The sequence below is a fragment of the Lotus japonicus genome, chromosome 1 (genome assembly GCF_012489685.1).
Source record: "Lotus japonicus ecotype B-129 chromosome 1, LjGifu_v1.2".
NCBI lineage: Eukaryota > Viridiplantae > Streptophyta > Magnoliopsida > Fabales > Fabaceae > Lotus > Lotus japonicus.
Genome location: NC_080041.1, coordinates 88,898,813 through 88,969,453, shown reverse-complemented (window position 1 = coordinate 88,969,453; position 70,641 = coordinate 88,898,813). Strand labels below are relative to the sequence as shown.

The following is a 70,641-nucleotide window of genomic DNA, read 5'->3' as shown; positions in this document are numbered from 1 at the left end:
TCCTCAAACAACCGCAAACAATCTGTCTCGAAGCAAATGAAACGGAAGCAAAGATCAGATGCCAAGGATAGTGCCCACTGAAGACAAGACATCAAAGGGGTACTCGTCGCGCGCAACAACCAACACATCACCAGAACAGTCATAGGAAATCAAACCAAAGCCCAACACATTCAATGAATTAATAGACACATCAAAATTAACCCTCACGACAACGCTGAATCTCATAACTCCACACTTGACCTAGCTAGAGTGCGCACATCACAAGGCTGTAGACGAAGCATTGCAACATGCATGAGAATCTGATCATAAGACGAACGTTGGCCATGGAAGATCAACTTGTTTCTACTCTTTTAAACTAAGTACATCACAATATATGAGGAAAATAACCATTGTATCAACAAATGGTGCTTACTACATGAACTGCTGAAAGAAGGCTCGAAAAGAGGACTCAACATCTAACCAAACCCAAGGACAATGTAAACCAGACACGTCGGATTTTCGGGTAGAAGAGCAAGGAGTGCAACACTATGGATCGAGGTAGAGCAACAAAGGTCCATAATTTTTAACAACTTTTTGGAGGTAAATTAATCTTGTAGAAGGCAACACACCCACTTTCTGATACATATTGTAGACCCAATTCCACAATCAAATCCTTCATATAAATCATAGGGCTCCTTGAGGCAACCAAATATCATTCCACACATGGACCGGCGAGCCATGACCAATTTTACCTATTCTCCCCTTCTAAAAATCCCTAGTAGAACGAAAAATATTAGACCAAGCAAAGCTCTACCTTTAACCCCTTTTTGTACCAAAAGGGCTTTCATGAAGAAAGTGAACCGCTTTGTAAATATGACTAAGAAGAGAAGTAGGCATCTTCAAAATCCTCCACCAATTCTTCCCAACCAGAGTAGTATCAAAAGCTTTAAAGTCTCGGAAGCCTAGACCCTCATGATTCTTGAAAACATCAAAGCCTATCGACTTTAGCCAATGAATACTCCACCAAGAGACATCAGCCCCAAAAGAATTTGCTTGTCATGCCTTCAATTTGAGCACAACGGCTATTGGGGAGAACAAAGCAAGACATACATTCATCTAACTTATATGTGTTGTATGAAAAACTCAAATCTCAGCAACAAACTATATATATCTTTTGCGCGGTTTAAGCACTTGTATGAAATGTAACCACATAGTATTATAATTTATAAGTCTATACGGGGCTAATTTGAGGCTTTCCCGTAAACTTTATGACACCAAACTAATACTTTTAAACGAAGGGGCTACCGCGAGGCCTCCCCATAAATGTAAAGACACTAACATAATAAAAAAGAAACATGTTTGCCCACATCAATACTAGTTACAACAGGTAAATTAAATAGATGCACGATGGTCTTCCATATCTGATTTATAAATATCATTCAGCTTCCAACAATGCATCTGGTCAACTCCTCCCTGAGTCAATTAACTTCAGTTTACAAGTAAAAGATCTGCTACCCACTGAAAATAAAAGGGATCTGCTATTTTCATGTTCCATGGAAGACTCCAGGTGCTGAAATACCTAGGAAAGACAAAGTGTAAAGGAGTATCAAAGAAAAGTTATAGCATTTCCTAGCTTTATAATAAAATTCAGATGATTCTGAAGAGCTACCAGATTTCAATGTTTTGAATGTTCTTTCATCTTAGCTCCCTTCGAGTTCCTCTGCTGCTTGTGTCCATCTGGAACGGGGAAGTGAGACTTGTTTTTGGGAATACCCTTCTCAAATTTCAGATCTTCTCCTCTGATCATATAGACATTTCCTGTTTCGGGTGTGGTGAAGTCAGCTGGATTTCTGTTCACCATACATGAGTTTCCAGAGATGACATTTAACGGCACTGGGGTTTCTTGAGTGCCATGAGCGTCTAATTTGTGCTGCAGTGAAGTTTCCATTTCAAGACGAGGCAAGCTAAACGGCTTACTAACTACATTCTGCAGGGTTGAGTTGGAGCTCTTCATCTTTTCTTTCTTTCCCAACTTTGTTGAATTTTCACCATTGAAACCGGTAGCCCCTATTAAGTTCTTATCGGGCTGGGTTGATGCAGAAGCACCAAAGGTTGGAGAGCCAATAAAACAACCATGGGGTTTATCAGATAAGTAACTTCTGCTGTAATAATCAGGTGGTGGCCTTTTCAGGGTATCATGGGCCTTAGATGTACCAATCTCCAACTTAGTATTGCAATCACCGGGATAAGAGGGTCTTTTAAGCATTTGAGCACTTGCTCCCACATTGAAGGGCGTCCGCGTCTGCATGCCTGCATCCATAAGGCTGAGTAAATGCATGGCAGGTATTGTCTCGTTAGAATAAAAATCCAGGGATCCCCTCGAATTTTGATGAGGCTCCATTCCATTATGTTTACAAGGAAATGTGTATTCTCCATTCATCCTGCTGAAGGTCCCAGTACCTGCATTCCTACTATGCTTTTCTAAGCCAGCAGCATTGATATTTATGTAGTTCAGATCAATATCCCTCTTCATGTTCTGCTTATGAAGCAGACCAGATCGGAGTGAAGCTATGTCCATGTTACTATTAGTAGGCTGAGAAACAACCTTTTGGGGGACATGCCCTATGGAAACATGATTTGAGGTCAAGGATGCCCATTCATTCTGCTGTAATAAGATATTCTTGTGTAAGCTACATCCTCCCAGGCCTTGCCAAGCAGCATTAGAGGGTGCACGCTCTTCAAGACTCCCACTAAACTTGCACTTTTTAGCACTGCCAAGCTGGCTAGAAACCGGTGAAAATTGGAATCCACTTGATGGCCTCTTTTGGGACTGAGAAACTTCAAATCCATAGGGTGATTGAGGTGGATATAGATTATTCACACCTGAATTGTTTCCATCAAATGAAGGAAAGTGATGAGCTGAATTTCTTTTGCTAGGTTTCACATTCTCTCCTCTTGTGATAATGTTACTTTTCTTCGGTCTTCCCTGAGGTTTCTCCTTCTGGCACTCTTTTGAGAAGCTCATCTCCCCTTTACCGTATCCAGTAGTGCCAGCTGTCATCTGTGATTTCCTTCTGACAGAGGATTTCTCTAATGTGGAGCAACTATTTTCTACATCAGGGAGACACCTCTCGTACTGATTCTTTGCTAAGAGTTCCACAATTTCCATGGGTATATCATCTACTGTTCCCTGCTCAGACACCTCCGCCTTTCGTTCACCGTATCGTTTCATAACACCTAGTTGTTCCGCCGCTTCAACAGTTTTTTCTCTGTTTCCTGCACCAGTCATTTCCTGCAAAAAGAGAATCACAATGTCCTCAGAAACATGTTTAAAAGATGCCAAACTGGTTCAAAGTGGAACTATGGCATGCTCACCCAAATATGGGGAAAAACATAATACCATTTGCTGGTCACAGAAATGGATCTCAAGTTCTCAACTTCATCCAGAGATTATCTGTCTAATCATTAAAAATATATTCTAAGAGGATGGCTGAAGCTACTTACTTCAAAATGGATTCCCTTTCCAGAAATAGAATTTGGTGTGTGCCTGGAAGGAATGCTTGGGCCTCGAAAAACATTGGTTTCATTGTCTTTCCTAATAAACTGAGGTACTTTCGAAGTTCCCTCTTGAAATGGCAAAGAGAAAGGAAATCGATTTTCTGTTTGATGGATACACTTTTTGTTGTAATTTGCAATCAAATAACTGTCGAGAGAAAGATGCGGCCCCTCGCCCAGTCCTTTTCCATTCATCACCCCCTGAACTGAAGGAATTGGAATGTCTACAGGCATACTGGACCTGATGTTTTTCCCTGAATGTGCAAATGTATGTCCTACAAGCATGCCATTTTTCTGGGAGGATAAAAAATCTGTTTGCAGCTTCTTCCCCTTTTCTTTGGACAAATTGAGCTCATTCTCTATTCTTAGGGCATGGGAAGGAAAAGTGTCCATCCTTTTCCCTGTCAACACACGAGGAGCTATTCTAGAGGAAACAGTTTTAGATGCATATGCCTTATCTGCAGTATCCATAGTGCCCTCATTTTCTCTTTGCTGCCCTTGTGGCTCAGGAGTCAAGTAATTATCTACAACTAGAATCTTTTTGTTCTTCTTTTTACCCATGATATGGCTTCTTTCAGTTTCAGGTTTACTCCAGTGGCCCTTCGCAGCATCCTGTAATCCCACTCCTGCTATTACATCTTTGGAATTGGATTTAGTATCAAAAGCAGTATCAGTTGTTGTTGCATCTCGCTGTAAGTTCTGAACTTCAACTTTAGCTCTCTGACCTGGTCTCCAAACTTCATCCTGGAGAGACTTCCTTTTTCTACTCTGACCTGTATTTGTCAAAGTTAAATCTCCTTGAATGTCCACCTTTCCTGGTAAAATTGAGGGTGCCTGTGAAGATGCAGAAGCATTGGAATTACCATTGGATGGGGATTCTCGGATTTCAATTTGCTCAGTCCTCATTACACCATTTTCACTTAACAAGTCAGTCATCAAGCGCACCTTCCGAGGTCTTCTACGAGACAAACTAGTGGACTTCTCTAAATGATGATCCTCTAAATCATCTTCAACCATATTGTCATCATTTTCATCCATATCATCCGTACTTCCAGCAGGCATGGCCTGATTACAAGCAGCTAATTCAAGAGGAGGCCGGCTTGTAGGATCATGTTTACTGTCGGCCTCCATTACTGTTGTTCCTTGCCCCAAAACTGAACAAGCTTTAACTAAATTTTTCTGGCCCTGGTTATCAGCCAAAGGTGTTCCTCCATTACAAATATCAGCAGAACCCTTTTCCTGGAATTCAACATTGGTAGCAGGCGGCACATAAGAAAATCCATTACCTTCAAAGCCTGTTTAAAAAATAAAATAAAAATTTAATTGAATTGTTGTCTTTGAAATAAAAACATACTACAAGAATATAGACAAAAAGTTGTCACTTCAATAGTAAAAAAGGATGAAGTACAGCTGCTTGACTGAATTATGTGCTGTCCAGTTTGAACTTACCATTGTTAGTTGTGTGCATTTCTTGGGCAAGGCCTGGATAACTTTTAGATGATGGGACATTAGAATCTTGGTGATTGAGATTATCCTCCAAGCCAACCTCAATCTCTGGAGGAAATACAGAAAATCAAACCACCTACTGTAAAAACATAAACAAGATACTCTTATATAACTGATGCTGATAGTTACCTGTTATTCTGTTAAGTGTAACACCGGCTTCCTTTTCTTTCTCATTACTAATTGGTAAGCAACCATCGAGACAGCTAAGAGTTGTATTAAGATCAATTTCTTCTCTCTCATGAGTGTCAGGCACTGGATCTTGCTGATTACCAGACTTGAGAGGCGCATTACTACAGTTGGGATCAGATTTGCACTCAGTACTATGACAATTTAAGTCTGTTTGATCATCTTTATGAAAGTCTGCGCCAGCCACTTCTTGTAGAACATCTGGGCAACGCCAACATTTGAATTTCCGTACCTCTAATGGTGGAAGGATTGGTGGCTTGTCAGAGTCAAGTACTGGGAATGGCCAACAAAGTTTCCAGTCTTTCTTGCGCATTTCAGCCACATATCCACTGCGCTAACAAAAACAAAGATAGTGTTAAGGATTCTGAAAGGGAACCAAAAGACAGACTCCAAATAAGAAAATCTAATCTTCAATTCTTTTAACAAACAAAGAGTTTGATCTCCCCCAACTAATTACAAATCTGAACACCTCTAACATAATATGTAACATCCAAAACTTTCTACAGTCATGCACAACCACCATGTGATTCTTGATCAGTCCTTCTTGCCATGCACTAATAGAATTGAAGACCTCAAACTTCTAATTACTGGTACATGTAAACACACATACAATAATGCAGTACTACAATGAACAAAACATACTAAGATCTCCTCCAATAAGGACAATGCAACCAACAGTAGACATTCACTACACTCTACTCTACTATAAACTATGTCAAGGCAGCCATGAACTATACAAGTCCATATATATGCTACTCTCATCTTCATAATAATAGGATTGTGAGAATAAGTAGTATCAAGGCTTACCGTATCGAGAAATGTTCACATTTGCAATTTTCATCTCTCTTATTAATAGAGTCAGAAAGATCTATCGTGATTGATTTAATCGGGATATACGATCCCATGAACTCAGCAGCGACAGTATCACAATCACCACGCAAACAATCGTCCTCAACTACGCTCGCACATCCGCACAGCCAAACAACAAGCAGCTAGTAGCACCAACAGTGTTTCCTATTCACACAAAAATTCAACTCAAATTAAACATCGAAACGGGAAATAACAGATCCAAATCAAACTACCAAGATCAATACAAACGCAACGAAAACACTACAAGCATACGATAACATCTTAATCAAGCTTCGCCGTAATCAATTAGGGTTTAAACAAAGCTAAAAGCAAAGGGAAAGTGAATACACTGTGATTTGTCACATAAAATGATAACCTCCAACATTCCATGAAAGTTCATAAACCCTAGATTCCCGTTCAATAAAAACCAAGCACACATGCTCAAAGCTTATAACACAGCATTCGAAGCGCGACGCGGCGGCGCAAACAAGTAGCAAAGAACACGTGTATAATCAGCTCAAGATGCAGACAAAAGAAAGACGCAGCAGCTTAAATATCACTAGGGTTTACCGAGATTCGAGGCGAAACTCGTAATTATCATATCACTGTAAGAATTAATGAGCAGTTACTAAAACGCAAGCAAGCAAATGAAAACAAACGATGAAACGACACACAATAACCAACGAAGCTGAAATTCTAGGGTTAGTAACAGAAAATAAATTATAAAAGAGATAAACAATAATTAAGTAAGTTCGAATTAACTAGGACAAAAAAAAAATTAGGATAGAAAAAAAAAAAGCGTGAAAGGATGAAGAATAAAGCGAGAGCTGAGAGAAAAAAAAAAGCTGAAGTGGACACACCATAAACAGTAGAGTGAGCTTGATATGTATCTATCCATCTATCTAGAACGCGAAATCGAAGAGCATCGAAGAACGGGTCACCGATCAAGACGGAATCAATCACCGACTGGGAGAGAAAATGAATGATATGAAGATGAAGGCCCACCAGAACTCACCTGTGGACTACCGCACGCGATCTCTCTCTCTCTCTCATATCTGGTTCCTCGATTCCCAACGGCTCGCCACCGAAACGGCACCGTACGGCGGAGAATCAACCGGAGAAGCCACAGAGCTGAGCTCGGAGCTGCGATTTTGCTTGTTCGCCGGAAGAATTAGAGTGCGCACGACGCAGAAACCCTAGAGAGAGAAAGAAATAGAAAGAGGCTTTCGATTCTTTCGGGAAGAGAGAGAGTGGGTGAATGAGAGAGAGAGAGAGAATTTTTATCTTGTGAAGAAGGTAGTGTTTGTATTTATTTTCTTTTCAATTTTGTTTATTTATTAAAAGAAAAACCCGTAGCATACGAATTTAAAGAGAGAGAAGGTTCAAGCCAATTGATGACCACCACGTGTCACGATTTTGCGGCTCTTATCGCTAACCATTTATGTTGGGCTTTGTGGACGGCGAAGAAACCCTAGAAGGAAGGGTGAGAGAGGAAATTAAAAAATGGAAAAACAAAAAAAGAGGGTACAGTGATGGCGCGTTGAGTACACGTGCTGCTTTAATCAGGGTTGCATTTATTAATTTGTGCCTGTCGTGTCAACCAAGGTTAAAAGGTACTTGTGGTGCCATCTGCACATTAAATGGTTCTCATTGGTGCGTGTTGTGCACTGGTTATGGTACGGGGTGGGTCTAGGTGGGAATAGAACTTTATTTGAAACCCTAAGTTTTTTATTTCTTTTAGATGTAACGGAAGATGAGGTACGTGACGTTTAACCCTAAACATTTTGCAGACGCACCATCTCCATTCTGTCCCTAACTAGTAGTGGTGGTGATAGAAAATAGTAACGTATAATAAGTGTTTCACTTTTCAATTATAAAGAGGGAATGAAATTGGTCAAACACTGATTCCTCCCACACCAAAGTGATAGAAATAGGAGAGAGAATTAAGAGTATACTAAGTGATATGATAAGAAAAAAAGATATGAAGAAATTGTTAGTATAGACGTGAGCGTAAAAAATGTCTAATTAAAACTTTTAAAATGATTGACATTCGGCACTTGGCATTTTTTCATCAAATGCTCAATTTTACCTACATAAAAAATATGATATATGATATGATACAATCATACAAAATGTATAAAGAAATAACGAGAAAAAAATGATGAGTGTAAGGTTTTATCTAATATTCAAATGATGTATTGGTGTGTCACTTATAACATGGAAATATAGGATTTGTAACCATATGTGAAATAATGTTTTTAAGTTGAAATAATAGAAGTAATAATTTGGTACTAGTGTTTACATCCACCACTGGTGGATGTTAGACCGCCTCGATATGAGAATGTAATAGAAAATAAAGTTAATATGAATGAATATATATTTTTTTAAATATGGAGATAATTTAGCTTTTTGCATTTATTATGTATAAAGAAGTTGGCTTGTAAAAACTTGTGCAAGAAGTTGCCCATTAATCATATTACATATACGGATAGACGACACGCTGCAAATTCACTTTCAAAAGTTATAAACATGAAAGAGATCTGTGAAATGAGAAGAAGTGATTATTATTATGATGATTACGTCAATAACACAACGATCTCAGAAGAAATTAGGTTAGCAAGAAAATATTATATTATAACTTTAACTATTAAAAATGTTAGGCTGTAAGAACTATTGTGTGAATAATTTGTCTTTGACTGGACAAGAGTTATTAGATAAGATAAGCTAGCGTAAGGTGATTGATTCTTATATAAAATTTACCGCAGTAAAAAATACTAACAGATAACGATTATTCTCGTTAAATCACGTACGGAAAAAGAAATTTGCATACTCTTTGTTCTACTTTGTTTTGATTCTTGAAATGGCATGATGGCTTAAATAATTCTTCTTCAATGAGCACACAAAAGATCTCCAAATAAAGTAACGTTTCCAAATTTCGGGTAGTGCCATACTGCCATATATACAAGTCTCACTTTAAGTTCTTCTCTTCTGGGTGTCATTAATCTGAGAGCAAGATATATAAAGAGAGTGTATTATTCACTAAGGGCCTACAACCGAGTTTAATTTGGATTACCATAATTAAGTAAGCACTTTTGTATGTATAGAAAAAAGTGCTATTTTGCTACCTGCAGTACACGTACGTAAAGTTTACGTCTCAAAGTTTCTTACTATGAGCATTGTTTTGCTTATCGAGAAGGTTTTTCATTATATAAACCGAAAATGCATTCAATAGAAGAAGCATATATAATGAGTGCTTCAATATGCATTAATTTCTAGCTAAATTTCTCCTGCATGTGACATTTACACTCAATACCCTAGAGGGAGTGAAGAACTCATGATCAAGGGGTTAGCAAAGCAAATTAAGGTTAATCACTCAAGTCTTTGTGACTATAATGTGGGAGGGGGATTGGTTTTCCGAGTGTTTGTTTTTGCGCTGTTTGGTTTTGCAGGGGTTGGTTGGTTGGATCGTGTGGTGTACATATTTTCTTTCATTAATAAAATTGCTCTTTCAAAAAAGGAATAATTATGCTTTAAAATGTTGATATAATCTTTCATATTTACCCTCAAGTTATGTTCTTTTTTTTGGGTAAGGTGTGGAAACATATTATTATTAGTGATAATCAAATTTTAGAATTACAAAAGTATAATAAATACAAGGGAGTATAGATGGAAAAAAAGTAGTAAATATTTATAAAATCTAAAAGTATAATATAAAGGAAACTAAGTACGTTTCTAAAGAGTCTTATAATTAAAGACGGATGGAGTATTACATGTGTGTATTTTCCAAAACAATATATTGTAGCTTTTAATTGGATTTTTTTTATAAGCCAATAAAATGTATTAAAATTGAGCTCTAGGGGAGCTCCAACCCTTAGTACAAAAGGAGGAAGAAGAAAAGGAAAAACAATTTTTTTTGGAAATGGTTTGACAGTTTAATGTTTAGGGTTAACAACAAAAAATTTGTTCACATGTTAAAAGAGTTATTTCACAAATTAATTTTAGTACCTAAGGAGCATATTATAAATAATACTCCTAGAATTTATAAGTAAACAACTTTTACATACTAAATACGTGCCAAATATGTGCGAAATATGTGCGTCTAAACGTTGGGCAACTCGTTTCCAAACGAGCACGCCCGATCTTATTGATCCCAGCATCAAAATTTACTGTGAATGGAGGATAAATGTCTGCTTTCTTTTTAATGCCTAACCCATATCTGCGTCTATGTTTTCAGTGTACAAAAACGATGGTGGATGTGAGTTAAATTTTTGTTATTTACGTTTAAATTGATGTGGTCGACCAAAATAAAATAAAAAAGGTTTAAAATGATGTGTATTTTTGTGTAAGTACAAAGGAAAGTGTGTGCATGACCCATGTGGTCATATGAAATGAAACCAATGAAATTAAAGAAAGGTGTACAAAAACTCACACTTGTCCAAAACCATCTCCACACCTACCCCACGTACCATCATATTATACCCGAATAAAAACGATCCATATACTATAACCCAAAAGCTTCATTTATTTTGTCCCCGATCGATAACATTTATATTTATTCTCTAGTTGGAATCTAATGCTCTTTTTTGCTCAACCTACTTTAATTTGTGCTAAACCTTTGTGTTGGGTGATTCTCATTTAAACTTATGTACATATGGCCTAAATTCTTTCTATTTAACCTAAACAGTGTTGGTCTTATAGTGTATCATATCGTTATAAGAACTCTTGGCATTGATATATGTAACTATATGCGTAAATTTTATTTCCATAATTTATAATAGGAAAACTCTAGCATACATAAATAAATGTGTGTCCATATATATATTGAGAAATCATCCTTTTGGAAAATTCAAGCATACACAAATAAACTTCCAGTTTCAGTTTCACTTACCCTTAATTTACACATCAAATTTGTATCTCAGCATTGATTACATCGTGTCCTCAAATCTCACCCTTTTGGTAATAAAAATTATTTTATTTATAATGAAATATTTTACCCATCAAAATATAATGGTAAATTCTTTGGTACCCTCAATTTTTTTTGGGTATGGTACCTCATTAAGTAATTCTATAGATTATTATCATGTTATTCAAGGTAAATACTACATCATTAGATTTTACTTTACTTGTCAATTAACTTTATCTCATGAAATTCATTTTTTGATGAAAAATGTACGAGTGGTGGAAACGAATAATGGTGATGAAGATGCGCGTAAAATGATCATGGTTGGTGGATGCACAAAGCTCAGAAAACACAACTTTCAAATCTCACGTCCCTAAGAATGGAACGTTACATTACTACGATAAAACACAATCAAAATTTTAACCGGTAAATGAGTCTTTATTATTAAAATCGACTCATTTTGGGTATCACACCTTAGTCTGGCTTAAGGTACCATAGCAACCACCAAATATAATTAGTTGCTTGCTGGATTGTGAGTGGGATTAATTGTAATGGAACAATGTCCCAGTATGGATTGTGCAATTGCAAGTATTATGGGTCGAGAGACTTTCTTTCTTAGAAATCATTGCATCTTAAGAGTTAGACAAGATAGCACCTTTGCGTCATTATTTCACGGAGCATATACATGAGTCAATTAGAACTTCTATAAATAATTTAGATCAATTTAAATATAAGATGTTTTGAGTTTATTTTTATAAATTGTACAAATTATTTTATCAATATATAAGAGCTTACGTTTATCCATAACATGAGGAATGTCTTATTTGACATTGCAGGAATGCTGCAATTTTCAGATATGGCAACCCAGATCTGTGAGGCCTCAGGTCTTGGATGTGTTTGAAGGCGAAGACAAAACATTTTGACTGTTCTTTGTTTGAGTGGATTTTGAATCCTATCTCCTTCTTAAAATTAATCCTTCTAGTTCTAACTGCTAGCTTCTGTTGGGTCTGAATGTCTGGTTGCTCATATATATCGATCCACTCCCAGGGAAATGTCTGATGCGATCCTTCTCTGACCGCGTGGTCTCCATAGGGGTAATTAAGGTTTTGCTTCTGAATTGGAGGCAAAGGTGCTTGGTGCTTCAGCACGTGGTTTCAATTCCTCTCGATCTAGGTTCTCACCTGTTCAGTATTGTGTGAGCAATTTCAATTCTGTTCCCTGTACTGGTGCTACTATTTTATTTCAACTCTTGTGATTGGTGGTTCAGGACCAAGTCATGGGTCTTATGGGTTCATTGTAGCTGGTGGCTGGAGGGTTCAACCATTGGGATTTGGGGCGTTACTGTTGGGGAGCTTTGCTAATCAAGGGAGAAAGTCTGGTCAGTGGAATGTTGGGGTTGATCTGCGCTGTTGGGTCGTTATTGAATGGGGTTTATTTTCAAGTCTTGTGGTCATGGAGGGGTTGAATTGTTCTGCTTTTGAGAGGGGTTATGTTGCTTTTCTACTTTTTTTTGCTTTTACTTGTTATGGTTTCTGCGTTGGCAGCTAAATTGTAATTTGTTATTGAAAGTGTGGATCTCTTGTACTTAGATTTTAGCATCCCTTGTGATCTTTTTGTGAACTTCTGACAGCTTATGGAGTAACAAGTAGATATAGGCGTCCAATCCTGACATGTGTGAGATTTGCGCTCACCATTTGTAACACAAGTAAGATGGAGAAAATACATTTATTTTTTGCTTACATATGTTTTCAGTCCTTACAAAAGGGGTCATTTGGTTTTGGTCCCAATAAGTTATTTTTTTAATTTAGTTCTTAAATGTAAAATAATAGTGTAACTTAGATTTCTATCATCAAACATCCGTTAGAAATAAATGTAAGTTAACACGTGTCATCATTTTACACAGCGGTAAACCGTTGCTATAAGTGAAATAAGAATTAGAGGAACACAGGCTTAAAACTACCATAAAAGATGAGAAAATTAAAAGCAGCTCAACTAGCCAAAACCACAAACATATTTAAGCCTTCATTTTTCGAAACAATCACGAATTCCTGATCAGACTCATCATGAATGTTATTGATGGTTGTACTGCTAATACACTAAATGAAAGATACTACAGAAGCATTGCCAATATTCACAAGGATATTGATAAAAGTAGTTTGAATTTAATTATTGAGACTCAGACTCTTTCCTTATTCTAAGACACTCAGAAATTCAGATTAAGGCGAACAATCTTTCTGTAGCCTTTAATGCCATAATAACTAGTATGGAAGTGTATTCACACTTTCAAATCTTGATAGAACCATCTATTAGCCACCATGTTGATAGACATAGATTTTCAGTTCTTGTAGTGGTTGAAACTGAATCATGGAAGTTTAATTATTGGCTAAAGCATCATTTGATTACTGCATCGGGAATACATGATCATCTGGCGACACCATCGTTCAACTTTATAAGCGGGCATTCTATAGAGAAATTATTCAAGTAAAAAAGGCTAGCAGTTATCAGATCATACTACTAACCCAAAAATCTCAACCCAGTTATCAGATCAGACCACGCCCTTCCTCCATGTCGCCAAGTTCCATCCTTTTTTTTTTTTTACAGAAACCAACTGAAAGTTACGTTCCTTCATTTTTCAATCAAGATATATAGTGTGGTTCCATGTGAGTGATTGTTGTTGTTCTGCCAAAAAAAATGCGCTTGTGCCTGTGGCGAAGACCATGAAAAATGTCTTGAACCCATGATATGATTCCCTCTTCTACCTTGTCATGTGCGACCAAACCATGGTGGAGTGCTCTCATTCTCCACAAGTTCTTTCTCATCTATCTCTCTCCACTCAAAATATGCTCAAACAAACACAATATAGTTGTATGGCTAGCAAAAAAAGCCATGACAACCAAAATTATTGCAAATAAGAGCATCGCCATGACCTTATTTTAGGTTCTTAAGCTAAGTACCGACTCTTATATTTTTGTCAATTGGAGAAGGTTGAGCTGTAGTTCTTAATTCTTAAAAATAATGTTTAGTTGCTTCTGCAAGCAATTTTATTTTTTGAATTATTAGATTAAAAAATTATATTTTATCTCTCATTCATCTACTGCTTATATAAATATGCGGAATATATTGTGAGATCTGACTAAAATTAAATTAAAAACTCGTGGTTGAAATCTGCATCAGTTGATTATGAACTAATTATACTATATATAACACTTAGGACCTACAGAAATAATGTTAAAAACTCAAAATAAAAACTCATGGAAAGAGATGCTCTAAGTTCAAGTCAGTGTTGGTATATATGGTTTGATGGAAAAGGACAGCACTATAGCTGTGTTAGTATAGTACCTCTAATATATATTGCAAAACCCATACAAATGGCGACTAGATGCGCAATTTTAGGCTTTGCAAAGGACTGGTCTCCTAGCCCCGTTTTTTTTTTGTTTTTGTTTTCTATAGTGTGCCAAGCCAGTTAAATGGGCTTTTAGCGTCAATTTATACGAGGAATAATCATGATTATCAGCTCAATCAAGTACTGATTAGAAACACAATAAGAAGAAAAAAAAATGAATACAGCAGCTTCATTAAGGAACGAGTTTTATATGCATCTTAGCTTGAATTGTGCCCTGCTATTAGTTATACTTAAGCTAGATGCACATGGGTTTGCGTTTATCACTGATAATAGAGCAATTTTATAGGGAAATTTATAGGAGAGGCTGCTGTATCGCAATTCGCAACACCACTTGTTATAGTGTTTACAATTTTTGTAATGTTGCAAAAGAAAGAAAAAATTACCTGTAATAGAGATTGTTTTTTTTTATCAAAAAAAGTATGTATGTATGTATATTAATATAAGAGGGGAATATTATGGGTTCTCCTACGTTCTAACCCAATACATCAGATAGAATATTCCATCAGTAATTATTTTGCGACAGAAATCTTTTATTTCCGCAATCCCTCACTATTTCATTTTATATTATATGCTAGGTTTTGTGTCGGTAAACTCCGTCACAAAATCCTAGAGAATTATTAAAAAGGAATTAGGGATGAAACTTTGAGAGGGAATGTTTTCCATCACTAATAACATAGAAAGAAAAATAAAATCAATTCTCCAATGGCAATGGTGTTTTCATTAAAAAAATTGAAATCGCCAATTAGAGTGACAATAGTAAAAAGATTTTAGAAAAAATAAAATGAAGTATATGTGGCCAGTGGTATTAATTGGCGATTTCTTTTAAACACCATAAAAAAATTTAGATATCACTAAAGACGGAGACGGTGGCGATTTATACTATTTTGATAAATATTTTAAAAGTTGTACTACATTGGTAAATAAATTTTAAATCTACAATATCAATGTGAAAAAGTCACAGATAGAAAACGAAGAAGGAGCAAAAGGGATACAGGGGAATAGTTAACCTGTAATAGAGATTGTACATTTTTTTTTGTGGTAAGCAGTAATAGAGATTGTACTAACTTATCACCAAAGTTAACCTGTTTTAAATGTTGCAAAATTTAAGGACAAGTCACATGTTACAAACTCTATCCCATAACTACAGCTCAAATTTAAATGTTATAAATGGAACATGACCTAGAAGATTCACTATTGGATCGCGCGGTACACACTATTTTGTGATTTATATTATTTTAATTAAATTTTATATTTAAAAATTAAAATACATGTGCATCACTGCATTGCACTAGATTACTAGTTTTTTGTTTGAGAAAGAGAGAACAATGAGGTGGTGTTTGGTATAAAGGCCCAAATGACACGGATGTTATGAGACATAATTGTTTTTTTTTCTATAATTGTTACTCAAAAATTAAGTACATTTTGGTTCCTTTAAAAATGGTGAACTTTTTATTTTGAAAGAGAAAAAAAAATGGTGAACTAAAAGTATCTAAAGTGAAGATCTTTTAAGTTTAGAAACAATTTTTAAATGTTATAAATGTTGGAAAATGAATAGGCTTGATTGTGATGAAATTACTTTCCTTAAAGTATTTCAAGCACTTTTTGAATTTCGTCTTAGAGTATGGATGCAGGAATACCCAGGATAATCAGCGTTGATTCGAGTTTGCACAAAACTAATGAAAACTCGAAATGCAGCGAAGTGTTTTCTGGAAAAACAGAGGATATGATTGTGTGTTCTGAATTCTGAACATGCACTCTATTTATAGGTAAAAACAGTATAATTTATAAGGTTGCGACTCTTCATAAATTATGTCTGTTACCAACAAATATGTGAATAGTTGCGACCCTTCGTGAATAGGTGCAAAATTCGAATTCTAAAACGAGCAAAACAAACAGACGTTACGACAACCGCGTTGCCGTTGCCGTCGATGCGTCGTGCTAAAGTGCCTCAAGTGTTGTGCCGTCTACAAGCCTCCACTAGCGCCCACGCCGGTGACCGGCGAGGGGTGGTGTGAATGGAACATGTGACATAAAAGCTTGGGACCACCAAACCATGCACATGTGGCACTATATCTTCTCTTTGTCTCTTTGTTGAATGGTTGACATTTAATGATATATAAATGCTTTGAAAAGTTGCTCCACTTTCTATGTGAGACTTCATTCAAATCCATTCAATGCAACACATTTATCATTTTGGAACACTATGTAATTTTTACTCCTTGAGTAAATATTACAACAATAAATGCATCATCCATCAATTGCTTATATCCTACGCGATATTTTGGACTCACAAAAATATTATCAAGAGATGCTCTACTGAAAATAAAACACTCTCTTCTTTTACCCTAAGCAAAATATCTCTAACTTATATTTGAAACCTTTCAGTACTTATTTAATAATAGAAAATACTCAAAATACTAAAAATAAATTATGCATATCAATAAAAATAAATATGAGTTAGAAAATTATCATGTATTACTATATGAAAAATTGAAAATTATTAATATTTTTATCATTTTTTTTGTCAGCAAAATTGTTCATTTAAGGAGGTACTAGGGGTAACTCAACCCAAATGAGACAAGAGAAAAAAAAAAGAGAACAAAATTAATATTTTTATCATAAATTTATTTATTCTAATTTATAACTATTTTATATGATATTTTTATAAAATTAAATATTTGTGTGTATATATATGTCTGTGTGTGTGAAACATATATTATGCTCATTTTAATTTTTTATATAGTAATACTGGTGTGTTAAATATAATAAGCTATCAAACACGTAGATTAATTGGTGCTTATAAAAAAAACTTAGATTAATCGGTACGAGGTTGTTCTATTTTAAGCAGACACATTGAAGAGTTTTGCCGCTCATTATAATAGTTCTATCCGACTCAACATTATAAGAGGAATTAAAAAAAATTAAATATGATAGAAATGTGTATGTAATTAAATATATGATATGTTCTAAATAAAATTGTTTTCTTCTGAATTACTAAACACCACATTGTTTTGGACCTCTGAGGTAAAAAAAAAACATTACTATTTTATACCATTCTATTAGATTTTGTTATGTAATGTATGTAATGTTTGATTCCGTTACTAATATACCTAAATCTCGAAAACATTATTATTTTATACCATTCTATTTAGAGAGATTCTCAAAAATAATTATTTTAATATGTATTCCAAGTCAAATGCAATATCAAATTATTATTATTATCATTATCAATATAATAAAACTGTATCAGACGTTCACGTGTAGCATGTCTCAGAATACCACTCCCCGTTAGATTCAGTTAGCGCCAGAAGTACCGGTACCCTTTTTCCCAATCCAACGGTTACAATACACTTAAATCTCCTCTATAAAATCCCCACTGTCAAATTTAACCTTTCACTTTTTCAATTCAATTTTCAAATCTCGAGAGCGCAAGAGAGGTGGCACTTGTACTACCACCACTACTGCCGCTACCTACCACGGCGGAGTTTTCTTCCGGCAACCGTTTTTCCGCGACGGTGCTTCCGCTACTCGAAATTTCAACTTCGTTACTCTCTCTCTCTCTCTCCGTCGATTCCTTGCTTGTTTCTATTAATTGCAATCCGTAACGCTCGCGAATTTATGGTCGCACTCTGAGCCTGACGCCACTCCGTTTCGTTGAAGATTTTCTCCATGCGTTTCAATTACTCCATTTGAAACGGCGAATCGTGAAGAGTGTGTGTGTGTGTGAGTGTGACATTGTGATTTGGAAGTTCAGATCAATTTTGATGGAGCAGTGCGAAACGACGCTGAGTTTAGCTCCTCCTCGGAAATCGGCCAGGCAATTGGATTTCGCCGCCGTATGTGGAGGTCCGGCTCACCTCAAACTGCCACCGCCGCCGCCGCCGGTGGCGCAGTTACTGCTTCCATCGATTCATCATCTGCCGCCGTCGCATTTGGAATTGGAATTGCATCCACCAGGGCAACGGCCGTGGTTTTATTCACCGCCGCAGGTGCAACAGCAAAGAACAATGCAGTCTCCGGTGATGGCACAATTGCAGGCACCGCCGCCACAGCTGGTTTCGCCGGTTCGGCTATTACCGCACCCGACGCCGGTGAAGAGGTTGCAAGCGATGTAAGTATTCTCAATTGAAAGTGTTCCGATATGCGTTAAGAGCGTTGAATTGGATATATGTTTTGAATTTTAGCTTCTATTTGAAGAGATTGTAATGTAGAGATAGAGTATTAGTGCTTCAAACCCTGGAATGCATACTGGTTGTAGTGAATAATTCGTTGCGCATGTTCTAAATGCCTGTTTGCTTGTATCTGAATGCAATTTGGGGTTCATCATTATCATTCCTAGGTTCATTTACTAATCTGAGTTTTGAGTAAAATGTGAAACAGTAATGTGTGCATTTGGGAAGTGAAGTGTCATAGTTTTGGCACTTGACTGTTTAATCTCTTACTCTCTATGATTGAGTTTCGCTCACACGTTGAACTCTGGTTCTGATTTGCATTCTACTATGTTTGGATGCATGTGTTTTCCTTCAGGAGGGAGGAGTCTCCTAGATCACATCCTCGAAATAATGTGGAGTTAAAAGACAGCACTCCAAAGAAACAAAAACAATGTAACTGCAAAAATTCTCGATGCCTCAAATTGTGAGTCGAAGAGCTGCCCCGTGTGGAAATGTTTCATCAGGAGTTTTTTATCACATGACTATGCTATATCTAAACATCTTACATACATCCCCCCTATCTCAGTCTAACTAGAGAAAGCTAATTTTGCAAATGCTAGGTACTGCGAGTGCTTTGCTGCTGGAATCTACTGTGATGGCTGCAACTGTCTAAATTGTCACAATAATGTGGATAATGAAGCTGCCAGACAGGAGGCTGTTGGAATAACATTGGAACGCAATCCGAATGCTTTCAAACCAAAAATCGCTAGCAGTCCACAAGAACCACGGTATTCTAAGGTTTGTAATTCAATTCTTCTCCCTCAAGCATGTATAATTTGTTTTGGCTCAAGTCATTTGACTTTTGAGCCAATGTCTTGTGATTATAAGTATAACTATTCTGGGTTTACCTGATATTTTCGCTAACTTTTGTTATATTATCATGTGTTGAACAAACTCAGGTAGATGTACCTGAAATTCAAGTAATAGGAAAGCACAATAAAGGATGTCACTGCAAGAAATCAGGTTGTCTTAAGAAGTATTGTGAGTGCTTCCAAGCCAATATCCTCTGCTCTGAAAATTGTAAATGCATGGATTGCAAGAATTCTGAAGGAAGTACTGAAAGAAGGGCATTTTTTCATGAAGAGTATAATCTAGTTCCGCCCAAACAGGCAGTTAATGCTGTCACTAGTGGAGCTGTTAGGTCCTTCAGCTATGGACCTCACATAACACCCAAGAAAAGAAAAATCCAGGAAATATTTTCTGGCAAATCAGCTGTAGATCAAACTGTTAGCATGACTTCTCAATACCAACAGGTGCTTTCTTCTATGCATTCTAGATAGGATTAACTTGGACTTGTTTCGATAATCATTTAAGTATTCTTTATGTGGTTGATTCATTATGTTGAAATTTGGATTGGAAAAATCACATGAGTCCAGTAAGGCAATAACTTTGTCATATAATTATTGAAGACTGTGTATCAACTTGTCAGTTCTAGTTTTATCCCTTGGAGCCCTCAATTTCCTTGTTATTTTCCTGTTAGTTTAGTTATCATTGTCCATTCCCTCCCCTTCTCTGACATCCAAACTTCACATAATATCTGTCTTTGAATTGAATTTTTAGCAGGAAATTGATCCTATAGCTTCATCACCCTCATCTTTGTCAGCTTCCGTTGTTTCTGATGCCAACACAAGAACTTCAGGGCCTTCAAGTTCTACATACAGGTGTGTGAGTTTTTTTTATTATTATTTGATGAACTTATCTTATGTTTTAAATATAAATATAAAGAAAATTGAACTAACAATAACTCATGCTATAGGTCCATTTTGGCGGATGTCATTCAGACACAGAATGTGAAGAATCTCTGTTCACTTTTTGTTGTTCTCTCTGGAGTAGCTGCTAAGACAAATGCAGGTTTTGACCAATACACGGGTGTATACTATATACGCCTTGCTTATAATAATTTGATTATCTACTGTGTGGTGAATGATTATGAATACTTTTTGTTTTCATATACATTCTTACTGAACTTTATGCTGTTAGGGCATTTATTTAATGTAATCATCACTTTTATTTTATTTTTCCACTTTATTTGTCCTCTTACATACATACACACGTTGTACATATGTTGCAGTCAATATTTTTGTCTTTGTTTGCTACTCCTCCCATATTTCTTATCATATTTGGGATTGTGATTATTTTCAACTTTTCAGAAGTGAGAAACAAATTCGATTGGCAAACAGAGACTACGGAATCTGAAGCACTGCAAGACACTAGAGATGTTCACAATCCTGTTGGTGACAAGATGTCCACAGATGCAGTTGATATTCACCATTATAATAGGCCATTGTCTCCAGAAACACGTGCATTAATGTGTGATGAACAAGATGTGATTTTTTCTGGTAATGGTTCTGCAAATGGAGTGCCATGTGACGGTCCTTGTCAAAACATGATTGAAAAATCATCTAATTCTGGTGGATGCACTGATGTTTATGAAGAGCAGGAAAGGTTTGTTCTGACCAAGTTCTGGGATGTTCTTCGTGGACTCATTACTCTTGGTAGCATAAAAGGTGAGGCTTTAATGTTATGATGTCTAGTCTTCACACTTAAAACTTTGTTGGGGGCAAAGTTAACCTGAGTTTTCCTGTCCTAAAGTAAACTTTTATGTTCTATGAATAGTCGTTTTGGAAAGTCCCATTTGAAATGACTGACAAATATAAATTTAACTGGGTTTTATGAAGAAGTAAACAATTAACTAATATAGCTCTCTTGCTTTATAAAAATAGACTGTCTATTTCTGCTCATCTCCTTGAGAACTCGAATTCCTTTTAAACCTGTGTAATGGATGGTATTTGTGAACTTATATTGTGTAGGAGGCATAGTAATTCACCTGACATTGTAGTATACCCATACCTAACTTCTTTATGATGCATTTCTACCTTGTAGCTGCTTGTCTTAGGTTACCTATGACAACATGCCTCATCTAATTCATAAAATTAAGAATGTCATGTTAGAACATTAAAATGGTGAAGCCATATATTCCCCCATAGCAGTGCCACCTTGTTCAGCTTAAATCTGAATCAAGAAACAGTTATGGTCACCAAGGAAGAAAATGGTGATAAATCTGGCTTCATCGTTAGTATGCTTGTAGAAATCAGCTGAGAAGAGTATAACTTTATCTTAAAAATCATTTGAAAGAACAAGGAATAGAATGAGAAATATATAAATACCAGATAGCCCTAGTTCCATAGCTCACATGATGATTAAATGGTTACATTTTGCATTAGTGGATTATCTAATTGTTTATCCCGAACAACGTTTTGTATGTTCCTGACTGATCAATTAGGATGCACTTTACTTTTCTTTTTATTATAATTATTTATTATTTTGGGGGTGGTGTGGGGTTTGACTCCCTGAAATTCAGTTTCCTGTGTTCACCTTTAGCTATATGTTTGATTAGATTCCATTATATTTTGAAATTATTAGCTTGACCTAAAAGTAGCATGAACAGTTTGTTAAGATAAACAATTGAGAGAATAGTAATCTGGGTTATGAGATTCTCTCATTCCTCGAGCTTCAATTAAGATTTGTTAAGAATTTCACTCATTTTGGTTAACGAGTATTAACTATCTTGTAGAAACAGCATGCTCTTCATTAGCCAGGAAAGATGTGGGAATGACGAAAGAACCTGCAGAGAATGGCCATAGTGGAGCTGAAACTGACACAGGGTGTGAGAAGGGAATTCACAGCAACTGCACTTCAAATTGCCCCATCTCAGAGGTTACTGAAATATCTCGGACAATCTATTCAATAACTGATGGACATGGTAATAAAGATCTTTCATGGAGGTCGCTTGCAAATTGGAATAACAGAGGTGATAAAATCTGATGTCTGGTGAAAGACTTATTACCTGACTGACTGGTAATGAAAATGGTTCCCAGTCAGTGTGCAATCTGGAATTTCTGCAGCTAGTAATTGCATGTTTTGAAATTCTTATGCAATTGATTCTAAAGCTAGAATCAATTCTACTGAGAAGGTTCTATAAGTTGCTTTTTAGTTTTAGAATTGATTATGAGAAAAGAGAAGAAGCTTGCTCATCTAAAAAACACCTAGCTGGAACCTCATCTTTCCTAGCGTTGAATTGAAATCTCAACACAATTAAGTCCTGGCCTGGACACAGGTCACGTTTGATGTTTACTATTACTATATACGAAGGAATCGAGACGTTCCTATGTGTTGAATGCAATAAAAGCAAGTTTAATAGTGAAATTGACATCAGTTGCAAACTTTTGGTAATGATAAAAAGTTGAAACAAACAAGGTTTGAATCAGTTTGTGACCAAGTATAACAAAAGTGATGAAGACTTAATTATAACGATTTTTAAAGGTGGGGGACTGAATTTGCTAATCGAGGACCAAAATTTTGCAACTGATGTCAATTTCACTATTAAACTTGCTTTTATTCCATTACACTCAACCAACAAGCCATTAGGGACTGGCTATGATAAACATTGTTAACTGAATAGAAGTAACTAAAATTTGTTAAACATGATAAACATTGGTGAATAAAATTTTATGATTACATTTTTATTTTAAGATTAAACACACTAACCCTCAATTAAGTCATTGTTAACCTTCTTCCGCCCAAAATCACTACCTATAATCAATAAGAACTAAAAATGGAGTGTGAATACACTATTTTCCGTTTGAGTATCATCATTCTGTATAAAGAAAGAGAGAGAAAAAAGAGTCGGGTGGTGGGTGGTGGGTGATGGTGTTGTTGCTTGTAGTGGAGCACTGAACATTCAAAAATGAGTGACATCCTTGATCCTTCCTACATATGTGTCAGCAGTGATTTTAAGTCGCCGCAAATGTTTGTGACGGTTAAAATCCGTCATAAGTACATATGTCTATGAAGCACTTTTTTTTTTGGTCACTATGAAGCACTTTATGTATTGTTCACATATCATTATTGCGTGTAGTGTGTGCCCATGAGGAAATGAAAAAAATAAGAGGAAAATACACTCCCCTCCCTTAAGGTTTGCTAATATGACACTCAGCCTCATTCTTGATTAAAATCTACACTCCACCCCACCTACTCTACCAAGTTAACTACATCTTAAAAGATGCTCACGAAATATTCTCTTTAATTCCAAACTAATAGACTTAAATTTTTAAATAATAAAAAAAAATTATTATTATTTTTATTTAAAAAAGTTTAAGAAATTTACTATTAATATTTTTATAATAATCTATTTGAAACTAGTTACTGTGTTATATGTTGACGAAAGCTACAAATATTCTCACAATATAATTCATAATATTAGATGACTTTTTTTCATCATAAAATTCATCTTGGATTATATAATTTCAAGATATATGAATTATATTTTAATTTCTTATTGGTACATTAAAAAGATAAATTGCATCATCTAAGACTTCCCATACCCAACTGATATATCCCAGAGCTCTTACCACTTGAGCTATCATTCGAGGACATACAACATCAGATATGAAACTATACCTTATTCAGTTATTCTAGCAGACCAAGCACCTCACGTAATAATCATCTCTTATTTGTTGCATTTTCCATTTTATTTGCTAAGATAATATTGCATGTTGCAAGTGCAACCAATCTATGAAGCTAATAATATACTAATTTAGAAGGTGACCAGAACAATCATAAATTTGTTTTTGGAATTTTTATTGGAATAAATGTCATCTAATTAATCATGAAATTTTGTTAGTACAATTAATCATGAAAATAAGTTAAAAGAAAAATAGAAGTATTTTTTTAGTCTAAATTTATATTTGTAAACTTAAATGTTATTGATATTCCTATACAATATTGTGAAAATATTTAATTGTAAATATCTTAAACTTCTTGAAATAAAAAGTAATAAAGAGAATTTTTTTAGTTTTATTATTATTTAAATATTTAAATTTATTAGTTTGGAATTAAAGAGAATATTCTCGAGCATCTTTTAACATGTAGTTAACTTGTTAGATTGAGTGGGGTGGAGTGTAGATTTTGGTTAAGAATAGGGTTGAGTGTCATTTTAGCAAATCTCAAGGGAGGGAAGTGTATTTTACTCAAAAAAATAAAAATGAATGAGTGATATGAGTGATTGGTCCAGGTAGCCACGTACATAATACATAATGAATGGGAAAGAGAATAAGACATTTGCTTCTTTACATTGAGCTATTCAATTCATGGTTGCTTCTAAGTTAACTCAAATTTCAACTTATGTACCTTTCTTCTTTCAATGAATTTTTCTCAAATATAAAAGGGAAACCAAAATTTTAATTCAATAATATAATTCTTCCTATTTTTATTCTACTTTCTAATTTATAGAATTATAGTAAAAGAATAACAAAATATAAAAAAGTATATATTCGCACAAACTAAAATTAAAACTAAAAGAAAATCAATATAACATTAGGTGCTGACGAAAGCTAAGGGTGTTTGGTAGAAGGTTGGGAAATACATTCCCGGGAATGTGGAGGTAGGGAATCATATTCCCGTGTTTGTTATAAGGTTGTAAATTGGATGCCCGGGCATAAAACATTCCCGAGAATGACATAACTTTCATAACTTCCATCATTTGATTCCCATGAAATGAGTTGGGAATCTTGCATTCCCATGGGAAAGTGAATGTAACATCTACTACTCACAAGTTCCATCATATTTTTTTATCATTTTGAATTTTTTAAATTAAATAAAATTTAAAAATATTTATGGGAATCTTAAATCCTAACCAAACACACATTAAGTCTTACCCAGAAATGATATTTCGGTATTTCCAACAATCAGACTCACATGAATATTATTCCCGGGAATGTATTTCTCAACCTTCTACCAAACACCCCCTAAAGTAATTGAATAGAAAATTGGCATGAACACTAAATGTTTAATTTAAAAAGTAAAGATAAATGAACAAGTGGACAACTCAACCTCATTTGACAAATTGAATTGTCAAATATATTACTTCCTTTGGATCCAAATAGTTCGTGACTTCGTGTAGACAACTCAACCTCATTGAGTTTTGTAATATGATAAGTATAAGTATACTGATAAAGTCAAAGTCAGGAAATGAAGCTTCCTTGCAATTGTCAAATAACCTTCCTCTTTCATTTTCCCTCCATATTGTCATGTTTTCAATAAACAATATGGTATATTCTTTTGAAACTTAAAAAATGGATAAATTTGTTTATGGTCTTTTTAAAATTGTAAATTATTGATTTTAGTCTCTTTAATTTTTTACAATTTTAGTCCCATAAAATAATAAATTATTGATTTGGTCAATCCATTCATTTTTGACATTTTGTGGCGGTTTAAACCGTCAGTAATATGTTTTGTGACAGTTTTGTGCATTAGTTACGGTTTTTAAGCCGCCACAAAAAATGTGTTAGTCTCGATTTAAATCATCACAAAATGCTAAGAATTTGGATATAAGACCAAAATCAATAATTCATTATTATAGATATACTAAATTCAACGAAAAAATTAATTAAAGGAGACCAAATTCAATAATTCACTATTTTAGAAGGAAAAGAGAAACATATTTAACCCCTTAAAAAATAATACCTCAATTGAGTTCATAAATCACAATTACAATAACACTTGACATAATTATATAAATGTACTTAAGTTCTTTGGTGTGTTTGGTTAAGTTTTGAAGATGAGTTGAAACTGCTCAACACATTTCTTAATGTATATTTTCTCAAAGCAATAAATTTATCTCATTAATAAAAATGATTTTTACTTTAAACACAACTTTAATACAAACACACAAACATCCCGCCAAGAAATTGGTATTGCATGCACTACTTTTATCTTCACACAGTCCCAAACAAGAGGAAATTTCTCATAAACGGTTGAACATTTGAAACTTTGCACAAGTAAAAGACTATGGGGTTGGAGTTAAATTCTCAGTTCACTAATTTGTTTTCTTTCCATTCATTAATTGAAGATGTCTAATTAAAGTAGGTTCTTAGTCCATTGTTTAACTTAGACAATAATTGCAAGATTAAAAAATAATTATAACAATTTAATAACTACTTAAATCCTAAATTAAATGAAGTTCCACATTTCCACTTTATTTTCTTAAGCATGCGTTTACTATACATTTTGATTTCCCCCTCAAAAGTTTAGCAAGAAAACAAAAGAAGGATAACTGGATAAGGCAATGAGGAAAACCACCAGTTTTGGACTATTGGTTCAGTACCAGTACCACCATAGCAGCTAGCCACAATGCAACAAACCAAGAGAGTTTCCTTTTTCTTTTTCCTTTTCTTTTTTCTCATCAATATGCAACAGAGAATCATGAAAGCTGCAACTGCAAACCCACTCCCAACCTGGCACGTGCGGAGTTTGTTACACGACACGTGCGATGATCATCCAAGTGAACCCGAATCCTCTTCTACATTTCCACCACTCCGAACCCGCCAAAACCGTTTCATTACAAATACGCGAGAAATCTCACGGCGGAGCAGAGCTCAACCTCGCCGCAAAACTCTTACTACAATGGGAGAAAGAGAAGCCATCATCGAAGCTCAGAGCATGTTCCGATCAGAGTTTCTGCAAGTTCTCCGTAGTCGGAGAACCACTCAAGGTATAACCACCGTAACCGATTAACCGTCAAATTTCACTAAATTCAAATTCCACGTTCTCGATCGCTATGCATTCTGCAAATGATTCATTCTCTTCTTCACTCGTTCGTTTTACTTGTTTCAGTTCCGCTAACCGTCGAACTCGGAAAACCAGTGGAGAATCCTTCGATTAACAGTTCTCCTCCATCGCAGGAAGAGGTTTGATTTGAAATTTCAACAATCATAACTCATAAGCATGCATGCATAGCTTCTGTTTTCTTTTTCTTTTTTGATTAAATTTTGAATTTTCTTCTTCGTTTGGTGGTTCAATTCAATCGAATCGATCTCAACAACACTATAGGTTGAGATTCTGGAGTCTTGTCCAAAGGCAGATATAGAGAACCTCGAAGATTTGCTCATGGAAGAGAATCTGTACTTGAATATAGAGGTAACTGACTAATTTTGAGTTGAATTTCTGAATTTCAGATCAGTGTTTTTGTTATTTCGATTTTGAGTTGAAAATTTTGTTGAAACAATGGTTGACTTGTGGATCGTAGGAAGGAGATCAAGGACGGTTGCCTCTGTTGATTCTGAGTTTGAAGGAAAAGGAGAAGCCGAGACGAAGAAGGCCTGTGGTTGTTTTCCTTCACAGTACAAACAAATACAAAGAATCTTTGCGTCCGTTGCTTGAGGTTGATCTTGCTGCTTCTTCTTCTCTGCTACACTCATTGCTGATTTGTTTGTTTCTATTTTTATTCTCGGTGTTTCACTTTCAGGCGTACGCTTCGCGAGGGTATGTAGCAGTATCCGTTGATTCTCGATATCATGGTGAACGTGCCAGAAGCAATACCACCTATCGTGATGTATGTGTTTGCTTTGCTTTGCTTTGCCTCACTTATGTTTAGTCCCGATCAATGAATTGCATTATGTTATTTAGGCAAAATATTTTGCTTATATTCAAACTTCAATTTATCAGTTACGAACAACAGGTTTTTGGAAATAAATTGATTTTGAAATCATTTTATGTTGTGTAAATGTGATTTGGTTGGATTTGAGTTTTAATTGCTTGAGTTAATTGTACCATAGTTTACCCATTTACACATTCAATGCAATGGTAATAAAGTTAATTACTGGACAAACTCAATTCTAAGCACGAAAATAGAGCTTGATTTGCAAACTAATTCAAATTCTTTTTTCCCCCTTTTGCAATGAAATCCAAACATAAAATTTTGATTTCTAAATCAAATCCAATATTTAAGTGATTCTGAATACATTGTTTGAACTAAAAAGAGATAAATATGAAAATGGTCTCTAAACTATGAGCGAAAGCTGGTTTTGGTCCCTCGCCGACGTAACTTCCGGAAATAGTCCCTCCGGTGCGGCGAAACACCATGCCTGAGATTTGGTCCAGCCATTTCCGGCACAGTGGTTCGCCTCACTGGAAGGACTATTTCCGGAAGTTAATTACGCCGGCGAGGGACCAAAACCAGCTTTCACTCATAGTTCAGGAACCATTTTCATATTTATCCCTTTGAACTATGATGAGCTGTAAAAGTTGCCATGTAGAATACAAATATAGCTTTAGGAGAAATAAGCTGTCGTTAATTTTTTTCTGTTCATTTTTTTGTAGAGAATAAATTGACATCCGTATAATATTCAAAAACTGATCATGGTTTCTTTTAACAGGCTCTTATTTCTGCTTGGAAAACTGGTGAGACAATGCCATTCATATTTGACACGGTAACTTCCTTATGTATCATGCTTCTATATCATATAGTTAAGATAGAGATAACTTCCTTATGTATCATGCTGCTATATCATATAGTTAAGATATAGATAACTTCCTTATGTATCATGATTGCTATATCATACAGTTTTAAGATAGAACAACTCTCTTCCCAAAGTACTAGGTTGAAGTTGATCGAACTGTAGTTGATGCCTTGATTGCATTGATGCAGTTTAGGCTCATGATTGTTTTGGATAAAAATGCTGTTTTATTTCTTGATCTGGCAGGTGTGGGACCTAATTAAACTGGCAGATTATCTAACACAAAGAAAGGATATATACCCTTCTAGGATAGGAATCACTGGAATATCACTTGGAGGTTGGTTAAGAGAAGTTGAAAGGAATATGTCAGATGCCAAGTTTGATGTGATTCATCACTTATATTATTCCTTGATGCAGGAATGCATGCATGGTTTGCTGCAGCAGCGGATGTTCGCTATGCTGTGGTTGCTCCTGTGATTGGTGTTCAGGTGACATTGAATAATTTAATGAAGCCTTTATTAACAAGATGTTCTTATCAAACAACTATTTGAACATTTTCATGTTTTATACTTGCAGGGGTTTCGATGGGCTATAGACAACGATAAGTGGCAGGCTCGAGTTAACAGTATAAAGCCTGTTTTTGAGGGTAAGATAATGTCAAAACAAATGAGTTGTTCATTAAATTCCCTTCATGTTTCACCCTTACTCTTGTCTTTGCTTTGGTTACTGTTTCTGCCACTAATGTTAGGTTTATATAATATGGTATCAGTTATTGCTCATATAAACCTGTTGGGAAACAACAGAGCTGAAGAAAAAATAAAACACAATCACAACACAAGAAAATTACGTGGAAACTCCAAAACCGGAGAAAAAACCACGACCGTTGTCTAAACCAACAACCAGAGAAATATCACTATGTGAAAATTGTTACAACACATAGACTTCTCTCACTCTCACTCTTTCCCCAATGCCCCAGTACAACCACACTCTCACAAAGCAAATATTAAACTAAGTCAAATATAAGCTTAAAGTGCTAATGACCGGTGTATCTAAAAACAAAGAACCTAGGTCCAATATATAACCTTGGTCTTCCCCTTGCTTCACCACACTAAGCGATTTGGGACTTCTCCAATAGCTAATTTTTAACCTCCTTCTTTATTTTAGAAACTTGGGCAATGTGGGACTTGACAATCAACCCCAACAAAACCCAATAATCTTGTATGTACCAGTTTATATGTGTAGTGAGTGGTGTATGATTTCTTATGTAATATCAAATAATTTCTTAAAATTGTTGTTCACTTTGACAAATTGTGATCTGTAAAACTTCTTGCCTATGGATTAAATTACATGGTGAATGTGGAACACTGTTGAATCTGACTTAGTGGAGTAAATGTTAGAATCTGGGTCTCGTTAGCCTTGAACTACTGAACAAATATGCTAGATGTGTTTGGCATATACATTCCTAATGCTCTTAGGTTCATGGATACAGTGGCTCGTGATGATTTGGGTAAAGCTGATATCGACAAAGAAGTGGTGGAGAAGGTCAGCAAAGTTTTTTTTTTGTTATAGTGTAGCTTTAATTGTCTCCAAATGAGTTGGTATATGATTTTATATGTTTGTTGCTTTAACAAAACATGATTGACAATGATTGGTGCCATGGTAGATATGCTATAATTTTAAGTTATTCACCCATTGGACACAATTACAATATAAACCTTTGTCCTCGTCATTCTAACTTAAGTGTTTGGCTGTTGAATGTAGATACTAGATACTAACCTCAACTTTATATTTCTGATCAGGTGTGGGACAAGATAGCTCCTGGTTTAGCTTCCCAGTTTGATTCCCCCTACTCAGTTCCACCTATTGCACCACGTCCCCTGCTTATTCTTAATGGTAAGACGCTTGTGTGTATTGTACATTGAACATCTTTAAATTATTGGTGGAAACCTTGCCCGTACACAATTCATATTTTGACAATTCACTTTAACCACAATGCAAAGTTTTGCACTTCTTCAGAGTATATGATATATATCAATTATATTACAGATCTCAGGGTTCGTAAGAGCCAATTGAGTTATTTTGGCCATTTAACTTTTGTGGGATTTTTTAGTTAATTTGAAATTCTGAAGCATTTGCTTGAGTGTTGGGAACTCCAGGTGCAGAAGATCCTCGGTGTCCCCTTGGAGGCTTGGAAATTCCAAGGTCAAAAGCAAGCCAGGCATATGGAGAGTTTCACAGTTCAGATAATTTTAAGGTATGAATTCGTGTGGTTTGGTCAGTTGGGTAAGCTATCTTTTTTTTTTCCGTTATCAATTTAATAAGATGCCCAGATTTAACAGTTGGCTACAATTTGCAATTTTCAATTGCAATGTAGTACACCATTTGATTAAAAATCAACCGTAGTAAAAGTGGAACAACAATGAGCAGGATAAAAACAAGTGTATCGATCCCATTATCCTATTTGGTTACATCGATCATTCGATCCTATTTGTTTCTGTTAGTACTATCTTCATTCACGTGATAAGTTTATAGATATCCATCTTGCCAATTCATTTCTTAAAAGGAATGTGCCACAACACAGAGGTTATTATATAAAGAATGAAAAATATATATATTACGTGAAAATTTATATTAAATATTTTAAAAAAACTAGTATTTTTTTTTGTTACGTTGGAAAATCAAACTAAAGTACATTCATGGAGGAGATGTCAGCATGTAGTAATGAACTTCATGGGTACTTTCACAATGAACTTAGGACTGGTCCTTGATATAAAGTCACAACATTCTCTTCTTTGGAAGTATTGTCTTCTTCCTTAGTCACCTATATGGCTGTTCATTTACTATTGATTGCTATGACGTGCAGTTTATTGCAGAACCTGGAATTGGACACCAATTGACAAAATTCCAGGTGAAAGAATCATCTGATTGGTTTGACAGATTTCTGAAGCCTAAACATATTAACAAGGGTGCGTTATAAAAGTCCTAAGTGATTGTAAAGTTGTAAACAAACTTTCTCTGGCTCGTTCCAGTTGCTTTGCCTAGTTGATAGTTGTATACTTGTATTTGTGTCATGTCATGAATAAAGCAATTTGCTTTTAACAAAAAAAAAAGGCAATTGCTTTACTTGTTGAATGTAGTTATGAACCCAGTAGAGTGTAATCTAAGATATGCTACAAAATAAAGAACCATAGTTCTATGCAAGTCTGACATCTATTTATTCGAAGGAGGCATGATTCTTATCTGCCTTGGATACCCTTTGGTTTGATGTGCTCCAATGATTGATTGTGAACTTTTTGCAAAAACTTCTCCAATATATATCATTAAGGATCCTTAACGTTGGGTTTTGGGTTAGTTATAGGCAAGAGATCATGTTCGCGGGTGTCTGATTTATGTGAGAACCCCATTGATATATAAATAAAGAATATATTCCCTCCAATCATCTAATTGTTGATCCTGATGGAATATGACCGTGAATTTCCTTTTTCTTAAAAAAAATCAGTAATTGAACTGCATAATATGTATAATTGACGAACAAAAACTAAATATCGATCTCGAAATATGGCTTTGATAAAATGAAAGCAATCAAGGATTATTTAAGCAGTTGAGCTCAATTCTGGCAAAAGTCCAGATATGCTAAGTCGCATCTACACTCTGTACAAGTTACCACCTTAGTACAAATCACCAAACAATAAAAATCATGTCTTAAAATGTATACTTTTAAACAAATTGAGAACAGAACAATGAACTGATGTATACATTGATGACTTGTTACCTAGTCAAGCACAGCATAGGGACACGATATCTGAAATCATTCAGCCTTTCTTTGGCATTGCTGCAAGCCTAGTGTACATTCTTGCCATGGACTGGTACCCTCTAACATCACCTGAACGTAGAAGATTGCCTGCAACACAAAAAGAAAATAAGGGGGGGAAATGTCAACTTTCATGCTGGTATCAGTAAAAAAAGAAAAAAAAAATACAAATGAAGGCATAGATTTGGAATGAATTAGGGTTGTTTAGGGCTTGTTTGGTTTTAGAAAACGTTTTTGTTTGCATTTCTTATTTTCACCTCTAATTACAAAGATGTCAGTCTTATTTTCACTTTTCAAAGTTTGTATTCGAAACGGTGAAACAATAAGAACTAGGAAATGAAGATAGTAATCACATAGGCCCTTATTTTTCCCAATGATACTGAAATTCTATTCTGGACATTACCATAAATAATCAACAACAAAAATAGATGTAAGTTCAAACAGAACCCACAATCAACGACAGCAAGTCCATTACCTCCTCAACTATATTCGCTATAAGCATGGTGTTGTTAAGAAATAGTCAATAATCATACATTTCGCATTTTCTCAATCCTCAACCTGACCCATAATTTAAGGTAAATTACACTACAATGAAGTATCATATGTATTCACGTTTATTTTTCTCGCAGCTCAATTTTCCATTTGGGGAAGGAAGGTAGGAGAACATAACTTCCTTTTCATTCCAAAAAAAAGTATAGACAAGATAAGAAGTAGAGAAAGTTAGTCAAACCTGAATCACAATTCAGTGGGCTGTCAGGTTCTGGATGGGCCATCAAAGCAATTATAGCCCTGCACACAGACTGAAGCGTCCAAGCTGGGCTCCAAGCATTTTTCAAGATATCTAGGCAAATCTCCCCTGTCTGGAACATTACTAGATGTTTAAGTAATAGCACGAAAAAGTCTCAAGAACATCAAGTCCAATGGAATGAAGTTATCTATCAAACTTATAAAAGAAGAGGAGGAAAGGAAAATATAATTAACCAGGCAATCAAATTCATATGAATAATAAGTGCTCAGTCTCGGACGAGTTCTTTACGAAACTCAAGGGGGTAAATAGTAGGTATATAACTTAGTCTTCTTTTGCTAATCAGCCTCCCATAAATTGATAACACTTTTAGTCAATCACTAACACTCATCATTTGAAAATATCATACATGATCACTGAAATATGTCTACACTAGAAGTACCAGAATGTTTTCACTTCAACGCTTCATGGTTCACACTTCACATCAGGGACTACCAGGGTATCTAATCGGATTCACTCCCCATAGAAATTCCATAATCCATTCAGCAGCGAAACAAATTTAAGGTAATCTAATTCTCTCCAAAAATCATATACTCATCTCTTGTAGGTGAAAAAGTATCCTATTTCTCACAAACTAAGAAAAACTTACAGAGGGACCTATCCTACCTTAAAATGCACATTTGGATGAAATATCTTAGTCAAAAACCGCACTTGAGGTGGTTGTAGAGGATACTGCTCTGGAACAGAAAAAGCAAGCTGGAACACACCACCCTCAAAAGGAGTCTCTGATGGTCCCTAATTGTAACCAAAACAAACCATATCACAAGTCAGAATCATCACAGACCGGTCGAACATCTTACACAGTCTCCTACAAGCATATTAGCCAGCACACCTTGATAAGAGCCGTCCATTTAAAAATGTTGGAATCATCACAAACTAATTGAATATCAGGATCAGCCGTCTTCTCTCGCTGCACCTCCTTGTACTCCTTGAACAACCTCGCCCGCGACGCCTGCACGAAAACACAACATAGTCAACACTCCATGAAAAATCAAAGCCTACTACACTAGCAAGTGTGAGTATAGAGCCATAGAAAACGCAATTGTTTGTATTATAAAACACCATAATCAATCTTGCAAGTAAGGCCCTGTTTGGATACCAGCTTATTAGAGCTTATTGGAGCTTATGTACATAAAAAAGCACTGAATAAGCTCCAATAAGTGTTTTTTTGTTTGCATCCAAACAGGCTCTAAATTCAAAACACTGTCCCAATCCTTAGGTTAACTCGTACCACATCAATTACATGATCCGTTGAATTAGAGATTCATCAACCACAAACAAGTGCTAGTCAATTCAAAACTCCTATTAGGTACTACTACTGTCAACAATTTCAACCATAAAATTGAAGGAAATGGAAGAATAGCGAGAGGTAACAAACCTGCATGGTGGATTTGAGCAAGTTGGGGGAAAATTCTGAGAGTGAAATTGAACTGCAGGATTCAGAAAAATGTTTCAGCATCTGCGTTTCTGTGTGAACGAAATTGAGAAAACGAAAGAAGCAAGGAGCGAGAGATCTTACCGTATTGCGAGAAACAGGTGATTTGCAGAGAAGAGAGAACGGAAGGGATGGTGTGTTTGTTTGTTTGGGTCAATTTTGGATCGGAAATGGAGATTAAGAAATTAAAAGGGGAATTTCCAAGTTTGCGAACCCTAAAACTCTGGACCCACACAAAATGGGATATTTGGTTTTGTTTACCATAATTACTTTTAATAACTTCAATTTGAGTCCTAATTTACAAAATGGGTTCTTGGGGTGAGGGACGGTTTGAAGTATGCTTGAGAGTTGGGCATTTGAGACATTGTGTGCATCGTGGACAACATGGGGTAGTTGATGTGTTGGGTCAGAACCGTAATATGAATGTTATTTAGCACGATATATTATTGATGTTATTTGGGAGATACCGGCTTGCGAGTGGAGCATTACGTTCGTTTGCATAGCTTGCAACCGAAAGAGTGTGGCAGATGCTCTAGCTAAGCATACCTCTTGAAAGCATGCTCCTCTGCGTGTTTGGAAGGCTCCTCCTTCGTTTGAGATCACGCTACTGTGCTGTAGCTGTGTTTATTTTTCTTGTTCCATTTGTTACAAAAAGAAATGAGATGCTAAAAACCCTCTATTATTTAGGTGTCAAAACATTTAAACCAATTATTAATAACTAATAAAAATTGTTGAAAATTGATAATAGTTTAAAGTTGAAATGTTGTATAGTTTTTATTTCCATTATTTTTAAGAATTGCACCAAAAATTATTATCATATCTATTAGGCTTAAATATTCTGGAGGTTCCTGAAATTGTCTCCCGTAAGAAAATAAGTCCCTAAATTTTTTTTTCCGATAATGCCCTGGAATTTTTTTATAATCAGAATAGGTCCCTACTCGTGTTTCCAGCTTATGTGGCTCAATATTTCCACGTGGCTTTTTGATTTTTTTTTAAATACACAAGGATTAAAAAAATAAAAATAAACATTTAAATGTAAAATTAAAACCATATTTACCTAATTAACCCTAAATCCCAAAATCTAATTTAATCCAATTACCCTAAATCTATAAATTCATGGAACTCACCCCTCACCTTAGAAACCCTCCCCCACTCCGCTGAAGCTCTGCCTGAGATTTTTCTCTTCCTCTCCTTCCTCCTCACGCCCTCCCTCTCGTTCTCTCAACTCTCTTTCACATGTTTTGCATCACCCACACCTCTTCCTCACGAATTTCTCAACCAAACCATGAAATAACATGTTCAATACACTCCTGGACCTTCATATATCTGATCTGGGCGAAGAAATCGCAAGAAACAAAGCTAAAACGAAGAAACTGAGAAGCTCCATAAATTCCGGCTAGAAGAAACCGACCTGCAACTGACCTTTTCTCTTCAACCGTGACGACCCAGCCCACGAGGCCACCACCACTGAGTTCCTGAGGACGAGATGAAGCCGGCCCAACACCCCGTTCGCAGCGCCGCCATGACCGCCGTCGTGAACCACCGTCTTCTCCGGCGGGTCTCGCTGGAAAATTTCCAGAATTCGGTAAAACTTATATATCCCGACTCTAATCGCCGTTCTGAGTCCAAATATCATATTTGTTTCATAAAAATTATATATCTTTTGATTTGGGAATTCAGGGATTTAGGGTTATTGGATTTAATTAGATTTTGGGATTTAGGGTTAATTAGGTTAATGATAGGGTTTTAATTTTACATTTAATTTTTTTTTTTACTTTTTAATCCATGTGTATTTAAAATAAATCAAAAAGCCACGTTGAGATATTGACTCAGCAAAAATTAAGCCACATAAGCTGGAAACACGAGTAGGGACTTATTCTGATTAAAAAAAATTTCCAGGGATCCGAAATCGAAAAAAAAAATTTAGGAACTTATTTTCGTACGGGAGACAATTTCGGGGACCTCCAGAGTATTTAAGCCTATCTATTAATTATATAACCAATAAGAATGAGTACAGTTCATCATATTTTCTTTATTTTTCATCAAGCATTTCCGGCACATATGTTATTTTAGGAGAAATAAGTCGAATAAATTTATTATCACTAATTTTTTAAAAGTTCAATCTGAAAGAAGCTTTTATTATCCCAAATTGGACAAACACTATAGTATGCTCTAGCCAAACCAAGTTTTTTACTTTCACGTTTCAGTGTTTTCTCTATAACAAATGTACATAATCTAAAACCAATTTCCAGACGAGCAACACAATATGGGACAGTAACAAAAAAATATACATATAATAATATACGTGAAAGTAAAATGAAAAGAATAAAGAAGAAAAAAAAAAAGAGGACAAGAGTTGGCAAACAAGTGAAAAATGCAAACCAAATCACAGTTCTACGGGGGAGTAGGTTTTGGTTTCACTTTTGCCATGTCAACAAGGTCTCCAAATAACTTATCCTCTGGCTTGGAAGGCTTCTTCGGTGGCACATATGAGGAATTTCTATCATCACTCATAGATAAACCATACATTTGCTGCTCAACATATTGAACCCCTTGTTGTGGTTGTTGACCATAGCCATATCCTCCCATGTATTGGTTGCCATACATCTGTTGAGCATACATGGGATGAGCCACAGGACCATTCTGCATTTGATGTGGAACCATACCCATATAGGGAGAAGCTGCTACACCCTGAGCATACTGAGGGTGCATGCCAAATTGATTACTTTGAACTTGGTTATTCATTGCTGACATATGGCTAGCATTTGGTTGCTGCATGTACATTCCAACAGCCTGGTCATACCCCATTGCTTGAGGTCCCTGAGGAAGGGGAGCACCTTGTACATGTGTCACAACCATTTGAGTGACCTGCAGTGGTTGTGGGTATTGATTGCCGGCAACCGGACTACCGTTTTCTGCGGCTTGAGCTTCCCAGGGTGGTGGTGGGAATGACCCACCACTTTGTGCACCTGTATAACAGGAAAAGGAGGGGAAAGTGAACGATGCAGAAGTGTCCAACATATGGGAGCACAACTATGAATTTCCATGAACCAACTCGAAAGCAGGGATCAGAAACTAGAATTTCTTAAAGAGACTACTAAACAGAAGAGAATGCAATTGCAAAGGATTTGAGACAAACAGGAATTAGATGTAAAGAAGAATTAAGCTCACCATTGACTGGTGAAGGTGGCTGTTGCTGCTGTGCAGCCTGGCCATTCCAGGCAGGACCAGTGCTTTGTGCATATGGTGATTGCTCAAACTGAGGTGACCCCACACTTGGCATACTTCCATTGGGGTAGTATACACCTTGAGAAATGAAAGTTTGCTGCTGTTGAAATTGGGGGCTTAATGGACTGTTCGGCACAGCAACATTAGTTGGCTGGTTATTGACAGAAGGCGCATTGCTTCCATTTGAAAACATATCAAAAAGAACCAGGGCATTCTGCTGAGACATAGGACTTGCAGGCTGTTGTTGTCCAACAGGAACGAGAGCAAGTGAATTGTCTGCTTTTGGTGAGTTATAGTCGTCACCACTGAGCAGGTCCAATTTGGGATCAATCTTAATGGGGGGAGCTGAACCATTTGATGTAGGAGGTGCAGGAAGCAATAACTGATTCAATGTTTGAGACCCTCCTTCAGCACCAGAAGGAGACCTACAAAAAGATATTTAAGTGAGGAGCCATATAACCAGAAATCCAAAAGGTACTAGACAGGTTAAGTCAACTTGGAATTGATTTGGTCCACCAATCAAATTCTGGATTTTCATAATGAAACAATAAAATATGCATGTCTGCCACAAAAACTAAGCCTATGACCCAGTTCATCGAAAACAAGAGATTCATCAACAAATTACTGGTGTATTAAGTGAAATACATAAACAGAGACTCTCTGATAGTGGCAAATAAGTAATAACACTCCCACATGCAAATGTGAACAATGACAGAAACCTAAGAACCCATAGACTCTCTTTCTTGATTCTATTGCAAATGTAAATAATAGCATTATAGCACAGCAGCACAGAACTTTGCAAAGCCTTATCTTTAAAGCCAACGACCAAAAATTCATTTTCAATTATATTCCTAACGGAACAAAAACATCCATTAGAAACAATATAAACAAGTTTCCAGGATACAGTTGGCACATATAGTCAGAATTTATTATGAATTATAAAATTCACTGTGTCAAAAAAAATAGTAAACATAAATGAATTACATGGATTCCAATATGGTGAAAATGATTTTTTTGAATTTTAATTGGGCAAGACTGATAGCATCCTAATCCTATGTCAATGAATGCAGAGCAATAGAGCAACAATAGACAGTGGGCTACCTCTCATCAGATTGTTTACTAGTATCTCCAGTATCAACCAAGGGACCACCAACATCTATAAGAGCTCCAGGAGGTGCAGGATTCAGTTTCTCAGTATGATTTTGACCAGGAGTTCCTGAAGCAATGGATTCATGTTTTGCCAGTACACGCTGCAGATCATCATTCAGAGCTAGTCCTTGGCATAGCAGCGACTCATCCCTGGAAAAGTAGACAAGAACACACCATAAATAATAACTTGGCTTTTTTCCTTTGGATTTAAATAAGAAAATTTATTAAGAATACAATTAAACTAATCAAACATGTAAAGAATATGATATTATGGCCATTTTTATCTCATAATATCATGAAAACGGACATCTGGCCTTACGATGTTGAATTAACGAGGTGCACCACTCTCTGCTTGTATGTTCGACATTGCTCCACTAAATCAACAATAACCTCCTGCCGAAGCCCCTGAAAATAGAAGTAAAGGTCATACATGAAATTTACATGTTCACCAGAATCAGTAGCTTTATTGATAAAAGCCTTATGCTTCACAAAATAATATTTTATTCATCTACATTATATTTTGAAAGTTCAACTTACTTCTTTGTTACCAGGCTCAATAGCACTGAGCATTTCTGCAAGAACATCCATAATACCACGTGCGTTCTGAATTTCAGACAAACTGCAATGCAACAGAAAGTTCAATTTAAACAAATCATCGCATAACTACCCATGGTAACCTGTACCACATAATTACCTGTGGTTTACCATCATCAATCATCATAATAATAGTGAGACAAAAGCTAGCAATGTGCTATTAGACAAACTCTTTAAAACAATGTTTATTATTGGGTAAATTTTGTGCCCGACTAAAAAACCAGGGAAAATCTATGTTTGGTGGCACCACTGTGAAATTCACAAGACAAAAGCATTTTATAAAGATTGTCAAATAGTGTGTCACTGCGTTTTATAAAGATTGTCAAATATTCCCTCAGAGAAGAGAAAGAATAAAATGGTTTTATAATTTTATTATTATGTGATATATTAGCCTCTTAAACTAAAATGGTTATATTATTAACTCTTATTTATAATAATATTAGACTTTTAATCTAATATGGAAACTAATGCTAAGAAAAAATCTAAGACACTCTGGGATAAGATATAGCTATTATAAGATATTCCGAGGAGATAATCTAAAGATACTCTAGGATAAGATAAAGATATTATAAGATACTTTGTATAATCTAACAGTTATACACTAGACTATGCTAAAATTGTGTATACTAACACATTCCATCAAAGAAAGATCTGAAGGTAGTATGAGTTAGAAATGTACCTTAGCGTTGGAAACTCAGACTCTGCCGAGGACTCGGCTGTGTGTGGCTGAGCATCAGAGTCTCGTATATTTTGAGGGTATGATGTTAATGGTTGTGTTTGGAGTGGTGTGAATACAGGTGCAGATTGCTCGGATCTCTGAGGGAATACTGCCCCAGAATGCTGAACAAACAAATCCGTTATAGAAAAAACTAGACAAACAAATTAAATTTAAAAAGGTTTATGCAAATATTCTGAGAGCAACCATTCACTCTCAAGATGAGAGCATTAAGACTGAAAGAAACGTGCTAAAGGCTTCTCTTATGAACTGTTTCCCTCCCAGCTCATGATGAAAAGTGGACAGGAAATACTTGGTATAAAATATCTCAATGCAAATAACTAAGTAAACATACCAGTAGTTCCTGGTACGCAGCATAATATTGTGGATATCTTGCTCTTGGCCCACCAAAAGCTTCTTGCCAAGTATCTATGAGAATCATTATCTTCTCTCTGACACGGGGATCAGGCTACAATTGGTATGACAGATATCATTAACATACTTTACACGATAAAAACGGGCATAAAATAAGAAGGATATGAAAACATTTAGAAATATGAATACCTTCTTCTTTACTATTTTCACCATCTCATGAAGAACATCTCTCTCTGCAACATGCATGTGGACAATGTCCCCACAATTCTTTATGATTGTCTCAAGAAGCTAGAATATACCCAACCAATTAAAAAACAAATCAGCTTTTCTAATTGTTAAAGATGATACAGAAATGTTCATTATATCCAAACTAGAGTTCTTACTACCTTATCCAAACAAACCTAATTTAAACAGCTACAAGGTATCTTGAGACAAACCCTAACACTAAGACAACATAGCACAGAAATTGCAGTTTTAATCAAATTTGGTGGTTTTTATTGCTTGCAATTTAAATCTAACAAAATGATGCAACCCCCTTCAACTCAACCACATATAGCCTATGAATTGCAACGGAAATCAATGTCTCTCCATATTTATGATAATTTTAAGTGGAATGTCCATTTTATTTAAACGGAGAGAAACCTTAAATAAAAAAGCAGCTTGAACAATTTTAAGAACTGAGTTGAAAAAGTTTACAATGAAGTATCTGAGCTTACAGTTAGTGCAAGAAGTTGAACTTTAGAACTTCTACTTCCAATCCGCTTCTTTAAGCCTTTAACAACATCCTTTGATTGCCTGAAATAAATAACCAAACCGAATTCTCAAACTCTGGAAGTACAAACCAAGAAGCAAAAATCCAAAATTATACATAAAATTCCAGTTAAACATTTATATTCATTAGAAAAGAGAGAGAAAACCAGTTCCAAATCTATATTCATTGAGATACACCACCCACTTCTCCCAATAGCAAAAGATATAAACAATATGGGTTTTAAAAATTTCATAACATGATTGAATGGGCACAAACACAGAACCATTAGTTCCTAGAAGGCCATGATGTTCCATAATAAAAGGGAACTCGCGACGAGAATGAATCTTCTAAGATGACTATGTAAGGACTATGTCAAAATGGTGTCTAGCTCTTCCTAAGCAACAAATAATAGCACGTTTATTCTATTGCCTCACAATCGATTCTGAAACCAGCGCGCAGAAGTTTCTCCCCACAATTGATTCTCGCTCAAATCAATTGTAAAAGAATTTCCAAGCATCCACTAAATAGAGCTTCATCAAAGTTTACGACTATGATAACGAAAGAGATAGACTAAACTATTATATGACATGTCATGTGTAAATTTTATTCGAGAAAATCTACTCCCACTTGAAAGTTAAAGTGGCCACTGAAGGGGCAAATTTGCAGAATCCATAATAGCCATCCACTATACCTATTCTCTAACTAATCAAATAATCCTTGTAAACCAGTGTTGTTAATCAGATCACGGAAAATAACGGAAAGCTAAAAATCGATTATGTCAAGCCCTCAAAGTGGTAAATAACTCCAAATAGCGAATAGCAGTGAGCCCTCAGAGCGCTACGCTATAGCGCCGCTGTTTGACAACACTGTTGTAAACCATTACTGAACCCCCGATCACCAAGTCAAAGAGTGAAACCAAGGTCCAATCCAACTCTGAACCCAGCTCGAGATTTCTCATTCCTAGTTTTTGCTTTTACTTCAATTGGCTATGCAAAAGTAAAATCACAACATCGAAGAGCAATATTCAGCTATAGACACTAATTCCACTCTATAACTCAAAATCAGAATTCATTCATAACATAGCATCAAAACCAAAAACCTCAGCCGTTGAATTTTGTTCATATTTTTGCCAGAAAAAGTGAAAACCAGAGAACTATTCGATCGAAATACCAAACGGAAAGGAAGATGAAGAAATTGCACATGATTAGAGGTAAAGAGAATGGAGAATTGGAAGGTAGAATGAATGCATACGCAGGGTCACGATTGAGTATATCACAGATCTCGATGTTCAAAGCCCAGTCAGGACCGATGAGCATGTCGCTTGTGGCACGCTCCACCAAGGGATTCACCATCGCTGCTCGGCGGCGACGAGAGGATCGGTAGTTTTCCGGCGAGATCGAACTGCAATTCCGGCGATACAGCAGAGATGAGATGAAAAGTAACGGTCTCTCTCTCTCTCTCTCTCTCTCTATCTGTCTCTCTCTCTCTCTCTTTCCACCACGAAGATGCTAAATTGAATTCCGTTGAGGAAGAAAAATTGAAAGGGTAGAATCTCAATATCTCATCTCATCTCAATATCTCAATCTCATCTCATCTCAATATCTCAATCTCAATATCTCAATCTCAATCTCAATATAAATCTCAATATAAATCTCAATATAAATAAAAAGAGAACCCATTAGAAGGAAAGTTTGCCACATCATACTATTGGAACCACACCCCAATCTTGCGCCACGTATGCAGAAATATTAAAAAAAATCTCAATATAAATAAAAAGAGAACCCATTAGAAGGAAAGTTTGCCACATCATACTATTGGAACCACACCCCAATCTTGCGCCACGTATGCAGAAATATTAAAAAAAATTCTAAAAGAAATTCTTATTACTATTTTTAGCAAAGATTGGAGTTGAACACGTGGTTACTCTTGAGCATGTGTTGCAATATTTCCATGCTGTATTTAAAAATAAAATCTCAATATAAATAAAAAGAGAACCCATTAGAAGGAAAGTTTGCCACATCTCAATATCTCAATATCTCAATATAAATAAAAAGAGAACCCATTAGAAGGAAAGTTTGCCACATCATACTATTGGAACCACACCCCAATCTTGCGCCACGTATGCAGAAATATTAAAAAAAATTCTAAAAGAAATTCTTATTACTATTTTTAGCAAAGATTGGAGTTGAACACGTGGTTACTCTTGAGCATGTGTTGCAATATTTCCATGCTGTATTTAAAAATAAAATCTCAATATAAATAAAAAGAGAACCCATTAGAAGGAAAGTTTGCCACATCTCAATATCTCAATATCTCAATATAAATAAAAAGAGAACTCATTAGAAGGAAAGTTTGCCACATCATACTATTGGAACCACACCCCAATCTTGCGCCACGTATGCAGAAATATTAAAAAAAATTCTAAAAGAAATTCTTATTACTATTTTTAGCAAAGATTGGAGTTGAACACGTGGTTACTCTTGAGCATGTGTTGCAATATTTCCATGCTGTATTTAAAAATAAAATCTCAATATAAATAAAAAGAGAACCCATTAGAAGGAAAGTTTGCCACATCTCAATATCTCAATATCTCAATATAAATAAAAAGAGAACCCATTAGAAGGAAAGTTTGCCACATCATACTATTGGAACCACACCCCAATCTTGCGCCACGTATGCAGAAATATTAAAAAAAATTCTAAAAGAAATTCTTATTACTATTTTTAGCAAAGATTGGAGTTGAACACGTGGTTACTCTTGAGCATGTGTTGCAATATTTCCATGCTGTATTTAAAAATAAAATCTCAATATAAATAAAAAGAGAACCCATTAGAAGGAAAGTTTGCCACATCATACTATTGGAACCACACCCCAATCTTGCGCCACGTATGCAGAAATATTAAAAAAAATTCTAAAAGAAATTCTTATTACTATTTTTAGCAAAGATTGGAGTTGAACACGTGGTTACTCTTGAGCATGTGTTGCAATATTTCCATGCTGTATTTAAAAATAAAATAAAATAATAAACAGCTTTTTAAATCTAGGTTTAGGCTATCATTCTCTACTTTACCTCTAACTGTCCATGGGAGCCAATCAACATGTTTATATTGCTTTTTAAAATTTTGAATTTATAAGAATTGGTAATTGCATTAAATGCTGTGAATTGTTTTTTAAAATATATTTTTATCGGTTTACCCAAACTGCCCACAACAACCAATCAACTAAGAGAGAGAAAATTCTGCTAAATATCACGGTTGCTTTGTGCGTTTCGTAATTCGTACTGCAACCATTAACCTTACGTGCTTTGCTTTAGAAGACTAACAACTGCTTCTTTCTACCATCTGCACCCCTACCTAATACACATGATGCCTCTATGAACCCTATAGTTTGCTCAATATGATATCTATTTGAAATTTGAAATTTGAAATTGTTCAATTCAAGATGGAGCCTGAATCAGATAGATTGGGGGGTTTCATCTAACATTAAAGATTTGTTTGAAAAGAAGTAAGCTATTCAATTGCAACTCTCAACCCAGTTTAATTTGTCTTTTTCCTCTACCTTCTCTTAACCATTTGTTTTCATCTCATTTTTCGTTGATTAAATCTTATTTTTGGAGGGATGGCTGGCCGGATTTCGTGAAGGATATGGAGATTGGAGATGGAGCCTGCATAAGAGAGATTGGTGGTTTCATCTAACGGGTGAGGCAGCAGGGTTTGTAGGCAAGAGTACTAAAGTTATTATATAATGAATCTGAATCTATGACCGTGTTAGAGGAGGCTACACTACCTGAAAGGTTGTATTCATTTTTACTTGCTTCGGAAAGTATTTGTTCCTCCTTATCCTCATATGATTCCTGCTTCTTTTGAATTGAAATAGAAGGATATAGCTAGATAATGGTATTGATGAGTTGATGGCTGGTGATATGAAAAGTGGTTCTCTGTTATTTTATCCATTTTTTATACTATATTTTTGTTCACATGTTCTCCTTTCCTTTTGTCTACAACTCATTTAAGTTTGAACTTATTTCAGGTGATGTAGAGATTGGCCAAAGAGGAGTAGATGATACATGCTTTGGGTAAGTGACAAGTTTTATTAAATAAAATTACCATATAGTTAGTTTAAGATTATGATATCTGAGTCATGGTGCAAGGTTCTTCTACATTGTCTTTGAATTGAAAAAAAAAACGTAATGAAGCACCTAACTAAAGGGACTTTCTTTTGAAATTTGGCAAGATGGGATAGTGCATAATAATTGGTGGAAGTTATGTAGAGAAGCAAGAGGATTGAATGATTATGGTTCTTGATTCAGTAACAAGAACTTTGCTAAGTTTAGTATATACATATATACTTTGTTTGTTCTGCACTCTGAGTATTAATTTTGCTCAAGATTTCTTCCAGGCAACTTGCTTGCTTTCAAACTTGCTAACAAGAACTTTTTACTTCATTTCTTAGCCTTTCCAGATTATTTTCTTTTATGGAAGAGCCACTTGAAATACTCACAAGGGAAGATGTGACAGAAATGTGTACAAGTTAGCCTTCTAGAGAATATGGTTGCCATGATCTTGGAAATGATGGAGGCAGCCCAGTGCTGCTTTATGTTTATCATTATGCATTGAAGTTGTAAAAGCTGCAGATGCTGCATAGGTTAATGATATTAGGAGTCTGGGCTCATCCCATCAAAGATGATGTTTAGATTAGCTATGAATTTGTATGAAGAGCTGCAGGGAGCAGTCCTAAGTTGTTGAAGACTATCATGAAAGAAAATTTGGCCTTCGATTTTCTATAGTGAGCTTAGCTTTTTTATTAAATTAACTTTTGTAATTTAAGCAATGTATTGCTCAATTTTCAGACATGGATAAGGGTATATCAGTATGTAGCTTCCAGACATAGATATCTCTTCCTCATGGTAGAGGGTAGTCAACAATCTATCATTGCTGCCCAATAAGCTATCTGCTGCTCGAATCTCTCTTCAATGAATATTGAATAGACTTCGAGTGCTTGGTAGTTTAATTCTGTATTTTTGGTTTGGGCTTTATTTTATCTCAAGATTGTCACTTAAATTTTGACTTTTGAACAATATAACTTCATGCTATTCATTAATTCATTAAAGAATTTTAAGATTTGGTAGGCAACTTAAACTACTGTGGTACAGGATATCAAAACTGGGATTTTGCAAGCATATCTTGCATATTACTATGATGACTGCGCACAATATGATTTCTAAGTTTTAACCCAACAAAAATTGTACTCTACATGTATCAAGTCACTTTTTTTTAATTTAAGAATGTTCCTTTAAAACATTTTCGTTGTTATTTTCAAAGAGAGGAAGTTAAGTGAAACATACCTTGAAAAAATTGCATTTCTTTGGAGTATTTAACATGCTCCTACTAAGAAGTTGGATTTCAATTTTATTGTCACATTCAAATACCAGTTGGATTTCCAGAATTTGCTTTATATTTGTAACAGTTCAGTAAAGAAAATAGGTATGATGATATATGGAGGATTCAGGACAACAACACATTTAGCTTTAAAATATGCTTCCCCACAAGAAAACTAACACTCAATAAACCACACATTATTTAAAGTAAAAAAGAATATAACAATTACAGAAATCGGGGTAACTAATTATAACAATCGTTTAACTTCAATTTGGAAACTAATTGAATGTGTGTCTAACTTCATTCAAATTTGTACCTAATTGTATTTCTAATGCATTTCAAAAAAAATTATATTTCTAATGCCTATATAAATGTATCTTATAGAAATGTGATTTTATGAGAAATGCGATTTTATGCGAGAAAGTGAGAATTAATCATGACCGATATATCCAATCATGAATGGTTCAGATTAAATTAAATTAGTAATCATGTTATCACTTAAAAGTTATGTGTGAATTTTTTAAAAAGTCTCATGACTTCATGTTTTAATATGGATCATCCATGAATGATCTAACAGTCGTGATTTATTCTCATTTTGTTACATACAATATTTTACCTAAAAAAAGCTACAATGGATGATATTTTACTTGAAAATGTTTTCATATTAAAACTAATATTTTAAAGAAAACCATCATTTTGATGATGATGCTGTGGAAAACTAATATTTTAAAGAAAACCATCATTTTGATGATGGTGCTGTGGAGGGTGACGTCGTCAAACCAAGTAGAAATAGATGTATTGGAGGGTATAATAAATTTGGAGATGAAAGTAGAAAGAGATGTATGGGGGAGGGTGTAATAAATTTGGAGATGACTCCTCTTTCAATTTTGGGGACTAGCAGATTGAAACATGGTCCTCCAAAAGGGAGACATAACAAGAACGAAAAGCCGCTCCGGGATTTTCTTGAGTTAATTCCAAGAGATGATGGGGTTACAACTAGGGCGAAGAGTGTTTGGTTGGTGGGCAAGGAATTAAGACTGCATCCTAGGAGCTCAGGGAAACTGATGCTTAGGGGTTTGAAGGCTCAAATTAGACAGAATCATTCTCATTTGACTTTGAAGTTGTTCTTCTTTAGGTGTCATTCTCTTATGGATACGGTGGACGTGGTAGAAGTTGGGTTTTATAAAAATAGTTTATAATATAATTTTAGAAAATTTTAAAAATGTTTAAACAATTTTAGGAGTAGATATATTAAAAGTATGATAGTTTGATAGTGAAATTACGTTGTACGGCGATTAGAAAACATTAAATATATAATCACATGTAACTTAACTGGTATGGAGTTATCTAAATGATCCATGTGGGTGACTAATCCACAACTTAATATACCAATATAATTTTTATAAATAAATTAATAAATAAAATATAGAGATGTTAACTCACTTATCTTTAATGTGATTGGAATATGAGTTATTTAACTCAAACTTTCTCATAGTTAATTAGACAACCCTAACGGATATAAAAACTATAAAAATAAAATAGAATCCACGAGAATGAATAATTTACATTTGAGGAACATTTCAGAATGAAAATAAAAAACTAACAGGATGAACATTTTACATGTCTTTTTTTACATGTCAAAACTACTAAATGTTTAATATAATTAAAGCATTTATCCATAGTTGTTTAAATACCTTTTAGAGTAAATATATAAAAAATTAATCATCAAAATAGTTCATACGAGGAATATAAACATTGATACATATATATATAGTCTACTTGCATTTTTGTTCAAATGTCAAGGTATTTACATGAAACTATTTTCATATTTAATCTAGGCTGAAATATGGTTTTGGTCCCTCTAGAATTAAGATTTTTTGGTTTAGACTCTTCTAAAAAAATTTCTTTCGAAAACACCCCTAAATGAAAAATAATACTGAAGTTTCATCTCTTGCCTTCACTTTCCATCCATTATCTACTGAATCACCTAACGGATGCTGACGTGGTATGACGCAGGCGTAATATATATTAAAATCTCTCACGAGAAGAACAATTACATGAAATTTTTTTAAATTTAAAACTCATGTTTTTTTAATACAATTTCAGTATTCTTTAGATAAATTTAAGAGTGAATATCTAAAATGGTAAAAAAATTGATAATGAAAATATGTTATAGAATGATTAGAAAAATATTAATATTGATATAGTATATTTTATGTTTTGTTAAATGGTATGGTAAAAGTCTCCGTAGGATAGCTCAAGTGGTAGGAGTTAGGGGACATATGAGTTGGGTAGGGGAGGTTCAATGATCGATTCCTGGTGGGTGCAATTTATCTTTCCAATGTACCAAGAAAAATGATATGGTAAAAAACTCACATATGGGGAGCGATATTTTACATAAAAATAATTTTATATTCAAAAAAAAGCAAAAAAAAAAAATATAATACTACATGAATACTTTTTGTAATTTTTTCAATAATTTTTGAAATGAATATATATAAAATTATGATAATCAGTAAAAAGTTGGGGAGAGATTTTTACATCAAAATAATTCATATTTAAACAAAAAAAAATATTAATGTATGATAATATAAAGGTCATGAAAGGATTAGAAATATAATTTTTTTTAAAGAAGAAATGTGATTAAAAGAGTATTACCGTTAGTGTAAAGTTTGTTTACAAAAACATTCAATCGAATTCCGCAAAATCAGAAAATATATTTTTATTTTAATTAAAATAAAAAACAAATGTAACAGATTCTCCTATATGTCATACTGTGATTGGTTGTCAGTGTAAAACTACTTTATACTCACTATGCATATCCAAGGGGTGTCTTTACCTAAAAATGTTTTTCAATTTAAAATTCATAATAAAGGAATTATAATATAATTTCATTAATTTTTTCAAAAAATTTAAATAATTTTAAGAGTAAATATATATAAATTTAAAATAACTTGATAGTAAATATAAGACGTGGAAGATTCTAAACATTAATGGTATGTCCCCAAATGATAGTTCAAGTGGTAAGAGTTGGGGACATATTGGTTGCGATGGAAGGTCCAGAGATCGATTCCTGGAGGGTGCAATTTATCTTTCCGATGTACAAAATAAACCATTAATGATATAACCATATGTAACTTGACTGATATAGGTTGCTTCCCTGTTGAGTATGTTCCTCACCCCCGTGAGCTACCCAGGAAAGTAAACACCATGGTTGTTGGGGTGGATTTGACTTGCCCTCTGATTCAGTTTCAAGTAAGGGTGTTTTGGGTTCCTCGGATAATCAGTTGGTGTTGTTTGACTCGCAAAGGCCCAAGAGTCCGCCTGGCGTTATGACGAGGGCGAGATCGACTTTGGCCATGGGGAAACGTCTAGGGATGTGTTATGATTGCTCTGATGAAGTTTCTCTTCAAGGCACAACAAATAACATCAAATCTCTCGAGCTTAGATGATGTAGAGTGGCTGGTCTCTCTTGGGTTAATTGTAGGTCTTTTGTTCATAGGGGTTTCTTTGGTTGTTTTGGTGCCTTTGCTGGGATATTTTGGGTTTTCATTCATAGGGATTGCTCTTAGTTTTTTCATGATTAGCTTTTAGCTGTACTAATCATCTTCTCCCTTTTGCTCTTTTATGAGCTTTGTTATCATTCCTTTTAGATATATATAATTATATTGCTTTTACTTTCGAAAAAAAACTTGACTGATATAAAAACATTAAAAAAATACACGATAATTAATATTTGAGATTTGATTATCTTTAGGAAAAATACACTTCGATATATCTTTAGTCATTTTATAATGTTAAAGTGAAAATTTCTTTAAATTAACAATACTTTATATATTTTTGAATTTTTTTATATTAAATTTCAATAATTCCTTAACGTTAATTATGTGATTTTATTTCATAACTAACTTTTAAATTTTTGTGAAAAAATTTCCCGTGCATGGCACGGGTCAGTATACTAGTTGGAAGTGAAAATAATGTCACGCGCCAATAATGATAGGACACGTGTTACTTTTGAAGGGTGATTCTCCCCGATCCTTCGACGCCGACCAAAGCGGGGGCATAGAATTGAACGCTCAGTTGCACACCGCACCTGACTCAGAACAAGGTTGGCAATTGGCATCGTCTAGTATATAGTCAATCAAAAAAAATTAAGAAAAATAATGAGATAATCACATTCATTCCACCACATGACCACATCTATGTAAGAGAGATAAAAAATAAAAAATAGAAAATTTAAATATTGTTAATTTTCAAATATTGTCAAGCAATTATCGTAAAAGAGTTAGGGTATGGCCCGAATGATAGCTCAAGTAATAATAGTTATGAGACATATGAGTTGGGTGAGGAAGGTCTAGGGATCAATCCTTGATGGGTACAATTTATTTTTCCGATGAAAAAAAAAAGAATTAGAATATATTTGGAAAACTCATTTAGGTTTCACATTTGGCATGATCCACGTGTTCATAAGCAAGAAATAATTGCTTTTAGATTTCTTAATTCACGTTTGGCATCTCCGGATTTGAAACCTCACACACTTAATCACTTTCCAAATATGTAAAAAAAATTATAACAAGAGAGTAATTTGTGTTTCGACTTTCGATATAAAATTGTTTGTAGTTTTTTAATGTTTGGTGTTGTATGAGGCGAGCAACTCATACTTTATTTTTTTATTGTAAAGATTTAGCTTTCAGGTTTTGATTATTTTTATTTTTCCCTTATTCGTCGTTTTGGTAATTGTGTTGCGTATTAACTAGTAAAAAATGTAGCTTTTACATCAATCCTAGTTGGGTTGGAGAGTTGTTGCTAGGTGTCTTTTGTGACACCCATAGGCAACGAGGGCGGAGGGCGATCGTCGGTGTAATGAGAAGGTAAAGACAATAAACGACTCAAGGTAAGACTTTTATGCGAGTGGATATATGAATGAACCGTTATCACACTCAAATGAAAGGTATTTTGAAGTTGTATAGATATGTGTAACGCCCCGATTTCTCGAGTGTCACACAGTAACAAATTAACCAATTATCGTAAAGAGTTTTCGTCGATTCACTTACTAATCTTGTATTAATGACAAAAGTTCAATTATTGTGAAACTCTAGAAAACCTTATCAATTTAACTTGCGGAATAAATAACAATACCAATTTCTGAAATAAACAACACTTTTAATTAAAAGTAATAATCCAACAATACATAATCCAAAACCACGGGCTAAGGCCCAAAACCAAGATACATCAAATAATCTATGAAAAATAAATTTAGTACATGATAGTTCAGAACTACGTGTCACTCGACCCCAACAAAACAAACATCAATCACTCCTCAAGCCACCCACAAAGTCTCTGCCGCTTCTTCACTGGGACCTTGACTTCTGGCTCAGCACAGTTACCCTTCGTCTCTGCCTCCACTAGTATAGCAGCTTCAGCAACGGACGGTGGGGCAGCAACCTCCGCATGCTCGGAATGATCCTCATCTACGTCAGCCAATTGTGGAGAGTTCGAGTCGGAGCTCTCATCACCAGGGTGCAGAAAGCGGCAAGTCGCAAATGACATCTTCACCTTGCCCCACTCCATGTTCTGAGTCTCGATGATGTTTCTGTGTCGGTCGCGTCCGGTGATCGTAGCACTGCCGACGTACAAGCGACGTACCTGGCTAGAGTCGGTCTGTCAGGCGTTGTCCTTCCCTTGATCAGGAAGATCGATCGTCCATGAGGTCACTGAGCTCTTGATCTTCACCATCTACCCCCCCCCCCCAGAATAACACATAACACATAAACAAGGTCAGATCTCATGTTCAACATATAACAATCATATTTCTCATAAATAACAAGATTTAAATGGGAAACTATAAGTCTCATCTCAGTTAGTCACCTAAGTTCAGTTAGACTAACGTCCTCACCATTCACACAACCACCTCAACACCTTGGCCAAATCACGATCATCCGCAGATGAACAATCACAAGGGGACACTTAGTACAACCCATGTCACATGGGGACACTCAGTACAACCCATAATCTCGAGGAGACCATAGTCAAACTCATCACGTGGGGACACACAATACAACCCACAAACACCCTCGCGTGCAAGTAACCGTTTGTCTCTAACGGCACCATCGTTCTCATGGTCCATAGTCATAACCAGACCTATGTTCCATTTACATTCTCATTTTACTTGCAAGCGATTAAGTTCTCAATTCTCTTTGTTCATGGCTCTAATATGTCAAATTAGAGTCTTAACAATTTCAACAACGAACAATGAAACATAAACGACAAGAAATAATCACAACGTCAATAGGAATTACAGCTGGATGAGCGACCCTTTTGGCAATATCTCAGTCCGGTAACATATAAGCTATATCAAATCACATAGACATATCTTCATGTACACCACTACTTAAATCATGGCAGATTCATCAATCTAACCATCACATAAACTTGTGCATGAATTGAAAGAAAGAAAACTCGCCGACAACCATAAAGGTGGCTCGGCCGAACCCTAAAAGGGCTCAAGGGTTTTCAAAACTTTTCCTTTCTTCCATTTCAACCTCACAAGCCAATGTCCAGCCAACAATATCCAACATATTCTCCCAAAAATCCATAACTGAACATACATCAACTTTCATGCTAAATCATGTGAAAATCAAGCCAAATTTAGCAAATAATCATGGATTACATACATAAGGACATAGGGTCATATGATATACATCAACATCTTATCCTTAACATCATTCATGCCTCACAAATGTGATGAAATTCCAGCAGTAGTTAACAATCACCACTAGCACAAAGACTAAGAGAAAAACCCACCAAAACCCTAAAATTTGGGCATGGCCGAGAGCACTACATGCTCTAGGGCTTCTCTCTTTTTTTTTTAAACATTTTGGCCATCCTCTAGGCCAACATACAGCAAGCAACTTATCATGTTAATCATCAACATAATCATTCTTAAGCATATGATTCATCAAGGAATTTGATCTAGGCAAGAACATGGCAAAGTTGTTAACTTTGGTGTCAATTGCATGTGATCATGGCATCAACTTTTGATCTAGGCAAGAACATGGCAAAGTTTTTAACTTTGGTGTCAATTGCATGTGATCATGGCATCAACTTTTGATCATGGTTTAAAACAACAAATATCAAGTCCATAAGGCATATGATCTACCCTCAACCCTCATACAACCTCATACATCATCAACCAACACAAAACTCAAATCATAGTCATGCAAATCATGAAACCTTCATCATGTATGATCCTAGACTCTACCCACTAGATCCACCCTTACCTTAGCTTTTGGTGTGAAAGGATGATAGAAAGGTGATGAAAAAGATGAATGAAGACACCCTCTCCTTGCTGCTCCTCTCAGCCTTTGCTTGGTCTTCTTCTTTCTCCCTTGATCCTTCTCTTTCTTTCTTTCTTTCTTTCTTTTTCTGATTGTGTGATGAGAATGAGTGTGTGGAATTATGCTTCTAACTCAGCCCTTTTGGTCTCTCAAAAACTGAAAACCCTTTCCCTTTTTTGCCCACAAACCCGCGGCCTCACACACCTCTCCCAAGCCTTCACAAAATTTTTCAATTTGAAAAGGGACAATGCATTAATTGCTCATCATTTTCTCCTTTATTCCTTCCACAATCTGATTTTCATTTAACTAGGAGACATAACCCCCAATAATCCCCTTAACTCAAGCAAACCAAGTCAACAAACAAGTCTCCTCTCCTTCCCTCCTCATCAAACTCGGCCATGGTACCATTCTTGGCCTCCAAGCAACCCAAAATCACTTTATCTCGAAGTCCTTGACCTTACAAATAATTATTTTCTATCACCCAAATATTATTATTCTAAATAATAATATCTCACACATTGTAAGCCAAAATCACACTTCAACCAAGGAAATATAAATCACAAATATTCCACACTTATTATTTATTTCGAATAAATAACATTAACCATAAGGTTAGGGTCTTACAATATGTGACTATACAGTTAAGGAGAGCATAAAAATGTGATTGATGTTACTCATAACAATTTTTTTTTGTACATCGGAAATATAAGTTGCATCCGTTAGGAATCGATCCTTAGACATTAATCATAACAATAATATGCATCTTCTTTTTTTGAGAGTCCAACTCATAGAACTCCATGATTAATGAGAATTATTTTGGTGCAATATTGTCATGATTTCTATTACCATTTGGTCGTTTTATTAATATATTTTATTAAAAAAATATATTCTTTTTTAATATTTCTTTCTCTTCTAATTCTTCTTCATAGCATTATTTTAATACTTTCTTTACATTACATTTCTCATATTCTTTTATACTTATATAATAAAAATGAGGATGACTTTGACAGTTTTTTTAAGAGAACTTCATTAATTAAGAAGAAGAAATAGGCACAAAAACCTTTACATCATGTTCGAATAAAATAATCTAATCTAAGGAGAGCCTCCTAGCCCAACTAGAGTTAGAAAAATTTAAAACCTTATTAGCTAAATAAATTGCAACGCTATGTCACTGCTATAGGAACAAAAGTAAAATCAACAAACTCAAAACTTAGGAATAGATCATGTCAGTTCTTAACAATCATGTTAAGATAAAAAACCACCGTTTAAAACCTCCTTCCAACACAAATTTAAAAGTAACAAGTAATCAGTTTCAAAACAAACAAAACAAAAACAAAGATCATTAGCTAAAGATATTGCCAAAGGGAAAGAGATAATGTTAGTCACCTTCACTGAAAGTGTTAAGTTCAAACGATGAATACATCATTTATCATATTTTGAATGATAAAAAATTTCAAGAGCATAAGTGAATGGTTAAATATTTCATGCAAATTATATTTCAGGAAATAACCTTTTTGCTTCACATCCCCATCGTTTGATGATAAAGTACAAGACAATGTCAGAAGATGTGCCATACATGTAGCAGAGAGATCAAAGTCATAAGACACTCAAGACAAACTATACAAGCAAAGAAAGTCAAACCAACCAGATCGCCTGACAAGAGAAGAGAAGGCAGATCAATATGAAAGACAATTCGTACAAGACAAGAGAAGTCAAAGAATCAAGGATCATCTATACAAGCACAGTCAAAGCTTCAGGACAAACTGTGCCAGAATCGTCCAAGCAATTTGATCATCCGCCAGATATTCAATTTGAAAGCTCTCTAATATCCTTAATGGGAAAGTCAAGTGCAAAGGACACAGTGCATTTAATGCACCTGACGAAAAGACCGTTTGATCCAACGGCTAGTACTCAAGATGCTCTACACGCTCCAACGGCTATCAACAAACTCTATAAGCACTTAAAGTAAAAAATGAGGACTTGAAGATTTTCAGAAATAAGAAACTGAGCTAAATTTTTATCTAAGTCAATTCTTCTTCAAGTAAGTAAGAAAGTAAATTTCCATTGTTCGAGAGAAAAACCTAAGAGTCAAATCTTCATATTTAAATCTCTCTAGATCAATAACACAAAGTATATCCAGAGTCAAATTCTCAAAAAACTTTGTAGTTTTTTTTTTTTTTTTACTTTAACTTTGTAGTTACTACCACTGCACGATGCATTAAAAAAAAACATGTCTTATCCAATTCAGTCACCTTTTCAAAGCAACACGGCATATATTATCCGCTCGTTTGAGAAGCCATTGTATTGATTAAACTGTGTGTATATAATATTAAAAAAAATGTCCAAAGTCAAATTAATATTAATGTAATAGTCAAAAAATTATGTATAACAAAGAGAGATATAGATTGCATTTTTTTCGAAAAAAAAAACTTTAGTTTTGAAATTTTGTAAGTTAGTTTATCGATTATAATTATTTGAGTAATAGTTTATAAATACATCACTATGTTTAATTAATAATTTAATATCAACTAAACTTTAAAAAAAATCAACTATTTAAGTATTAATTCCACTTTCAAAACAAATAATATTTAATTTTAAGTATTAATAAGGAAGAAAATATTTTTGTTAATAAACAATAAAATATGCAAATGTAAATATTGTATATATAAAATACATGCACTTCCATTCCTTAAAAAAATATAAAACATACACTGTGCTCTCTTAGTATAAGTTGTTTTAAATTATTTTGTATCATGCATTAATCAGATAAAGTGACTTATATTATATATGCCTTAATTGCTAAGTGCTAAACTGCTCCATAAAAAATTCCACCATTAAAAAACTGATCTAAAAGTAATACAGTAAAATATTTATTATATATAGGTAGTGTTTGGCCCAACTTATTTTTGACTTAAAAGTCACTTTTAAGGTAAAGTTGGGCCAAACAGATTTCATTAAAATTTCTTTGACTTAAAAGTTACTTATTTTTACTGAAGAAATATGATAAAAGTAACTTTTTAGAAAAAGGCATTGAGAGGAGCTTTGAAAAAAAGGAGCTTCTCTTTTGGCCTAACTTATTTGTATCTGTAGTGGTTTACGTGGGTTTATCGTGGTTTTTCTCCATCTTCTTCCTCTTGGAACCCTGGCTGTTTCCTATATCGCCTTCCTCTACAGACTCGTGGTTTTGAATTTTGCACACACTCAGCCACTCAGGTACCGTTAACTATCTTCTATTTTGATCTCTTTCTGAAATTCATGGATTTAATCACTGATTTCTACTCTCTGTGTGTGGTGATGTTAATATGAATGTCTTAATATTTGGTTTTCTGAGTTCCATTAGGTCTTACATGCGTACTCTGATTCAACCGATTCTGAATATTTATATAATCTATACATGAACCAACAATTAATCATATACTAATATATACACAAATATGTACAAGAATCAGATTTGTTATGAAATTCTTAAATTCCATTGTTATACGTGGCCGTGGGTGGGGTTAAATTGCCATTGTTATACGTGGGTGGGTTAGATAATGATTAAGATAGGATTTTGGGTTTGCTGCATAAGGGGAAGGGGCTATAATTAAAAAATGATTAAATTTATCATGTGTGAAACCAAAGGTTAAGTGTAAACAGAACAATTTTAAGGCTTCTTTCTATGAGTGGGAAACTAGTCCTAGTGTTTGTTTGGGGGCTGCTATATCTTGGTAATTTTCCTACTGGGTTTTTTTGCTGCTAGTCCCTCTTGCCCCGGTTCTGTTAGCTGTCCTCAAAGCTGCTTGGTGTTGGTTTCTTTCCTACCTTGCCATCCTCGTGTCCTATGCTGCTACTTGTTGGACTTTTTAATGTTAGAGCAGCCTTTTTGTCTTTGGTTGTACTGTGTAAGGAGTTCATCACCAAGGGTTTAGGATTGGTGGATTCTTGTTTCTCTTGTTTCATGGTTCTGATCTCTGTTTCTTGTAAGGGATGTGGGCACCCCTAGTGCCAACCTCCTATTGTATCTCTACTTTTATTTATATACATATTACTTGGCCTTTCAAAAAAAATGTATTTTTTCTGTTTAGTTTTCTTCTTGGACTTCTTGTATGTACTCATTATCTTTGTGTCTTGTGTCCATGGAAAGCTTTCTGTCATATCTTTCTTGTGGTCTCTTGGTTATGAGGCGTGAGGTTCTTTATTCTGACTGTTGATGAGGGGGGTTTGGGTGTAGATGGGCATAGTTATATTATGGATTGAGCTGTTTTGCAATTTGGACCATGCGGGTGTGCTCACTCCATGCTTTCTGCCAAATATATCATCTATGTTCTGCATGTCTTTATGAAACTTTGTAAAATAGTTTTACCAAACAGCTTTTAACTTAAAAGTAGCTTTTAAGTTGTATAAAAATAAAATTTGACAAACAGCTTCTGCCTTTTTTTAAAAGCTCTTGTTTTTATCTTTAACTTAAAAGTAGCTTTTAAGTCTAAAATAAGTTGGGCCAAACGATCCCATAGAATACTTTCAAGTTCTTATACATTTTATTTGTAGTATGATTCTGGAAAACACGACATTGATATGTTTATCGTAGTGTTTTTCATTGGAGACTCCACCATGTCACTATTGCCATCGTCATTTTATTCCGCGACAAAAGAAAAGGACGCCCATTTAATTCTTTTAGCCTATGCCAGATCCAGCATTAAAAAAAGAGAAGGGCGGAAAATATGAGAAGAATATGAAAAAATGACAGTGAATGCTTTTTTCCCTTATTTGATTGTGGCCTGAAAATAATAAGGAAAATATTAGAGGTTGTGTGCATATAGTCTTTTTTGTTTCCTCTCCAAATATTGGAGAGTTGGAGGAATATATTGTTTCCAATTTTAACTATTTATTTATCTGGGTTGGTGCAAAGTTTGGATTAAATTACTTTAGTGTTCGGTAGATTAATAATATTTAAGATACATGGAGTATAAATTTTATATTTATTTAGATATTATTCTATGGGTTGATAAGTTGATTAGGGTGGAGTAAAATTATCTTCACTGGCCTGCTTTTGTTATAAAAGATAAGAAAATAAGCTCAAACATGATTTAATCAGGCAACAGCTGACTCATGAGAGAATTCACCAATAAAGTTTCCAGATTGATTGTATTTTGTTGCATCCTTCATCTTTCGCATGGAAATAGTAGTTGTCAAGTCCCAGAAAGAAGATATTGTGCAAAATTGCATTTGAAGGTAGAGGGTAATCAATATCAGCAATGCTGGTTTTATTTAGGTCTTTAGCAATGCAGGTTTTTTGTTATAGGTTGGGAGATGATGAAATATGTTGGGTTAAATACTTAAATGTCATATTAGTTTAGTTCATGTGCTGTAGGTTGAGAAATATGTCACTTTTAGTCCCTACCAGAGAAAGCTCCGACAAAATTGCTTAATGTCCCATAAAGCCTACGTGGCACGTCCACACATATATATATATATTTATATATAATATATATATATATATATATATATATATATAAAGTGGAACATGTATTAAAAATTAATAGAAGCTGTTACATCAGACTCAATCAAACCAACACAATCCGGGGGACCTCCTCAATCCAAACACAGTTGGGGGTACCCTGAAGAATTCTTAACTAAGAAATCAGCTACAGAATTTCCGGATCATTTAACAAAAGACAAACAAAAGTTAGTAAAAGATAAAACCAAATCCTTACAATCCTTTAGAATGGAAATAAAATAAGATGCTCCCTGCATAGACTTGTTACAAGCTTCAAAAAGTTGGAGACAAACTGTTTCTACTTCAATATCTTGGAAAAATAAGTCTGCAGCAAGTGAGAGGCACCATCTAAAAGCAATTGCTTCAGCCATTAACGAGGAAGGAGCATCCACCGGAAAGGTCGTCGTTGCCGCCATTACTTCGCCATGCTGGTTCCTAGCGACACCACCCAGTCCCGTCGCGCGATCAACCAGCCAAGACCCATCAAAGTTAAGCTTGAACACGTTTTGCTGTGGTCTACTCCACACAGCAGCAAAAACGCGAGCAGCAGGCATAGGGGAGACTCAGCTCTCGAGGAGCTCCCAACATTTTCATCAGGAACTTCCTCCGCCCACACTAAATTAGCATAGGTTTCGGCATCCCGAGCTAAAAAGTCTGCCACAGTATTACCCGTGCGTCTAACAAAAGAAACAGTAAATAATCAAAACTCGAAAGTAATAAACGACAATCTCTAAAAATAGAGCTAAGATAAGACCTTCCTTCCTCCCTTGCCGAGAACTGAAAAGTTGAAGACAATCCGTCTCCACACAAATCCGTCAAAAGCCCAAGTCAATAGCCAACTGCAATGTCCAGTACCGCATGCTCATGGCCTCCGCTAAGACAGGAGAGGGAAGGTCCAGAGTTGGGGAGGGGAAGGTCCAGGGTTCGAATCCTGGAAGGGAAATTTGAAGGAATTTTCTAACTTACTAACAACTAACCACTAACATTTGCCTATAAAAAAATAAAATAAAAGACCACAGTGTATCTATCAGTCCATTTTCTAATAGAATAAAGGGTTAATGGTCAAATTAATCCCTGAGTTCGTAACAAAAGTGAACGTTTAGTGGCGGTTATTTATACAATTACTAGAGGTTTTTGACCACCACTAAACGTCATTTTTCGTCAGAGGGACTAAAATCAAACTCACTTACAAACTCAAGGACTAATTTGACCATTAACCATAGAATAAATGAAAAATAGACTACTAGCCTAAGGGCAGCCGATCCATTTTCTCAGTTTGAGAAAACAACTTAATTAAGCGCTTATGGTCATAAGCGACCATAAATACTTATGACATAAGCACTTATTCATAAGTTATTTTTAAAAAACTATTGAAATAAATTGAAAATAAACTATATATAAATATAAACTCTTTGCATAGGCTCTCCCAAACACTTACACAAACACTTATGCTATCAGATAAGCTCTAAGTTCTTCCAAACAGAGCCTCGGTTACTACGGTTACTAGGTGAATTTGGGTCTTTCTTCACATTAACACAATGAGTCATCAACTCACTTGAATTTGGGTTCTGTTCGTGCTTGTGACCTATTATTTGGATAATGAATTAATGAAATTTAAAATTGAAACAAACCAAATAAGAAAATGGGGTAGAGAACACCCGGGCGATTGAGTGATGAATTCATCATTAATTTTTAATTTGGGGATTAGGGTTCTTGAATTTGGATTTAAGGTTTTCTTTTTTAATTAATAATGTGAGTTTAATTTAATTCTTAGTTACGAACAAAAACTAAACACATCATCTCCTCTAATGGTGGAAACACTTTGTTTCAGATGGGCTAATCGGGTAGCTATTGATCTTAGTTTTAGGTGTGTTATTTTTTAGACCGATTGTCAAGTACTGTTTAAGATTTGACAAAACCCAAGTTATAATGTGTCTTATTTTGCTACTGTTCTTAGGGATTGTAGAGCCCTAGTGTCTACTTTAATTATTTCTCTTTTTCATTGTTCGTCGAACTGGTAATCAGACCGCTAATTTTGTTGCTAATTTAATTTATAACTTTTTTGATGTTATCTGGGTGGAGATGTTCCTCCGGGGCTAGTTGCTTTCCTTCGAGCGGATGTATTAGGCATGACCGCATTGGTCGTGGTGCTTTTGCTTAAAAAAAATAACTACAGCGACTAAAAATGTATTTAATCCTTCTAAAACTATCATCTCTTTCGGGGATTAGATTTGAAACCTCACCCATTAGAAATGTCACCCCACTTAAAACACTTTCGGAAATTTAATTTCCGAAATATTTTGGAACTTAAAAATCTGGAGTATTTTTCACACTTAAAAGTAAGATGTCACATTGTATTTTGCACGGTTGGATATGTAAATCCCGAATTAATCTCGGAATGTAAATTCTAATATTTCAAAATTAATTCAGAACTTAAAAATCCGAAAATAGGGGTGTGAAATCTAGTAGTGAACGGCATAAATCCACATCTCTTTCACGTTTAGTTTCTACTGCGAATCTATTCACTTCAACATCAAACCCTCAGAGTCAGCTCACTATCACTGCAAATGGCGAAACCCTAGATTCCAATTTCCACAAATCCATCACTCAAATGTCGTTTCATGGTTGATATGTGAGCTTAAGATGAAGAAGATGAAGACGAACGATAGAATTAGCAACTTACCAGACGCAATCCTCTGCCACATTCTCAGTTTTCTCCCAACCAAGCAAGCGGTTGCCACCACCGTTCTCTCCAAGAGGTGGAAGCCACTATGGCGTTCAACCACCGCTCTCGACTTCGACGACGACGCCTATCTTGGAAGAACCAAAGAGGTTTATTCCAGCTTCATTCAATTCGTGTACGCTGTTCTTCTCTCCCGAGATTTCACCCAACCCATCACAAAATTCCGCATCAGTTCTCAATCCCGACACTTCGACAACCCTTCCCATGTCATCGTGTGGGTTAATGCTGTATTGCAGCGCCGAATCGAGCACCTTGAAATCTCGCTCCCATTTTCTGAAACCCCTGTTAAACCCATCAACTGGTCTTCCATCTTCAGTTGCAGAACTCTCGTGGTTCTCAAGTTGCAGGGGTTAGATTTGACACCCATTTCCTCTGTTGATCTTCCATTGCTTAAAGTCCTGCATTTACAAGAATTGCATTTCCGAAAACTTGGATGTCTCGCTGAGCTTCTATTCGGATGTCCGGTTCTTGAAGATTTGTTTGAAAGGGATTTGTGTTATGCCATTTATTCGACTCGCAGGAAGTTTAAAACTTTACCCAAGTTGGTCAGAGCACATATTTCAGAAGGATATCCTATAGTGGAAGTGATTAACAATGTCAAGTTTTTGCGGATAGACCAGGTATTGTGGTCCTGGTCTATCCATCATTCATTTATATTCTTAAAGAAAATGGGATATTTGATTTCTAGTTATTGTAACTCATGCAGGATTGTTATCATCTCCCTGGGCATGGACATCGTTATGGTGAACGTATAGACATGTTTCACAATTTAACCCATGTTGAAATCGTCTATGCCAACTTTAATGAAGATTGGTTTGAGGTAGTGGAATTTCTCACGCATTGCCCCAAGCTTCAAACTCTCGTCATTAGCCAGGTTTGCTTAGAGGCTTAGGATTCAATATCTTTGTCACATCTCACATGTTTCCATTTATTTACTTAATTTTTTGTGTATTGTTAACAGCCAAAGTTTCATGAATACGGTCTTGGTGAGTACGAAGTAGGATTTGGGCAATACCCACTACATGTTCCTAAATGCATTCTACGACACCTTAAAGAATGCTATTTAAATGATTATCGAGGCACAAAAGGTGAGTTTCAATTTGCAAGATATATTATGCGGAATGGAAGGGTTTTAAAGAGGATGTCAATATGCAGTAGCACTGCTGAAAAGCAAAGAAGAAAGCTTAAGAATTTAACAAAATTATCCTCATGCATGAGGCGCTCATCATCGTGTAAACTTTTCTTTAAATGATAACAAACTAGCTACGCAAAAGGATATGGACCTTGTCTTAATTTTTAAATTAGTTAACTGGCTATTTACTGATAATTTCTTGTAAATTTGAGATATACTGCTGAAGTGTGAGGAAATTGTATGTCTTATCTTGTGCAAATCTCCATGGTCTCTCTCATACAAGCATAGTCACATAGTTGTTTGTTCATAGATTACTCTTCTGTCTTCTGATAGTATTAATTTTCTTATTATCGTGTATATCAATGATGTAGTAGCGATGCAGCAGAACTTGGTTAGAAATTAACTGTTCACATAAGACTGTTTTATCCTTTCAATAAGAAAAGGTTATACTTATTGGTAGGTTGAATTTTATTTTATTTTGTGTTAAACCGGTGTTTTTTTCTATTATTTTCTTTTAGTTTTGGTACGATGTCAACTTGCTAGGTTCATGAGATCTTACGCACGTAAGTTTCTTTTCATCTAATATGAGCAATTGGGATATTGGTAGGCTTTGTTGGGAAGTCCACTGCTGTGGTCTTCATGCCTCTTAATGGCTTAGTCTCTGGTTGTCGACAGATGGTACCCTTGTTGCACATCAAAGTTTAAGTAATTGGAATATTGAAGCTGTTTAGATTGCTTGCTAGTGCACTATAGTAACAATCAGATAAACCTGATATGAATGAACTGATTTATAATATATTTTTCAATGTCTCCCATTTGATTTTTAGAACAAGCATGTTAGCAGTCTACAACTTTGTGAGTAGTTAAACACATTTTTAGTTTAAACTTGCTAACATACTCCTTCTTAAAGGTGGAAAACTAGTGGGGATAAACCCCTTAAACATAATACACACAATTTGCTCGTTCTAGGAGTGTTGTAACTTGCCAATGTGCTTTCAAAATTCAATACCTGATGTTTGCCCAAACAGGCAAATGTCTTACTCCCATTTTTGTATTAAGTTCTGTTTGGTATTTGTTCAGCTTTACGACGTGAATATTGATTAAATTAATCTGGTATTTTAATTTGTAGGACCATATTTTGGTTCTTTTTTATTAGATAATTAGAGCAATTCTGCTTATAGGCAGAACTGATGGAAATCTTCTAAATGGAAGAGTTTCATCTCCATTTCTATGATTTGAAGCAGGTTTGTAGGTTCTATAATGTTCTCAATTTATTCTGCTTGACTATGATAGAACTGGACCAGAATCAGAGAAGAAAGATATATTCTCTTATTGGTAGTATAAGATGCTGGCATTCGAGAATTGAGAAGCTGGAACTCTCCCACAACTGAATTACTTTCCAGAATAAGCTCCCAAACTACCTCCTTATTCCTCTTATAGGAATTCTTACTAAGTAATTGTTACAACAGCCTATCTAACTAACTGTTACCATGACCTATTAATTCAGATCCAAACTAACAACTAAGGGCCCGTTTGGTGCACCGTATTAGGCCTGATTGTATAAGCTTATACAATACATTATGGGCTTATCAGTTGTTTGGGGCTTACATCGTATTGGATAACTTTATCCATCAATCCCTTCTAATACATCAAAATGATGAATAATTTAATACATCATCTAAAGGGAGGATAAGATCTGATAAGTTTTGATGTATTAGCTACTTAAAAAATATTCCAACCCTACCCTACCTCCATTCATCTCCTAATCGACGTTCCTCTTTCTTCTTCTGTCACGTTCCTCTTCTTCCTCCGATCCTCCATTGTCAATAAGTTATTGTTTCTCCATTGCTATGTTACAGTTTCTCATCTTTTCATCTCTGTATCTTTGCCTTCTTCCTCTCTGCTGTTTTCTTTCACTCTTTTTTCCCCTAATTGGGAGCTTGAGTAATTTCTCTTTGTGTGAGATTTTGTTGGATAAAATTCACATCTTGTGATGCCTCAGTGCATCGGGGAGGCAGTGGGGTGCCTCTGTCCGGCCAATTCATGTCGTTGAACTTGCTTGATCAAGAATTTTTTTAAACAAAAGAGAAACCCCCATACAGTATTCGAACCCCCAAATAAAGCACCAACACCACACACCATACCCACCCAAAACAATAAGCAATAAGAATCTACCCAAAGCCATGTTTTTCTGCAATATGAATCAGTAAAATTCATGTCTTAGTGTTCTTCATTCCAATTTCTCTGTAAGGCCTTAGAATTCCAAAAGTTTTACCTCTTATTGTACTTTGTCAGTAACACTTTTCAAGAGTGTATATCTGATGTATTTTATCCAATAATTTGATATGTGAGACATGACACAAGCTGTTTCTCCAAAGCACATGATAGAAATTAAAGATTTGCTTTCTCACCGTGATTTTACAAATCATGGCTGATTTTCCATGTTTGGGAGTCCTAATTATAATCAATCTTCATTGACTAGTGGTTATATATGTTTGTCAATTTAATTGGAGAATTGATTTTAGTCCCAAAATCCATTTTGCTGAGAAGTTGGAAAGGGTAGCTTCTACCATGTATATAGTTAATTGTGAGGTTTTAAAACTTGAATTCACAATGTTACCCTGTAAAAATCACTTTTTTTATTAAAGGGTATTTTTGTACAAATATTTATTTTTTATACTATATTCATCACTTCACCAAACATAGGATTGTATTAAGTTAAACAAGACGACAAGTTATACAATGTCTTACCAAACGCTGTATAGTATTAAATTTTTATCAGCCCTTATATTATCCGGCCTTATACAATCAGGTCTAATACTATCAGACCTCATACTATACAGCGCACCAAACGGGCCCTAACTCTTGCCCACCTGCTTAACAGGCCCGGGCCTCAGCCCATGCCCCAACCCATAATCTCCTTATTTCTTATATCTTCTATGATATACCTTATTAATAGGTGATCTAAGTCTAATTCTATCAGTACCCGCCCATAAAAGATCCACATTGTCCTCAAGGTGGGGTAGGGAAAAAATCCTAAAGATCCACCAGGCTTCAGCTGATATTTCTTAGAATTCTGGTTCCACGGTTAAAAAGACTTGTGACATTCCTCAAGTTGGTCTTCTATTTGCACTTGGATTTGTTGTTCTGCAAATGAAATAAGAAACACTTGTCATAGTTGAAAATCCACCAGGTCCCACTGTTTGAATTTTGAAACATAATGATCATACCCCCTAGATCCAAAATCATGATTAGCCACCCAATTTTCAACATCAGCAGTAGAGGCAACCTGAATATGGTGATCTGAAATACTCCTAATTATAGTAGCTCTTGCAGAACCGAGTTGGCTGGAGAGTAAAATGATATTGAGAGACTGCTGCTCATTTCCATAATTTCACTTAACTACTAGTGTGCCAACTACAGCAATGGTACGAATACGCACGCCCTTTCCCTTGCAACTGTGGCTGTGTCAGTTGACTCATCATCTTGTTTCTCTAGTTTACTGACTAGTTCACACTTGTAAACTTTAGTGAGATATGCACCAAGCTTAGAGGCCACAACATCAACTCTTTGGACGAATAACCCAGGTCTACCCCAATTTTATATGCCTCAAATGATAACAATATAGACCAGGTTACTCAAATGCTTGGTTTTGGCTGCTGCTACAATTCGACCCCACTCCTCAGCCTCAGTAATTCCACCAGGATCAAATAAAGATCCCATTAACACTCTTGTGCTGGAGCTTTTCTTACCTTTGGAGCAACATGTGGCTTGAAATCGATAATTTGATTTGAAGTCAGGCCATCCTCTCTATTTGCACGGGGTAGAGCAGTATCCTCTGATGCCAACAATTCTGATTTCAACTCCGATTTTACTACCACCAAATCAGTTTCAGTTAACTCCTCCACAAAATCTTCCACTAACAGCTGTTTCAGCCTTGAAAGAGCAGAAACTGGACCTTGTAGGCAGAACTAATGAAGTGTATATTCTAGAGTTTCACCTCCATTTGCTATGGCTTGAAGCAGGTTTTGTAGGTTCTATAATTTGCTTTGCTCTAATTTTTCTAAATTCCCCTTGTTTGACTAGTTGGAATCAAGATCTATGAGATCTGATAGAGTTAGTTTCTTCTCATCTGAATTGAATATCAGGTATAGTGAAATCATTTAGATTGTTTGGTTGATCGTTTACATTGTTTGGTTAATATCAGGGTTAGTTTCTTCCCATTGAATGGTTTCCTCTTAAATGCTTTGCTTACATTGTGAGACATCTAAAATATATGAACTTTTTAACCTAGAGAAGTAGTTCATGAAGAAAATAGTGAATTACATAAGTTCGGAAGGATCTTAGATGTGCTCCACCATACATTTTATAAGGAAAGCAATTTTGCAAAACCAACAAAAGAAAATTGAAGCATAAAAATGGTAGCCTATTTGTTAACAAATAATTTTTTGGTCATCAACTTATAAACCTTCTATTAAGTTGATGTTAGAGAGAGTAGCTCATGCGTTAAACATAATCAACTCTAAGATTTTACAACTGTATTTTACATTATTGCCTTAGGAAAACTACATTTTACCAACTCACTGTTAGTATGATCAATTTGCTAAAAGAATTTTTTTTATCTAAAATCAATTGTGACAACTTTGATTTAAACACAGTGGTGATTGATTTTGTATTACAATTTCATAAAGACCAGAGGGAGTTAACTCGAAATCTCTAAGTTCTGTTGAGAGCCAATATCTCAATGATCCATTTCTACACTTGGAAGCACTTACCGTTTTTTTCTATGCTTTCACGATCAAATGGGGGATATATTCTAGCCATTGTTGATGATTTGGATGTCGGACAAGGTGTTGGTCAAGTTCCGTGTGTCACTCTGAGGGATGGCAGCCTCCCCGCTTTGTTCCGTGTGTCACTCTGAGGATGAGACAATCACCCATTGCCTTCGTGATTGTTCTCAGGCCAGTAGAATTTGGTCTCAAATGCAATTTGATGTGACTGCTTTGTCTTTCCAGAACCTAGATGCGTGGGCTTGGCTACAACATATCCTTGCTCTGTCTTCTCCTGTTGCCTGTGCAACCTTGTGGTGGGTGTGGAGAGCTCGGAACTCTGTGTGCCTGGAGAACCAGGTTGTTGGACAAACTCTGGTGGTTTCCATTACCTCTATGGCTTCAGATATTTCCCACGCGTTCCCAACCGCGGGCTCTATGCGTGTTGGCCAGGCCCGGTTGGTTAGTTGGTGCCCTTATAGTCGGGATGGTGCGGTTCTTAATGTTGATGGGAATGTGCTTGAAACTCCGCCCCATGGAGGTTTTGGGGGGTGTAATCGCGGGCCTACGGGTGAGCAGGTGATGAGTTTCTACTGTTACTTGGTTGTTCCAGACATTCTCCACATTGAGCTTCTAGCTCTATTTCATGGTTTGAGGTTTGCTTGGGATCATGGGTTTCGGGTGGTCGAGTGTTTCTCGGATTCCTTGGAGGCGGTGTCCTTGGTCTCTTCAGTTCCCTCTACGCGCCATGTCCTAGCGCCGCTCATCTAGGATATCAAGGACTTATTGGAGAGGTCGTGGTCAGTAGATCTTAGACATACCCTTCGAGAGGGTAATGCTTGTGCTAATTTCTTGGCTAGGTTAAGAGCCCGTCAAGAGGACCTTTGCACTTGGTGGCTTCTCCCCCGGATGACATGGGTAGTTTGTTGTTGGCGGATACGATGGGTGTCTCCTTTGTGAGACCGTAGGCCGGGGCTAGCTCGTTTTCTTTCCACTTTTTGTTTCATGTTTGCTGTTTCTGCTTTCTTCTTGTACAAAAAAAAAAGGAATGTGGTGTGTCAATATTTATTGAAAAGCTATTATGGAAATACATTTGTTCAAGGCTAAAATACTAAAGTAATCTCAATAGGCCAAAAATTGATAACCAAAAACACAAACTAGTAGGTCGAGGGTTCGAATCCTCTAGGGTTAGTAAAATCTCAGTTGGTGTGCAACCTTCTTCGGAAAGATCTATCAGACTCTTATTAGGAGTGAGCCTCTGTTGGTCTCACCAACTTGCCACTGGCGCCCTGCCCAGTAGTCTGAAGGTGTTTTCCCCCGTTCTACCATTTCTTGTAAAAAAAACTCAAACTAGTCAAATTAAACAACTCAAAGCCATCAGCAACCTAACTCACCACAAGAGACTGCATTTCCACAGCATGCCCAGAAGAAGAGTTCCTCATCTGTATCATACGAACATATGCATCATTAGGCTATAGCTTTTTGAGGAAAGTTATGAGGCTTAAAACTAATTGAAAAAAAAACTACTCAAACCTATTTGTAAGATCATATACTGCAAAAGGAAGGATATAATTGTAATTTAATTTACTGTTTAAGATCATAACCATTGAATAAAATATATACTAAATCAACGGTTAGGATTTATGTCTGATCAAAATATAAGGGGTAACCTTAACGGGTCAATAGACACACACCATGCAACAACTTCAGGGTTTAGAGCAAAGGCAGTGATTTATGAGCATGAAGAAGAAGAAGATGAACATGGAGGATAGGATTAGCGGCTTACCAGACGAAATCCTCTGCAACATACTCTCTTTTCTTCCAACCAAGGAAGCTATTGCCACAAGTGCTCTCTCCAAGAGGTGGATCCCATTGTGGCGTTCAGTCTCCACTCTCGACTTCAACTTCACCGATGCCAAATATCTTCGAAGCACGAAGCGCCATTCACGCTTTGTTGAGTCTGTGTATGCATTTATCCTCTCACGAGATTTCCACCAACCATTCCACCAACCCATCACAAAATTCCGCCTCTCCTGTCATCACGTTGACGAGTTAA

General features: G+C 35.5%; 7 protein-coding genes and 1 long non-coding RNA gene across 12 annotated transcripts in view; 5 read left to right on the top strand and 3 right to left on the bottom strand.

Moving 5' to 3' along the window:
- Positions 1-1,129: 1,129 nt before the first annotated feature.
- On the bottom strand, positions 1,130-7,366 carry LOC130727549 (protein EMBRYONIC FLOWER 1). Of its 2 annotated transcripts, none has more exons than XM_057578704.1 (7): positions 6,936-7,366; positions 6,034-6,240; positions 5,170-5,555; positions 4,984-5,088; positions 3,484-4,829; positions 1,649-3,271; positions 1,130-1,558 (listed from the first exon to the last, which is right to left on the bottom strand). In XM_057578704.1, the coding sequence occupies exons 2-6, from the start codon at positions 6,129-6,131 to the stop codon at positions 1,655-1,657; spliced, it is 3,552 nt and encodes a 1,183-aa protein (XP_057434687.1). In that variant the 5' UTR covers positions 6,132-6,240; positions 6,936-7,366; the 3' UTR covers positions 1,130-1,558; positions 1,649-1,654. The 2 variants fall into 2 exon arrangements, with proteins under 2 accessions (XP_057434687.1, XP_057434688.1); XM_057578705.1 differs by having other exon boundaries at positions 7,091-7,366.
- Positions 7,367-17,767: 10,401 nt separating this feature from the next.
- Positions 17,768-22,734, top strand: LOC130727548 (protein tesmin/TSO1-like CXC 5). Of its 2 annotated transcripts, XM_057578702.1 has the most exons (8): positions 17,769-18,489; positions 18,906-19,013; positions 19,150-19,327; positions 19,489-19,842; positions 20,150-20,250; positions 20,346-20,440; positions 20,740-21,096; positions 22,164-22,734. In XM_057578702.1, exons 1-8 carry the CDS (start codon positions 18,143-18,145, stop codon positions 22,412-22,414), a joined length of 1,791 nt encoding a protein of 596 aa, XP_057434685.1. In that variant the 5' UTR covers positions 17,769-18,142; the 3' UTR covers positions 22,415-22,734. The 2 variants fall into 2 exon arrangements, with proteins under 2 accessions (XP_057434686.1, XP_057434685.1); XM_057578703.1 differs by lacking the exon at positions 18,906-19,013 and having other exon boundaries at positions 17,768-18,489.
- Positions 22,735-26,684: 3,950 nt separating this feature from the next.
- LOC130727546 (uncharacterized) lies at positions 26,685-32,136 on the top strand. Its single transcript, XM_057578700.1, has 13 exons — positions 26,685-27,140; positions 27,263-27,336; positions 27,479-27,565; positions 27,675-27,809; positions 27,894-27,980; positions 28,804-28,857; positions 29,131-29,221; positions 29,302-29,372; positions 29,461-29,530; positions 30,374-30,426; positions 30,684-30,777; positions 31,041-31,138; positions 31,748-32,136. Exons 1-13 carry the CDS (start codon positions 26,780-26,782, stop codon positions 31,859-31,861), a joined length of 1,389 nt encoding a protein of 462 aa, XP_057434683.1. The 5' UTR covers positions 26,685-26,779; the 3' UTR covers positions 31,862-32,136.
- A 291-nt stretch (positions 32,137-32,427) lies between these two features.
- Positions 32,428-35,178, bottom strand: LOC130727547 (protein PEROXIN-4). The gene is made up of 6 exons (XM_057578701.1): positions 35,020-35,178; positions 34,879-34,930; positions 34,333-34,452; positions 34,107-34,235; positions 33,426-33,555; positions 32,428-32,785 (listed from the first exon to the last, which is right to left on the bottom strand). The coding sequence occupies exons 2-6, from the start codon at positions 34,882-34,884 to the stop codon at positions 32,697-32,699; spliced, it is 474 nt and encodes a 157-aa protein (XP_057434684.1). The 5' UTR covers positions 34,885-34,930; positions 35,020-35,178; the 3' UTR covers positions 32,428-32,696.
- Positions 35,179-37,103: 1,925 nt separating this feature from the next.
- On the bottom strand, positions 37,104-43,267 carry LOC130727545 (TOM1-like protein 9). Its single transcript, XM_057578699.1, has 10 exons — positions 42,999-43,267; positions 41,713-41,791; positions 41,186-41,284; positions 40,977-41,090; positions 40,586-40,746; positions 39,850-39,931; positions 39,632-39,717; positions 39,265-39,462; positions 38,107-38,588; positions 37,104-37,904 (listed from the first exon to the last, which is right to left on the bottom strand). Exons 1-10 carry the CDS (start codon positions 43,097-43,099, stop codon positions 37,330-37,332), a joined length of 1,977 nt encoding a protein of 658 aa, XP_057434682.1. The 5' UTR covers positions 43,100-43,267; the 3' UTR covers positions 37,104-37,329.
- Positions 43,268-44,987: 1,720 nt separating this feature from the next.
- On the top strand, positions 44,988-46,837 carry LOC130732193 (uncharacterized). 3 transcript variants are annotated; one of them, XR_009016960.1, is made up of 4 exons: positions 44,994-45,251; positions 45,364-45,540; positions 45,777-45,822; positions 46,200-46,833. It is a non-coding gene; the product is annotated as an uncharacterized LOC130732193 (long non-coding RNA). The 3 variants fall into 3 exon arrangements; XR_009016962.1 differs by having other exon boundaries at positions 44,988-45,540; positions 46,209-46,837; XR_009016961.1 differs by having other exon boundaries at positions 44,990-45,540; positions 46,200-46,835.
- A 15,602-nt stretch (positions 46,838-62,439) lies between these two features.
- On the top strand, positions 62,440-64,125 carry LOC130727544 (F-box/FBD/LRR-repeat protein At4g26340-like). Its single transcript, XM_057578698.1, has 3 exons — positions 62,440-63,304; positions 63,391-63,558; positions 63,646-64,125. The coding sequence occupies exons 1-3, from the start codon at positions 62,585-62,587 to the stop codon at positions 63,934-63,936; spliced, it is 1,179 nt and encodes a 392-aa protein (XP_057434681.1). The 5' UTR covers positions 62,440-62,584; the 3' UTR covers positions 63,937-64,125.
- A 6,174-nt stretch (positions 64,126-70,299) lies between these two features.
- LOC130710848 (FBD-associated F-box protein At4g10400-like) overlaps positions 70,300-70,641 on the top strand; it is a 2,779-nt gene continuing 2,437 nt past the window's right edge. The window contains exon 1 of the mRNA XM_057560225.1: positions 70,300-70,641. This exon is cut by the window's right edge and continues 440 nt beyond it. Coding sequence (XP_057416208.1) covers positions 70,320-70,641 — 322 coding nt within the window. The 5' untranslated portion in view covers positions 70,300-70,319.

Bases quoted from the DNA above. Each gene is read 5' to 3' on its own strand.
- LOC130727546 (XM_057578700.1), top strand. From the start codon at position 26,780: ATGCAACAAACCAAGAGAGTTTCCTTTTTCTTTTTCCTTTTCTTTTTT. The intron at 28,858-29,130 runs GTAACTTCCTTA...TTGATCTGGCAG, and splicing joins TGCCATTCATATTTGACACG to GTGTGGGACCTAATTAAACT. The intron at 29,531-30,373 runs GTAAGATAATGT...TCATGGATACAG, and splicing joins TATAAAGCCTGTTTTTGAGG to TGGCTCGTGATGATTTGGGT.
- LOC130727547 (XM_057578701.1), bottom strand. The intron at 34,236-34,332 runs GTGTGCTGGCTA...GGTTACAATTAG, and splicing joins AATGGACGGCTCTTATCAAG to GGACCATCAGAGACTCCTTT. The intron at 32,786-33,425 runs GTTTGACTAACT...TTTGTGTTGCAG, and splicing joins CCCACTGAATTGTGATTCAG to GCAATCTTCTACGTTCAGGT.
- LOC130727545 (XM_057578699.1), bottom strand. From the start codon at position 43,099: ATGGTGAATCCCTTGGTGGAGCGTGCCACAAGCGACATGCTCATCGGT. The intron at 41,792-42,998 runs GTATGCATTCAT...TATTTATTTCAG, and splicing joins ATACTCAATCGTGACCCTGC to GCAATCAAAGGATGTTGTTA. The intron at 40,747-40,976 runs GTATGTTTACTT...TTGTTTGTTCAG, and splicing joins CTGCGTACCAGGAACTACTG to CATTCTGGGGCAGTATTCCC.
- LOC130727548 (XM_057578702.1), top strand. From the start codon at position 18,143: ATGGAGCAGTGCGAAACGACGCTGAGTTTAGCTCCTCCTCGGAAATCG. The intron at 19,843-20,149 runs GTGCTTTCTTCT...TTGAATTTTTAG, and splicing joins TGACTTCTCAATACCAACAG to CAGGAAATTGATCCTATAGC. The intron at 20,441-20,739 runs GTTTTGACCAAT...TCAACTTTTCAG, and splicing joins AGCTGCTAAGACAAATGCAG to AAGTGAGAAACAAATTCGAT.
- LOC130727544 (XM_057578698.1), top strand. From the start codon at position 62,585: ATGAAGAAGATGAAGACGAACGATAGAATTAGCAACTTACCAGACGCA. The intron at 63,305-63,390 runs GTATTGTGGTCC...TAACTCATGCAG, and splicing joins AGTTTTTGCGGATAGACCAG to GATTGTTATCATCTCCCTGG. The intron at 63,559-63,645 runs GTTTGCTTAGAG...TATTGTTAACAG, and splicing joins AAACTCTCGTCATTAGCCAG to CCAAAGTTTCATGAATACGG.
- LOC130727549 (XM_057578704.1), bottom strand. From the start codon at position 6,131: ATGGGATCGTATATCCCGATTAAATCAATCACGATAGATCTTTCTGAC. The intron at 5,556-6,033 runs GTAAGCCTTGAT...TTGTTAGCGCAG, and splicing joins TGTGAACATTTCTCGATACG to TGGATATGTGGCTGAAATGC. The intron at 4,830-4,983 runs GTAAGTTCAAAC...TTTTTTAAACAG, and splicing joins AATGCACACAACTAACAATG to GCTTTGAAGGTAATGGATTT.